General features: G+C 36.7%; 2 protein-coding genes and 2 pseudogenes across 2 annotated transcripts; all 4 read right to left on the bottom strand.

Moving 5' to 3' along the window:
- Positions 1-4,645: 4,645 nt before the first annotated feature.
- LOC126617179 (putative invertase inhibitor) lies at positions 4,646-5,220 on the bottom strand (annotated as a pseudogene).
- Positions 5,221-25,109: 19,889 nt separating this feature from the next.
- LOC126616503 (cell wall / vacuolar inhibitor of fructosidase 1-like) lies at positions 25,110-25,693 on the bottom strand (annotated as a pseudogene).
- A 3,164-nt stretch (positions 25,694-28,857) lies between these two features.
- On the bottom strand, positions 28,858-56,626 carry LOC126617180 (B-box zinc finger protein 23-like). Its single transcript, XM_050285219.1, is given in 5 exon segments — positions 28,858-29,323; positions 48,996-49,000; positions 49,752-49,774; positions 51,112-51,271; positions 56,465-56,626. Coding segments are annotated over 5 exon segments (816 nt in total).
- Positions 32,929-33,537, bottom strand: LOC126616500 (cell wall / vacuolar inhibitor of fructosidase 1-like). Its single transcript, XM_050284579.1, has one exon. It carries the CDS (start codon positions 33,484-33,486, stop codon positions 32,929-32,931), a length of 558 nt encoding a protein of 185 aa, XP_050140536.1. The 5' UTR covers positions 33,487-33,537.
- Positions 56,627-60,948: the final 4,322 nt, after the last annotated feature.

The following is a 60,948-nucleotide window of genomic DNA, read 5'->3' on the forward strand; positions in this document are numbered from 1 at the left end:
GACCGCATGATTCTTTTGATGTCATTGCAAGTTTTGATTAAAGTTAATTTTGATATGTTATCGTTGTGGATTATGTTCTAATTATATATATATATATATATATATATATATATATATATATATATATATATATGATTGTTGTGGATTATGCTCTAATTGTACATATGATCGTTGTGGATTATGTATGTCATTGTTGTGGATTATGTTCTAATTTTATAAGTGACCACATTATTCTTCCGATGTCATGGTAATTCTTCACATATATCCAACCGTCACTCTAACCTTATATATGTGATCAAATGGAGGAGCCACATGGAGGCTAAGATTGGTCTAGGATCATCCTAGAATTACTCTAATATTTATCAATTGTGTGCAAGTTTAAACAATATTGAGCGTCAGGTTAGTTAGTGAGTATTGTTTGTTAGTTTCAACAAGATACGGGTTCAAAACTTGCTAGTTTTACATCTTTTTTGTTTTATTTTTCTAAACCCAGCATTATGTTTTACCATATAAAATTCAATTCCTTTTTTGTTCTATATAATTTAGAGGAATATCTAATTATATTGAAAGAAAATCTCATAGTAATATAGTTTTGAGTCAAAACTTTATTTTTTTATTCGAATTTAATGTGGTAATTTAAAAATAAAAAAAATAAAAAATAAAAATAAATAAAAAACTCATAAACAAGTTTTGCTCTTATGATATAATCAATTCAATACTAAATTTTCATATATACTTTAAAACTCTATCTCTCTTGTTAGATTAAAATTTTCCATGCTAATGTGTCTTAGAAATGCCATAAGCAGCTCCATGCCGAATGAGTTTTTACATATCATGTGCATCTAGTGTGATATTACATGCACATAGTATACATATCATGTATTTGTACATGGATTCGTATATATAACTACCAATTGACCATTATTCTAGAATTAGTGATCTTATAATTCATTATTGCACATGGATTTGTAATCAATAGCATATAACTAACAATTGACTATTATTCTAGAATCAGTACCTTATAATTCATGGATTTGTACATGGATTTGTAATCAATAGCATATATGTAAAATCCCACATCGCCCAGGGGAGTGGATCCTCTATGCCTTATATGTATATTCTCATCTCTACCTAGCACGAGGCCTTTTAGGAGCTCACTGGCTTCGGGTTCCATCGGAACTCCGAAGTTAAACGAGTTCGGGCGAGAGCATTCCCAGGATGGGTGACCCACTGGGAAGTTCTCGTGTGAGTTCCCATAAACAAAACCTTGAGGGCGTGGTCGAGGCCCAAAGCGGACAATATCGTGCTACGGTGGAGTCGAACCCAGGATATGGTGGGGGCTCAAGTCAGGATGTGACAATATAACTAAAAGTTGACCATTATTCTAGAATTAGTGACCTTATAATTCATGTATTTGTACATGAATTTGTAATCAATAGCATATAACTAACAACTAGCCATTATTCTAGAATTACCGACCTTATAATTCATGTATTGTACATGAATTTTAATCAATAGGCCCACACCCATCTTTAAATGTATTTGTTATTATCCATGAGTTTGCATTTACTATCCACTTTGTTTAAAGGAAGTGTTAACACGTCATCGGGTTCATACAATCTCTTCCCCTTTTTGTCCAAGATATAAACCATCTGTTTAAGTTGTCTTGTTAAGGGTTTGTATTTTATTTCAAAACCACAAGTAAAAAAGATAGAAAAAGCTAGAACCACTTCATCGCCCATACAATGTCTTCCGGACGAACTTATTGGTCAAAAACTCACAAATGTTGCTTCCTAATCTTTTAAGGACCTGTTTTCAGCAAGGACGATCACATATTCGAACATATCAACATTAAGGAATTTGAAAGCTTCAACTTTCTTAGTACATGGAGTAGATATGCTAGGGGTGAGATGCTTCTTCCAAGACAATATGCTAGGGGTGAGATACTTCTTCCAAGGTGGTCCAAGGTCCACCCAAGTCCGGAAACTATACATATAGTCTTCCGAGAACCCTCCGAATGTTTGGTACGGTCCCATTTGTACCTTCGATATGTTTGATATAATGCATGCTAAACATATCTCGATACATTATGTAGACAATACTCGATAAATTCTCTCTACTTCACTCATCAGATTGCTTCGGCTTATACTGATATTTGTTGACGTGTACACAACAAGCCTACCAAGTGAATAAGCTTTTTTTTTTTTTTTTTGCACTCTTCGTGTTCTATTCCTATCTAAAATCCTTGTATTTAACATTGGGATCCTCTAACATTCTAGTCTTTGTATTTAACACTGGGACCCCCCTAAGGTTCAAATTATGGATTCGCCACTATCCATTGTATACTTTCAATTATGCTTAAAATAACATAACAAACTATCAAGAATTTACTTACACCAATTTAATAGCCGTGGTTAAGATAATTAATTAGTAAATTTTGAAGAAATTGCCCATAAATGACATGTGCATGACGTGCATATAATGTGCATCCGTTGGGTTGTCCAGATTTTGCCAAACCTAATGCTAACCTTTGGTCGGCAATATGACTGATGGTGTGCTTGCATGCTTGGGTTCTTTTAATTATTCCATTTGGTTATTGTGTTAGTTTTCGGTAAGGATAAGTTTAGTAGTTGTGCAGGTACATTAATGTACACACCCTTATGTATATTATTATTTAAACATAGACCCTTCGACTTGCCTAGAATTTGCTCAACCCAATATCAAAAGCCCATGTACAAATATGTACTCAATATGCACAACCCATTTTCAAAAGCACATGCACACAATAAGTACACAGTATACACAAATGACTATCGAACAAACCATGAACAATAGTAACTTCAAAATACATGCAATTACACAACCCTAAAGCCTAATTCGTTAAGTTCCCCCAAATTAACTATGCAAAACAGTCAATCGCACCCAAAACCCTGAATTCCCAAATTAGGAAAACCTAATTTCAAATAATGAAAATTCAATTCAAAACATCCTCCTTTCTTTTTTCTTTTTTTTTTTCCATTGCAACTGTTTGAAAAAATAGATAACAAACTAGCCTTGGCGGCGAAACTTATAGAAGGGATTGGAAAGTTGGCGTCAGTCGGAAATTGGTGAGGAAAATGGTCGTGCTGTTTGTGGGCTAGAGTTCTTTGAGTTGGGGGTTGCAAGAGATGAAAATGGTGACTGGGTTGGATGAAATAACCCATTTATATGGGAGAGGAATTTAGTCTTTTCACGTTTTAGGAAAATCCTATTTATGTCATATTTTTGTGCATGGCGTGTGAATGTTCTGTGCATATTAAAAAAAATATTCTATTTTTGGCCCAAGATTAACAAAGATTAACAAAATGGCTACTTCTATCAATTTCTCTATAATCTATTAGACATTCATGCGGCAACGCACGGGCTAAAAGGGTAAATACACAAAACTACCTTAACTATTGGGTCAGTCACAGTTTCATACCCCATCTTTAAAAAATGTCAATGTCATACATTTCGTCAGTTGTCTATCAATTCCTCCATTAAATGTTGATATGGCTTGAGGCGGGACCCACTTTCTATTAAAAATTGATGTAATATTTTAAAAAATTAATTAAATATCAACTAAATAATAAAAAATTAAAAAAAAAACAAAAAAAAACAAAACCCACACCCAGATCCCCTTCCACCCCCCCTTTCGATGAAACTTCCCATCACCCTCTTACCTTCTCTCCACCAAGTCCCACCCAACCCTCTCTCCTCCGATCCTACACCCAAATCTTCAAGTTGGCTTGCACCCATAGACTTCTTCAAGTCGGGACGACCCCCTTCCCTCCGACGATTTGCACCTGGACGCCCAAAACGACGATGTTAACTCGAACTTAGACTGGGAACCGAACCGCAATCTGCATCCGAATTACGGTAACTGGACGTGCAGCTTCGGAGGTTTGATTTGCGACGAAGTCCGAGTTTGTCATCTAGAACTACCGTCACGATCTCGAGGAGTTCGTGTCCAGGTTGAAGAAGGAGACGACAGTGATTCGGGAGGTGGATTCGCACGTCGTCAAGGATCCTCCTGGTTCGCTCGAGGTCGGTACGTCGATGGCTTAGGATAAGAGATTAAGTAGCAGTGGGGTGGTGAAGGAAGGTTTTTTGGGGGGGAGGGGGGGAGGACGGGTCGACTCGATAGGGAAGATCTAGGTGTGGGTTTTTTTTTTTTTTTTTGGTTTTTTGGTTTTTTTTATATTATCTAATATTTAATTAATTTTTTTACTATTTAATCAATTTTTAATAGAAATAGGGTCTCGTCTCAAGCTATGTTAGCATTTAACAGAGGACTTGACAGACAACTGACGGAATGTATGAAATTGTAATAAATTCATAGATGAGGTATGACATTAACATTTTTTAAAGATGGGTATGAAACTGTGACTTGCTCAATGGTTGAAGTAATTTTGTGTAATTTACCCGGACTAAAAGTATTAGTTATAACTAGATTTTATTTGAAAGCTACAATATACATTAGTTTATGTTTACAGTTTATGAATTGTAAGGGGATTTTAAAATTTTCAATTATTGAAATGATGACATTGATTAAATATTGACACCATTATCGATCAAATTGGAATGTGGTAACAAGGTATGCATTTATTATTATTATATATCAAATTCACACTTTATTATAACAACATAAGAAAACATCAAGAGTGTAATACTTTGGAATTGCTGCAGCCACATAAGCAGGATCATGGATTGCTTTTATCTTTGAAAGGACTGCCGCCGGAAAACCGCTTTCATATGAATCTGCGTTTGTGATGACATTGGTCATGCCCAACTCTGCTGACTTTTAGTCACCTTTAGGGAAAGCTTCAACAATTTGTGGAATATAAATGTGGAAAATATCGGAGTAGATAATTATGCACTCTAATAAGGGTTTATTTCCTGGCTCTTGATCGAGCAGGTCCCCGATTTTGGTACCAGTTTCGCTTGCCTTAGCATCAACTGCATCAACCATTATGAGGCCTAAGCCTTTGACATCTGCTTTTGCGACTCGAGGGTCTGATTGAAGTTAGAGACACAAACATCGGGATATGGTTTTTGGTTTCATGTTTGTTCAATCGGATTGGCATCCTTTGGAATAAGACTGCAGTTTGCTGCAATGGCTAGTTGGAAGAAAAACAACTAAACAAACAATAATAAGAAATATTAGTCTTATGTTGGAGGAGAGCTTAAATCATTCTTCATCTTTTCTTTTTTGATGCACATAGAATATGGGGTAAACTAATACAGGCTTTCGGTGTCACTTAGTACTACGGTCTAGTAGTATTCCTTTTCAGGTGTAAGTAAAATGTCTCCCTTTCACTTGTAAGGAAGAAGTTTTAGATTCGAATCTCGCCAAAAGTGAATTTGAACCACATTATTGCTAGTCCATTGTGAGGCTAAACTCATCCCTCTTAGTGTAGATAATATCGTTTGTTAAAAAAAAAATCAAGCTTTTGACATTTTTGTGGTTGGCTAATAGCATGGTGCACATATATATAGCAATACATGATTGCTCTTTGAAGTAGCCAATCTACTTTCTAAGCACAAGAGGGGTACGAACATATTGCTCTCGCTCAAATATAAGTAAAGTTTACGATCGGATCGAATGGCCGTAATTAAGATGGGTATTGACTAAATTGGGCTTCCCTATCATTTGGATCAATCTGATGATGACTTTGGTTTCCACGATATCCTTCTCTTTTTTGGTCAATGGTTCTCCCAGAGGTTATATCTTACCCTCTCGGGGACTTCGACAAGGTGACCCACTGTCACTTTATTTTTTCCTATTATGCGTTGAAGGCCTCTAACTCCGCCTGTGTAAGTTTATCTTACATTGCCAGTCCCAAGCCCGGATAAAGGAGGAGGGGGAGGACGTCAGGTAGTCGACAGCCGGCACTCCATGATTACGTCGAATCCTTATGAAAATGAATCCAGAACGAAATCGCCCTAAAGCTAGGGCGTCACCCATAAGTGGCGCGCTGTGTGGCCCGAGCACAGTGATAAGTGAGCAAGGGTCGCTGTATCTCCATCGGCACCCGGATGTAGTGTTAAATGAGCAAGGGGGCCATAGAAACTTCTTTTCGAACGACTCCACTCAAAGTTGTTTGGGAGCATATGCTCCTATCAACTTTACACGGGATACATAAAAGAAGTACTTTGATCCTATTAGACGGGGGAGGGTGAAGAAGCTAGGACAGAAGGGTAGAGTTCAAGATAGCAGAATGCGTTTAGGAACGTGGAATATAGGAACCTTAACGGGAAAATCTATGGAAGTAGTGGAAGTTATGGTGAGGAGAAGGATAAATATTATGTGCCTACAAGAAACTAAGTGGGTTGGTCGTAAGGCAAAGGATCTAGAAAACTCAGGGTTTAAACTTTGGTATTCGGGCACAAATAGAACGAGAAACGGTGTTGGCATCATCGTGGACAAGACCTTGACACAAGATGTTGTAGATGTCAAGAGGGTAGGAGATAGAATCATGGCAATCAAGTATGTAATAGGACAAGAACTTATCAATGTGATTACTGCGTACACACCTCAAGTAGGGTTGGATACGAGTTCGAAGGAGAAATTTTGAGAAGACCTTGGAGACTTGGTGCAAGGAATTGCTCAGACGGAGAAGTTATTTATAGGAGGAGATTTAAATGGACACGTGGGCAGGGAGACAGGCAACTATGGAGGTTTTCATGGTGGCCATGGTTTTGGGGAGAAAAACAAGGATGGGGAAGCTATCTTGGATTTTGCAATGGCATATGATCTCTTCTTAGCCAACACCTTCTTTAAGAAGAGAGAAGAACATGTGATCACCTACAAGAGTGGGTCGTCAAAAACACAAATAGCCTTTCTTGTAATGAGGAAAGAGGATCGTATAACTTGTAAGGATTGCAAAGTTATACCGGGAGAGAGCTTGGCTAATCAACATTGCTTGTTGGTGATGGATATACATATCAAAAGAGTGAGAAAAAAGAACAAGACTTGGAAGTGCCCAAGGACTAGATGGTGGAATCTAAAAGAAGAAAAACAAGCCATTTTCAAAGAGAAAGTAATCACCCATTGTGTGTGGGATAGAGAGGGGGAAGCTAGCCAAAGGTGGGATTCCATGGCTAGTTGTATCCGAAAAGTAGCAAAAGAGGTATTAGGAGAGTCCAAGGGCTTTGCTCCACACCAAAAGGAATCTTGGTGGTGGAATGAGGAGGTACAAACAAAAGTGAAGGCTAAGAAGGACTGTTGTAAAGCCTTATACAAGGATTGGGCCGATGAAAATGGTGAAAGGTATAGAAAAGCGAAGCAAGAGGCGAAGAAAGCTGTGAGAGAAGCTAAGTTAGCGGCTTATGACGATATGTATAAGTGACTAGATACCAAAGAAGGAGAGTTGGATATCTATAAACTAGCTAGAGCAAGGGAAAAGAAGACAAGGGACCTAAACCAAGTGAGGTGCATCAAGGATGAGGATGGAAAGGTTCTTGCTACAGAGAACGCGGTCAAAGATAGATGGAGAGGTTATTTTCATAATCTTTTCAATGAAGGACATGAAAGGAATGCTTCTTTAGGGGAGTTGAGTAACTCAGAAGAGTGTAGAAACTACTCCTTTTATGGTCGAATCCGGAAGGAAGAAGTGGTTGTAGCTTTGAAGAAGATGAAGCATAGAAAAGCAGTGGGCCCAGACGATATACCGATCGAAGTGTGGAAAGTTTTGGGAGAGACAGGTATAACATGGCTCACTAACCTTTTCAATAGGATTTTGAAAACGAAAAAGATGCCAAATGAGTGGCGAACGAGCACTTTGGTGCCTATCTACAAGAATAAGGGCAACGTACAAAATTGCATGAACTATAGGGGTATCAAGCTAATGAGTCATACAATGAAGCTCTGGGAGAGAGTCATTGAGCATAGATTGAGGCAAGAGACACGGGTTTCAGACAACCAATTCGGGTTCATGCCATGGCGCTCAACCATGGAGGCAATCTATCTCTTACGAAGATTGATGGAAAGATATAGAGATGGGAAAAAGGATTTACACATGATCTTTATAGATTTGGAAAAAGCGTATGATAGGGTCCCAAGAGACATTCTTTTGAGGATTTTAGAGAAGAAAGAAGTACGAGTAGCAAATATCCAAGCTATAAAGGATATGTATGAATGAGCAAAGACTACCGTATGAACTCATGAAGGACAAACCGAAAGCTTTCTCATAACTGTAGGATTACATCAAGGCTCATCCTTAAATCCTTACCTTTTTGCGTTGGTAATGGATGAGTTAACAGGACATATTCAATATGATATTCCTTGGTCTATGCTTTTCGCAGACGATATAGTGTTGATAGATGAAACTTAGGAAGGGGTAAATGCAAAGCTTAACCTTTGGAGAGAAGTGTTGGAATCTAAAGGTCTTCGCCTAAGCCGATCAAAGACAGAATATATGGAGTGCAAGTTCAGTGTAAATGGAGGCCAAAATGAGTTAGGGGTGAGGATTGGAGATCAAGAAATACCAAAGAGCGATCGTTTTCGTTACCTAGGATCTATCTTGCAAAAGAACGGAGAATTAGATGGAGATCTCAACCATAGAATACAAGCTGGATGGATGAAGCCCCAATTTGGGGTTGAGGTGATTTTAAAAAAAGCTCCTATGAAAAAAAGTTGGGAGTGTTTTTGGTGTTTGGTAAACTTAAAAAAAATGGCTTATTTTGGAAGCTGCTGTGAGAATAAGCTGAAATCAAAGGAAAAAGCTGAAGCTGCAATTTGTAGCTTTGGAAAACTGGTTTTTTTTCAAAGCACATAGAACTACAGTGCTCCTTTAATGAAAAGATCCACTATCAGACTGCTTTTTTTTCCAAAAGCACTTTTACAAAAAAGTTTACCAAACACTCTGCTGATTTATTTCACAGCCGCTTATTCTCACAGCACAGCCGCTTATTCTCACAACAGCTTTTTTTCAAAGCACAGCAATACCAAACCAGCCCGAAGTGGAAGAGTGCATCCGGCGTGTTGTGTGACCGCCGAATGCCACTGAAGCTCAAGGGAAAATTTTATAGGACGGCAATAAGGTCGGCGATGCTGTATGGCACAGAATGTTGGGCGGTGAAGCATCAACACGTACACAAAATGGGTGTAGCGGAGATGAGGATGCTTCGTTGGATGTGTGGGCACACGAGAAAGGATAAGATTAGGAATGAGGATATCCGGGGTAAAGTAGGAGTAGCCGAAATTGAAGGAAAGATGAGAGAAAATCGGTTACGGTGGTTTGGACATGTGCAAAGAAGGCCTATTGACGCTCCGATTAGAAGATGCGACTATGGGACAGAGGTTCAATGCCGAAGCGGTAGAGGAAGACCTAGGAAAACTTTGAAAGAGACTCTAAGAAAAGACTTAGAGTACTTGGATCTAACAGAGGACATGACACAGGACCGAGAACAATGGCGTTCTAAAATTCATATAGTCGACCCCACTCAGTGACTTGGATTTTCCAAGTCTCCAACCGAGAAGTTTTCTTCACTCGGGAAATTAAGGGAACACTACCTCAACCTACATGCTCCACTCACAAAGCTTCAAAATACAAGCTTCAACAAAAGAAAAATTCAAAGAACTTAGCGAAGAAGGCTTTAGAGTATTTAACACAATACGTTGAAATGAAGCAAAGCTTATTTATTGATATCCCCGATAAGTTACAAATATGTACATATACATGAGTCAAAATAAACAAACAAGAGGGAGCCTTCACAAATGTTGCTTAGGACAAGTCTCAGCAGTCGGTAGAGCCCCAGAAAGAGAAGGCACCGAAGGGGGATCATTCGGAGTCTCAGTACTGGACAGAACCGTAGAAAGAGGAGGCATCAGAGGTTGATCATTTGAAGCTTCATTACGCGGTACAACCCCAGAAGACGAAGGCAATAAATGCCTTTGGAACAAACCCACAAACCTCTGATGATAAAGTAAAACCTGACCATCAGATTCCTTCATCTGGTCAAGCTTCCTCTTCATGTTTGTAGAAAAGTCATGTGCGAGCTGGTGCAACTGTTTATTCTCATGCTTGAGCCCTCTAATCTCCTGTTTGAGACTCATCACTTCAGCCGCCAATGATTCAACTTGGCGGGTTTGAGCAAATAGGCGTTAGGCCATATTAGACACAAAACCTGCACACTGAACACTGAGAGCCAGAGAATCCTTAACAGCCAACTTATCAGACTGTTGGGAAAGTAGTCTGTTATCTTTGAGAGTGAGAAGGTTCCTGGCCACCACCGCAGCGGTCATATCATTCTTCATCACGGAATCCCCAACGATAAGAGGACCAGTAGGGGAGACGAATGATGGGCGCCATATGTTATCTTAGAAGTGCAAGAATGGAGCTTCTACTGGTGGAGATTCAAGTGTGCTTTGGAACTTAATGCCAGCCTCTATAAAAATCTGCACTCGACAGAGCTTCAGAAATTGAAGAGGCGCCTGTTCAGAAATCGAAGAGGCGTTTGCTTTCTGAAAAGCTGGGCTGCTCAGAGACCACGAGGGTCGATCTCAGAAATCGAAGAGGTGTTTGCTTTCTCAAAAGCTGGGTTGCTCAAAGACCACGAAGACCGATCTCAGAAATTGAAAAGGCGCTTGCTTTCTCAAAAGCTGGGCTGCTCAGAGACCACGATGGCCGATCTCAGAAATCGAAGAGGCACCTACTTTTTCAGCCTGGTCAGCACCTGTCACACGCACACTCAGCTTTGCGGAAATTACGGGCATTCTGTCGAAGATTTCTGGTGAAGTAGAAAGCACATGAATCTTACTGTTCAATCACCCACTTTCCACACGCAACGTTAGCTCATTGGTACCACAGATAACTTTGCCAAAGTTCTCTGACAAAGTTGAGACACGTGAAGCTTGCAGCTCCCACTACATCGCTCTGACCAAGAAGGGTAAAAGAATAGCAAAGAAACAGCGCTAACAAAGTTTAGGCACATAAATTTTGAAGGTCTAGCTACCATATTATTACCCACAAGGGTAAAGGAACAGTACCACTGCTGGATAATTGGAAAGTCCCTGTGTGTCAACCTCTGTGCTCTGTGGCAAGGTAGACTAGCAAACATGCCCAACCTTTACTCACATTCGAGAAAACACTCCTAACAAGATTGCTTGCTCCAAAATCGAAGAGGCACCGCCCTCCGAATCTCGAAAGCCAGACTCCCAACATGATTACTTTCTCAAAAATTGAAGAGACACCGCTCTCCGAATCTCGAGAGCCAGACCCTCAGCAGGATTGCTTTCTCAAAAATCGAAGAGGCATTGTTCTCCGAACCTCGAGAGCCAGATCCCCGACAGGATCGCTTGTTCGAAAACCGAAGAGGCACCACTTTCTCAACTTTGAGAGCCAGATCTCCTTGGATAAAGCTTGTCTGTAATCTTCACATGCAACATCAGCTTTCCAGATACCACAGACCACTTTTTCAAAGTGCTCTGATAGAGTTAAAACATGTGAAGCTAGCAGTTCTCACTACCGTGCTATGACCAAGCAGGGTAAAGGAATAGCATTACTATTTGTTGTTAAGGAGACTCCTATATATATCGACCTCCATCCCTAACGGACAGGCAGACCTACAAAAATACTCAACCCTTCCTCATATCTGAGAGGGCACTCCCAACGAAGCCTTTCAAAATATTCAGCTTTCTTTCCCCCCCCTTGATAATACCTCTGCAAACAAGCTATACCAGAGCAAGAATATCTCATATCATCAGGGTTAAAAGTAAGAGTATCCCATATCATGCTTTTTCCCTGTCTTTTCCTTTGGCCTTGTTCTTACCTGCAAGACAAGGAGAAAGAGAGCAATCAGTCAGCATTTGGAATCAAGCTTCCAGTCAGGAACTGACTGCCTGGAACCCCTTACCTGCTTACTTACCTGGCATTGCTCTCGAGTACTCATCTTCAACATCTTATGCTTCCAGGGAAGATACCGCATCTGCCTGAGGAACAGATAGGGCAAGTGAGAAGGATATAAGGAAGCATGTGGAGACAAGCGTAACAGCACACGTGTCGATACATCCACTACTTTGTCAAAAGCAAAAGTATCCCATATCAGCAGGGTCGAACATACGCTAGATTTGATGGACTTGTTTTGACCCTCAAATTCTTCAGTCGGCCTTATACTCTGGAGGAAACCAGAAAACCCTCCAGCCCAGTTCAAGAATAAGCATATGGAAAGTTACTTCTTCAAAAGCAAAAGTATCTCATATCATCTCTTCTCATTTTTCTTCTTTTTATCCTTCATGCTGACTGTAAGATAGGGAGAATGAGAACAATCAGCCGGAACTCGAAATCAAACTTCTGATCTGGGACTGATTGCTTGGAGCTCTGATTGCTTACCTTGTCTGTCACCTCCTTTCAGCAGATCTCCTAGCTCGGCGACTTGAGAGACTCCTACTACATGGTTTATATCGCACTTGACCAAGCCTGAAACTGTAAGTAAGCTTCAAGTGAAATTGATACATTACCTTGTACATCTCCACCAGTTAAAGATACCACCCCTGGATGGAGAAAGGGTACTTCCAGAGAAGATGCCACATCTACCTATGAGACAGATAAGGCAAGTGAAGATGATACCACACTTCGGTACTTAGAAGTTTCATGATTACGAGATCATTCTCCCACAATATTTCTTAATGTCATTTGTACTAAATTATTCACTTGTAATCACTAAAGGAGAGCTTGAACCTATGTACTTGTGTAAAACCTTCACAATTAATGAGAACTCATATATTCCGTGGACGTAGCCAATCTGAGTGAACCACGTACATCTTGTGTTTGCTTTCCTGTCTCTATCTATTTATATACTTATCCACACTAATGACCAAAGAAATCTAGCGAATATCACAAAAAGCGACCGTTTTCGCTACCTAGGATCTATCTTGCAAGAGAACGGAGAATTAGATGGAGATCTCAACCATAGAATACAAGCTGGATGGATGAAGTGGAAGAGTGCATCCGGCGTGTTGTGTGACCGTTGTAGGCCACTGAAGCTCAAGGGAAAATTTTATAGGACGGCAATAAGGCCAGCGATGCGGTATGGCACAGAATGTTGGGCGGTGAAGCATCAACACGTACACAAAATGGGTGTAGCGGAGATAAGGATGCTTCGTGGGATGTGTAGGCACACGAGAAAGGATAAGATTGGGAATGAGGATATCCGAGGTAAAGTAGGAGTAGCCGAAATTGAAGGAAAGATGAGAGAAAATCGGTTACGTTGGTTTGGACATGTGCAAAGAAGGCCTACTGACGCTTCGGTTTGAAGATGTGACTACGGGACAGAGGTTCAGGGCCGAAGGGGTAGAGGAAGACATAGGAAAACTTTGGAAGATACCCTAAGAAAAGACTTAGAGTACTTGGATCTAACGGAGGACATGACACAAAACCGAGCGCAGTGGCGTTCTAGGATTCATATAGCCGACCCCACTTAGTGGGAAAAGGCTTTGTTGTTGTTGTTGTTGTTGTTTGATGCGTTGAAGGCCTCTCGACCACTATTGCTTCCAGGAATAGGCGGGTTTTATCCGTGGAATTTCAATCGGTAATAAGGCTTCAAAGGTGAACCACCTCCAATGTGCAGATGATAGCTTCATTTTTGCGAGGCTTCTAATGTCGAGTGCTACCAGATTTCTAATTTCTTATCAACTTATGAGCGGGCCTCGGGACAGAAAGTCAACCTCTTGAAAAGTGAGGTGTGTTTTAGCCGAAATGTTTGGAGCGCTGATAAATCTCATTTGGTGTCCATTTCTGGGGTGAAAATGGTGAATTTCCATGAAAGATACTCGGGGCAGCCTACTTTGGTTGGTTGTAACCGAGGTCCTTGTTTTGGTTACATCAAGGAACATCTATGGAAACCCCTCCAAGACTGGAAGGGTAGACTATTAAGTGCAGCAGGTAAGGACTTACTGGTTAAATTGGTAGCTCAGCCCATTCCCCTATATCTCATGAGCACATTCTTTTTGCCCAAATATTTTTGCAATGACTTGAATCACTTAATTGCATCGTTTTGGTGGGATAGGCTCTGAAGGAGAGAACAAAATCCACTGGCTTTCTTGGGATAAACTATGCCAACCCAAGTCAGTGGGCGATTGGAGTTTCGCAACTTTTATGCGTTCAATTTGGCACTCCTAGCAAAACAAGTTTGGTGCCTAATTATTGATCCAAACTTTTTGTTGGAGAAAATCCTAAAGGCAAAATACTACCCCACTTATTCTCTATTCTGAACGTGGAGCTTAAACCAAATTGTTCTTTCGTTTGGCGCAGCAACCGAGGGGCAAAATGGTTTGTAGCTCCGAAACCAAGTTGCGCATTTAGGATGGTCCTTAGATTCCCTTCCCCCTCTTATTCTAGCTGTTCTTTTCTAAGCCCGTAAGGAGCCCTATGTCATTGGCGGTTGGCCTGATTGACCAGTCTACAAGGAATTGGAATTCCGAGTTACTTTCTGCCACTTTCTCGGTCAATGAGGTGGGTCTCATTCATTTCATTCCTCTGAGCATACCCAACACTGAGGATCATCTTTCATAACACTTTGATATTAATGGGAGATTTTTCATTAAATCTACATACCACGTAGCTTGTGAATGGCTATTATCATCTTCGCCGCGGCAACCTGTTCCTCATCTGGGTCTGTTTCTTCTCCTCTCTAGATAGCTTTATGGAAGGCTAATGTCCCCCTAAGGTACGTATGATATTTTGGAGATTGTGTAAGGATATCGTTCCCACCTGTTGGAAGAATAATGCAAGCTTTTGTCTAGTTTTGATGGATAACAGCTCAGCTTTCGGCAACTTTCGGCTAGTCTTAGTGCTAGTGTTAGCTATTTGTTTTAGTCATGGTGCATCTCTTATTTAATGTTTACTTTAGGCATAGTTAAGTGATAATATTCCCTCATCATTGTATAGCTAGTTAGTGGCTTAAGTTAGAGAGAGTGGAAGTCATCATTATGCTTGCTTAGTTGCCATTGTAACTGTTTTATATATGAAATATACATAAAAAATTCAATATGGTATCAGAGCAGGAACTCTAAATTCCTGACTCTAGTAATTGTTTCCGCTAAGTTTCTTTTGCTCTAAGCCAAGATGGCTGAAGAACTCTCTGAAACTGAAAGCTCGATGGATGCTCCAGCATTTTCTGACGTTGAGGTCAATCCTAATCAACGTCTCAGTTCTGTTTTGTTGAATGAATTCAACTACCTTCCCTGGAGTCGTGCAGTATCTCTTGCACTTGGAGGAAGATCAAAGCTTGTCTATGTAAATGGTGCTATTGAAGCTCCAGTAGTCATTTCTTCTACATACGAGTCGTGGCTATGCAAAGATCAGTTGGTCATGTCTTGGTTGCTCAATTCAATGGAGCGAAGGATTGCTGAAATTTTCAGTTATTCTGAGTCATCCATGCATCTCTGGAAGCAAGTAAAAGAGATGTATGGAAATCAAAATAATGTTGCCCGTGTCTTCCAGCTTAAGAAGAATCTGGCAAGTCTACAACAAGGAAGCAAAGCATTTGTTCAACACCTTGGCAGTCTTACAAACATGTGGAATGAGCTCGATGTTTATCGTCCTCATACCACTGATGCCACTGTGTTGATCAATAGAGCAGAAGAAGACAAGATTTTTCAACTCTTGGCAAGCTTAGGTCCAGAGTTCGAAGACCTCAGAAGTCACCTCTTAATGAATGTTGAACTCCCTTCCTTCACTGGTGTGTGCCATAATCTAAAGGGAAGAAGTAAGGAGGAAAGTCATGAATCAAGAGACTAAAGACAGCGTTTCTGAGACTAGGGCTTATGTCTCTAGCAACAAACGTCCTGAAGGCAAAGTTTATAAGGGAAAAAGACCAGATTTAAAGTGCAGCTACTGTGATTCTCTTGGCCATATAAAAGACAGATGTTGGATTCTTCATCCGGAATTGAAGCCTAAGTTCTTGAAGGAGATAAAGGTCCAGAGATAAAAAGTACACAAAAATATCTTAACAACAATAGCTACAAGGCCAACCATGCAGCTACCTTGTCAACAGAAGGAATGGTGAATTTCACTACCAATCTTGTTGCATTAATCAATGATTTTGCAGCATATCTCCACAACAAACAGGTGCTTAACAATAGAGATGAAGCTCCCGTAGCTGAAGAGAAGAATCACACATCTTTACTTGCAAAATTTGCTGGTTTTCTGGCTAAACATGACCATGTTTCACAGAAAGATATCCCAGGTAATTTCAGTGCCTTCTCTACTGCCCTAAATGCTAGTAATGAACATGATTATTGGATCATTGACTCAGGAGCCACGGATCACATGACAAATAAAATTAATAACTTACATGATTTTACAAAAATGACAAATTTTTCTCAAGTGTTAGTAGCTAATGGGAAGGGTGCCACAGTTGTAGGAAAAGGAAAAATCAACTTATTGTCAAAACACATAGAGTCAGCAGCCCTTTACATACCTTTTTTTCCTTTTCAACTTCTATCAGTAGGAGCTATCACCAATTCTCTAAACTGTCTAGTCATTTTCTCCCCTCACAATGTCATTTTTCAGGATATCATCACCAAGAGAACGATTGGTGAAGGTTTCTTGTTGAATGGGCTTTACTACTTGGCTAAAGACACTAAGAATCCCAAGTTTTTTCAAGTCAGTTCAAGTGTTTTTCAAGACTAACAACTTTGGCATCAACATTTGGCACATCCTTCTGATAAAGTAAGGTCTTTTTTGTTTCCAAAAATATGTAAGGACAAGTTAAAGTGTGATGTTTGTCACTTTTCTAAGTTTTCTAGGTTGCCTTTTGATTCTTCCACTTCTAGAGCTAGCCATCCTTTCGAAATCATTCATTCAGACATTTGGGGTCCAATACTAGAGTCCTTTGATGGATATAAATACTTTGTAACCTTTCTTGATGATTTTACAATGATGAATTGGTTGTATCTTTTGAAATTTAAGAGTGAACTTTCAAATGTTTTTCAAGATTTTCACAAACTGGTTGGTACTCAATTTGCATCAAAAATTCATATATTAAGATTCGATAATGGCACTGAATACATGTCCCATAACATGTCTCAATATCTTAGTATTCATGGCATACTGCACCAAACAACATGTGTTGGCACACCCCAACAAAATGGGATTGTTGAGAGAAAGAATAGAGACCTTCTTGAGAAAACAAGATCAATCATGTTTCATATGAATGTGCCAAAGAAATTTTGGTCACAATGAGTACTTACAGCTGCCTACCTAATCAATAGATTGCCTACTAAAGTACTCAGTTTCAAGTCTCCATATGAAGTGTTGAAGGACAGACAGAATGATCTCTCACACTTGAGAGTTTTTAGGTCCACTTGCTTTGTTCACAACCAATCTCTCCACCGTGATAAACTGGATCCTCGAGCAACCAAATGTGTTTTCTTTGGTTACTTATCTACCCAAAAGGGCTACAAGTGTTAAAATCCAATCACAAAGAAAATAATGGTTTCAAAGGATGTGAGATTTGATGAAAACATGCCCTACTTCTCCAAGAAACTAACTGATGCAGATCAGGAGGAGTTTTTGAGTGACATGTTTCCATTACCTAGTGTTCCTCTCTATCAAGAAAGTCTCATTTCACGTAACCCACCAACTCTATTGCATGAGCTACCTTCATCTCAAACCACAGATATTGAACCTCAAGTTCCAATTCATCGAAACCCTTCTATGGTTTGACAGCCTCCAATTCGACTACATGATTATGTCACCTACACTTCTAGGTATCCTCTTACAAATTTTGTTTCCTATAAGCAGTTTTCCCCTTCTCATACTTCTTTTCTTAGTACCTTGGACAATACTCATGAACTACAAACATTTCAAGAAGCAAATGAACTTGAAATTTGGCAAAAAGCGATGAAGGATGAACTGCAAGCTCTTCATGACAACCGAACCTGAAGTGTAGTTAAACTTCCCAAAGGGAAGAAATCAGTTGGCAGCCGTTAGGTGTACAAGACTAAGTTCAACTTAGATGGGACGATTGAAAGGCACAAAGCTCGTTTGGTGACTCGTGGATTTACTCAGACTTATGGCTTGGATTACAAGGAAACATTTGCTCCCGTAGCCAAAATGAACACTGTAAGGGTTGTATTATCAGTTACCGTAAATAAGTCTTGGCCTCTTTATCAAATGGATGTGAAGAATGTTTTTTTGCATGGGGAATTAAAGGAGGAAGTGTACATGAAACTACCACCCGGACATCCTCAATCAGATGACCCTGACATGGTTTGTAAACTGCACAAATCCATTTATGGATTGAAACAGTCTCCACGTGCATGGTATGCAAAACTGAGCTCCATTCTTGAAGAGTTTGGCTTTCAAAGAAGTAGTGTTGATTCCTCACTATTTGTTCGTGATGGCTTAATTGGAAAAGTAATCATTTTAATCTACATTGATGATCTTATAGTGACAGGTGACAATGCTGAAGAAATTCACTTTCTCAAGCTCGCTCTTCAAAACAAATTTGCAATCAAAGATTTGGGGCGTCTCAAATATTTCCTAGGTATTGAGCTTGCAAATTCACAGGAAGGCCTCTTTCTCAATCAAAGGAAATACATTCTTGATCTTCTTGATCTTTTGAAGGACTCTGGCTTAATAGATAGTAAACCTACACGTACTCCTTTAGATAACAAGCTACAACTTAGTACTCACAGTGAAGCTCTCTCTAATATTACTAAGTATCAAAGACTTGTAGGAAAGCTTATTTATCTCACAATCACGCGTCCTGATATCTCTTATGTCGTGAGTATTGTGAGTCAATTTATGCATGCTCATACATTAGCTCATATGCAAATTGTGAAGAGATTCTTCGCTATCTAAAAGGGTCTATTGGTCGAGGACTCCTTATGACAAAAAATGATAGCACTGCCATCATGGGATATACAGATGCTGATTGGGTTGGGAATTCTCTTGATCGCAAGTCAACAACAGGTTTTTGCACCTTTGTAGGTGGCAATTTGGTAACACGGCGCAGCAAGAAGCAAACTGTCGTAGCTCGATCCAGTGCAGAGGTCGAGTATCGAGCTATGGCCTCTACTGCGTGTGAACTTATTTGGCTGAAAAGCCTTCTGTTGGATCTAGGCTTTCCCAGCAATGAACATATGTCTATGTTATGTGACAATCAAGCTGCCATGCACATTGTTTCCAATCCAGTCTTCCACGAGAGAACGAAGCATATTGAAGTGGATTGTCATTATGTTTGAGCATAGGTTCAATCCAAAATCATAACCACCTACTCTACTCGCAGTCATGATCAGTTGGCTAACATTTTTACCAAATCTCTTCCTACGGTTCCGTTTCTATGCATTCTGTCCAAGCTTGGCTCAAAGGATCCCCTAGATCCAGCTTGAGGGGGAGTGTTGGAAGAATAATGCAAGCTTTTGTCTAGTTTTGATGGATAACAGCTCAGCTTTTGGCAGCTTTCGGCTAGTCTTAGTGCTAGTGTTAGCTGTTTGTTTTAGTCATGATGCATCTCTTATTTAATGTTTACTTTAGGCATAGTTAAGTGATAATATTCCCTCATCATTGTAAAGCTAGTTAGTGGCTTAAGTTAGAGAGAGTGGAGATCATCATTATGCTTGCTTAGCTGCCATTGTCCTCTACCTTTTGTCCTCCATTTTCTTTCACGTTTCTTCTTCTATCTATGTTTGATCTTGTAACTGTTTTATATATGAAATATACATAAAAAAATTCAATACCACCAAATCCAACATTTCCTAACGACCTGTTGTGCAGTTTCTACAATGCCTATGGCGAATCCCCATCCCACACTCTCTGAGACTGCCATTTCGCACACTGAGAGTGGCTTTCCTTAGTGCTTGGTCCCCTCCACCGTGGTCTTCGCTCCTCTTTCTATGCTTGGGCATCAGACTTGGCATCCTATCTCCCTCATGATAAGTTGGAACTTTTCAAGGTCATCTGCTGAGCGATTTGGAATTGCAGAAACTCGATGCTTTGGGAAGGCAGGTGTAACTCCCCAAAAGTGGCGGTCTCTTGCACGACAACATGGTGGCAAGAATTTGTTCGATTAAATGCGAACCATCCATCTCACGATGTTGCAAATTTGTCACCCTCCAGATGGATCACTCCTCAGTCAGGTCAGCTGAAGCTTAATTTTAGCAGGGCTTGGAATCGGGACAGCCTTATTGGTGGAGTGGGTGTAATTGTCCGCGAGGGGAATGGCAACTTGTGATAGCCTTTTGTAAGAAATTTCCCAATGTCATATCTTTTCTGCAGGCATAGGCTAGAAAAGGTGTGGCCTGGGCGACGAACAAGGGTTTTTGTAATTTACTAATTGAAGGTGATTCTCTTCAAATTATTGGCGCGCTGTAGAATCCCTCGACTAATCTCTCCTCTCTGGGTCAGATTATCGAGGATACCAAAGCTTAGCTCCCCTCGATCACTGAAGATCTTTGTACCCATATCGGTCGTCAGGCCAACAACGTGTCTCATCGTCTGGCTCACTACAGTTTGTCTTTAGGTAGTGAGTCTGAATGGTTATCATCTCCCCCTCCCCTTATCTTGGATCTCCTTGTAGAGGAAAGTTGTAATTGGGGTGAATGTGCTTCTTCCTGCATGAACTCTTGCTGTACTTCGTAATTTCGAGACTGAGGTTCCCTTTTTGGGCCTTGGTCGGCTATCTAATACACTATCGATTTCTATAAAAAAATATATAAATAATAATAATAATAATAATAATAATAATAAACAAACAAACAAACAAATCTTTCGCTCAAGCAGAAAGACGGACATCCTCTAGGTTATGGGTGTGGAGGGAGAAATTTTTCAATATGCAGGGAATATGACACGGTACATCAAGTCTCATAATATAAGTGGTTATAGTTTTGTTTTTAATATCCAGCCTCTTGTATTATAGCCGTTAATATACCAGACTGAGTTCTTGGTACATAGAAAAATTTCTTGTGAGGAGGACTTACAAGAATAAATTGTAGTCATTGTTCTCCCTGTGGAGTACCAGATAATTGTAATGAGATTTTCTACAATTTTATTCTTTGAAACATTCATTGTTGAAAACCATCAAATCTCGAAAGGATGGAGATTGGACAAGTTCTTAGAAAGAAATAATATGATTTTAATGATATTCAAATTTTTACAACTTGTTGGCTAAGTGCGGATCAAGTTTAGAGGCATTGCCATATTTTTCAATTGCAACATGAAAGCACGGGTAGATTTTTGGTGATTAGAATATTTCTCTGCAGTTTACTGCGTCTCTAGTTCAACTATCTCTTAATGAAATTTAAATTAGAAATTTTCACTTGTAATAAAAAAAAAAAGGGAAATTTTAACAAAATATTTCTGGTACTGTTCATTTTTATCGAAAAACCACATTTTTACCTTTAACTGTCACTATTCACTATACCTTTAAAATGGCTTTTCATTAAAAGGGAAGTTTTTTTGGACTTTTCGTTAGTTTTCGTAAAAAATAAAGATATGAAAAATCATATTTTATGCTTAAATGACCCGAACAGATCCTTTGAAGGTCGAGTTGTAGCCGTTTTTGGTGAATAAAATATTGTTTCGGCTACAAGTGAAGTGATGAGTAGTTTTTATATTATATATTTAATCATATTCTTAGTATATTTTGGTTATTATTTGGGAAGAATTTTAATACTTTAAATTGTAAATATAAGACTTTTGATTTCCTCTAGAGCAAAACGTAATCAAATGGATGAATTTTGGAATAATTCCAGTTGGAGAACATTGGTGAGTCACTTAGCTTGGTCATGTCAAAATATCATATTTTCCACCGAGTAGTTATTTTCTGGCAATAGAATGAATGAGTAGTGCACGGTGCTAGAAAATTGACTTTTGGTCTTAATTGGGAGTTTTGGAGCCCAAGATGGCCTATTTTGGTTTCAGCCCCTTCTGGAGATGTATTTAAAACGATCTGATCTTTAAAACAAGCTATCATTAAGGATGGCAACATATCGGTTTGGGGACAAAAATGTTATATCCATTCCATAACCACGAAAATTAACCATATCCATAACCACAAATTAACCATCGGGTATTATCCATAACCATACCCACCGGATAACGGATTTCACATCGGTTAACAGTTATATCCATCTTCGTTAATACAAAAAATATATTCGCCTAATTGACGAATGATAATTTAGTAAATATTAATTTTGTCATTAAATATTTGATGTATAAAATGATTTAATTAATGGATCTTGTGGAACATAAAAATTAAAGCTAAACATTGATAATGTTGGTTGTAATTCATCTTTAATATTATTTAACTCTTTGACAAAAAAAAAGAAGATAATGTTGGTTGATCTTTGATATCTTGCATAAATACTATAAAATTCTCATAGATTTTGATTCATATCAAAACTTTTGAACTTTACCACAAAATGCAACTCACACAATGTAATTTTTGTATTCCCAAGGTAATGGATTCGGTGAATAATGAATATACATACATATATATATATATATGTATATATATTATTCGGTTCGGATTTGGGTACAAATATGGATTAGGGACCCCTATGACCATATCCAAAACCATAACCGAATAATATTCATGGTTTTTCCCCATACTCAAAATATACCCGAATTTTCATACCCAAATCCAATCAATTCAGACGGTTATCCACAATTATCGAGTTTAATGGTTAAAATTGTCATCCCTAGCTATCATGGGCCAGATTTGGAAGATATTTGAGGCTAAAACGTGGTTGGTAAGTTCCTTTACAGATTCTCCTAGCTTAATTAGGACTTTATTTTCTAGTATATTTTATTATTATTTCCTAGTTGGAACAAAAGACTTTTATTTAGGGATTATGCGATAGCTTATGTAAAGGATATAAGGCTTTGGCCAGCCCTAGTTTTTCTACTTTCTCTTTTATGCAACTTTGGAGATAGGAAATTGGTTAGGGTTCTTGAAGAATTTCAGACTTTTACTTTAAGGTGTTTTCATTCTTTTTCTTCATAATAATATTTTCTAATATTTTAATTATGACTATGCGTAACTAATTCGTTTTGCTAGGGCAAAGCCTTGAGCCTTAGCATGAATATGTAAATTTTTATTTGATTGCTTAGGATTGATCGCATGTATGCTTTGACTTATTGATCACTGTGCTTAAACTGTCACATCCCGGCCCGAGCCCCACCACATCCGGGGCTCGACCCCGCCTTACCACGATATTGTCCGCTTTGGGCCCCCACCACATCTTGGGAATGCTCTGGGCCCCTTCTCGCTTAACTTCGGAGTTCATACAGAACCCGAAGCCAATGAGCTCCCAAAACGCCTCGTGCTAGGTAGAGATGAGAATATACATATAAGGCTTACAGGATCTACTCCCCTAGGCGATGTGGGATGTTACATGAACTATCTAATTGTCTTAATGTTGGATCACCATTAGGATCTTTAGAAAAGTAATTTGATGCAATTTTGGTCGGAACGTTCCCTGAAATTAACGTTGGCTTCTTGTGGTTGATAATTGTAATTTCACTTAAGATGAACACCATGACTTAAGGGTTGCATGGTTTTTCAAATGTTTTCACAAAAAATAATGAGTCCCTCATGTTCATATTTGATTCGAACGTCTGGCCGGATTGCATGTTAGATATACGTTCGATTTTGGAGGTTCCAAGTAGAATATATATTAGGAAAACCTAACCTTCAAAGTGCCATGTTTATATCATAAGTAATTGGTAAAAATACATAAGATTGCTAGGTGAAGGCGGAACCCTAGTGCTTTTATAAATTGGTATTTAAAACTCTTTTCTTTTATCGTATTAATTTTGGGCGAGTTTACTAATTCTTTTTAATTAAAATTTGTTTTTAATATTACCCAAATTCAAAATCTCATTTCTCAATTTGTTAATTTTAAGTAGTTAATTAGGAATTGTTTTTACATAAATTATTTAAATAGTCGTTGTGGAGAACGACCTTGCATGAGCATTTATACTACAAAATCATTGTAATCTTGCAATATTTTGTGTGATTTTAACCTTCTTTTTGTAGGTACTAAAAATCCTATCACAAAGCTAAAAGGAAGGGAAGATTTGTACTCTAAAAAAGGGTAATGCTATGGAGATTAAATTTGTAGACTAAATTTTGAAAATTAAAGGACATGGAAGTTGATGATTGATTTATTACTTAAACGTTGATAAATGTGCTCATTCCTATTGGTGACACATCATTTAGTTTATAAATTTAGTTTCCAAATTTAGTCACTCTAGCATTACCCTCTTAAAAATAAATAGCTACGTACAAGGGTACAAGCCTCCACTTTAAATGAAACCAACAAAGAACAACGAAATAAGGAGGCTTCTCCAAACGAATAAATCATAATTTATTGACTGATATTGATTTTGGAGGCAATTAGCAAGATTTTTAACTGTATTATCCCTTGAATAATCGCCAAGAAGGTATAATCAGAAATTTTTTTGTCATCAAGATGTATGTAGTTTTGTTAAAAATATAAAAAACTGATTTGACTAAAAAGTATACAAAATTGATTCTACGTGTATGGATAACAGGTTGGATGGATTCTAGAAATAAAGGATACGAACTTATTCTATATATAATTCTGTAAAAATGGTCAATGAGGATTTGAGCTGATGACACACACTAATTTCTTGAAAGTTGTATGAGTGCTATAATAATAAACATAATTGTTTAGGGTATGACTAATATTTTAACAAATTCTTTCCATATTTTAGGTTATTGTTTTTGTCTCTCCTAGAAATGTTTAAAAACTAGGGGAGTTGAAATATTTATATATTTTTGTCTCCATATGTAAGGCTTCCGAAAAACAACTTAAACAAATTAAATGCCGTTTACCAAAGAAAATAAACAAATTAAATGTCTACCCAAATAATACGTAACAGGTATATCAGGGATTTGGTGGCGTGATTTTGTGAACAACCAAAATTTTTTGATATCATTTATCCTATACGGCATTATATTCCAAATTGTAAAGGGATTTTAAAATTTTCAATTATTGAAATGACCACATAGATCAAATATTGAAGCTATCAGATTAGAAGTAGTTAACAAGAAATGCAATCCTTCATTATTATATCAAATTTATTATTCTCTTATGACAAGAGAAGAATACATCAAGAGCGCAATACTTTGGCAATTGCTGCAGCCACATAAGCAACGTCATGGAGAGCTTGGCTTTCGTCTTTGAAAGGACTGCTGCCGCTGGAAAAACCTCTTTCGCATGAATCTGCGTTTGTGACGACATTAGTCATGGCTAGCTCTGCTGACTTATAATCATCTTTAGGGAAAGCTTCAACGGCTTGAGGAATATGAAGATGAAAAATATCGGAAGTTTCTTGCGGGTGTAATTCCCGGCTCTCTATCTATCAGCTCCTCGACTCGGAGATTTGCTTCGTGTGCCTTAACCCTAACTGCATCAACCATTATGATGCCTAAGCCCTTGACATCTGCTTCGGCGCTTCGAGGGTCTGATTGAAGTGTAGAGACACAAAGATCGGGATATAGTGTTTGGTTGCATGTTTGTGCGATCAGATTGGCATCCATTGGAAAGAAGATCGTCAGCCTGTTCCAGTGGCTAGTTGGAAGAAAGACAACTAGACAAACAATTTGAATGAGAAATATCAGTGTTTTTGTTGAAGGAGAGTTCGAATTATTCATCATCTTTTCTTTTCTGGTGCGCACAGAAAAATAGGGTAAACTTTAGGACTTCAGTATTTTGTGGTTGGCTTATAGAATAGCAATACAGGAAGGCTAAACTAGGATAGAAATCTTATCACATCAAAACCCAATCAGAGTTATGTCAACATAATTCCTTAAAAGTTAAAATAATGAAACCTAAATTTTAATAAAATGACATAAAACAAAATCCCTTAATAAATAAAATATTTTCCTTTTTTATTTTCGGATCGGATTAATCTACAAGAGCCCAGTATGAGATCTTCATCAATATTAATTGGTGGTGTCACAATCACTTTATATAGAGAGTAAATCAATCGGAATTTTGTACACAAGGGCCAGTTTGGTGAGTTAGCTAGGATAGGTGATTTTCTTTTGAAAATAAGTACAATATTCATTAATTAGGTAGAATACGTACAATGAAAGGGAATAGAATGTTAACAATGGGTTTCGATAAAAATCTTACCAGGATTTCAACCTGGTCGTAGGGAAAATAGAGCATCCCGCACCAAATTAAAGAGTAAGACCTTTGTATTATCCATATGTGGTTCTTCTATTTGTTTGGATTAATTATATGGACTGGATTTAAGTCCAATTGAGTCTCATCCTTAGTGTTTCCCCAAACAATGGATTGAGATTAAAGCTTAACCAATCCCTACTAATCTTATCTCTAAGGGCCAATATCATCTAGTGTACAAATCGAGCTCCAAATTCTTTTACTCATGTGGAGTGCCGAAAGGATGGAGATTGGACAAGTTCTTAGAAAGAAATAATATGATTATAAACGATATTCGAAATTTTACAACTTCTTGTACAAGTGTGGATCACATTTAGAGGTTTTGCCGTATTTTTCTAAGTTAGAATTGCAATATGGAAGCAAGTGGTAAATTCTACTGATAATTAGGGCATTATTTTTCAATTTATTGCGTTCGACTTCAAATATTTTTTTTTTTAATAAAGTTTAGACTAGACATTTTCGCTTGTAATAAAAAAAATTGCGATACTAAAAATCATATTTTGAGCTTTAAATGACTCGAGCGGGTCTTTGAAGATCGAGCTCTAGCCCTTTTAAAAGGAAGGATAGTTTTTTTATTATTATTATTATTTAAAAAAAAGAGAAAGAAAAAGAGGAAGGATAGATTCGTACTCTTAAAAATCAATTGCTACTTCCAAGGGGAAAAGGATTCTCTCCGGATCTCTTTATACATAATTCACCAAGTTCGGGATCCGAAATGTTGAAATTTGATTCAACGGCTATAACTATTATAACTTTAAAAAGATCTCCTGTTTGTAGTCGTTAGATCAAATTTCAACGGTTCGGATCACGGACTTTGTAGATTAGGTGGAAAGGGATCTGGAGAGGATCCCTTTCCCTTACAAGGCTACATGCCTCCACTTTTACGTGAAACCAACAAAGAACAATGAAATTAGGAGGTTTCTCAAAACGAATAAATCATGACCTATTGACTGATATATAGATTTTGGAGGCAATTAGGAAGAATTTGATTTTTTTTTTTTTTTATCCCTTGAATAATCACTGAAGTAGTACAATAACAAATCGTTTTGTCATTCATATTTATGAAACAAACCTACGGTGTTACCATAATATATTTATATGAGCTGTGTATTTGTCAATGTGATTGTTTTTCTGTATGTTCCCAATATAGTTGGAGTTGTAAAATCTCTTAGTATGACAGCCTTCAAGTATGCATGTAATTATCCAACACCCAAATAGGATGTGCATAATCTGCTAGTATTTGTAGTAATTTTTAATTTCTTTTGCGGTTTTAATTGTGAAGTCTTTATAAGAGTATTTTTTTTTAATATAGTAAGTTTACGGTGGACAAAATCTTTGGAATGCTCACCATACACTTAATCAATTGACACATGTCATTTCACTTAATCTTGGTTATTTTTTTGGGAGCATTTTTGCTCACCATCATAAACTATGGTGTATGCTCACCATACATCTAATCAATTGACACGTGTCATTTCACTTAATCTTGGTTAATTTTTTTCAAAATTGAAAAACTAACATTTAATGTGAAAGTTAACTAGAGTTAAGTGAAATGACAAGTGTCAATTGATTAGATGTATGGTGAGCATACACCATAGTTTATGGTGGTGAGCAAAAATATTCCCTATTTTTTTTCAAAATTGAAAAACTAACCTTTAATGTGAAAGTTAACTAGAGTTAAGTAAAATGACACGTGTCAATTGATTAGATGTATGGTGAGCATACACCATAGTTTATGGTGGTGAGCAAAAATGCTCCCTATAACAATTAGCTATATACACAAATAACAAGAATTTAAATTTAGGAATTTCCAAACAAAGAAAAAAAACTTGAACAAATTAAATGCCGTTGACCACAAAAATTGAAAAAAATAAATGTCTACCTAATTAATCCGTAAGCAGTCATATAGGGGACTTTTTGATATATGATTTCCGGAGGCATTTAAAAGTTGAAGAGGTTTACAAAGGTGCTTGGGTAAATGCTTTTGAAGGTGTTTATGTTGTTTCAAATTTCACCTGAACGAGGGAATATGGCATTTTTATGGCTGTTATCAACGATTGAGATGTTTTAAGAGGTAGCAATGAACTCACAGTAAAAGTGTGTTTCATTTTTGTAAAGGGCAAACCGAGTTTGAATGTGATGAAGGATACCGACCATGGTCACTAAACTCGCCAAATCTAGTGAAATTACAATGCTAGCATTAACAATGGATAAAAATAAATGGAAACAATTTAGTCTGTTTTCGTTTTATGTTAGCCAATTTATAGAACGGCTTAAAATAGAAGATTTAGTAATCATTTTTTGATTTACTGAAAACTATACAAACTGATTATACTAAAAAGTATATAAAACTGATTCTACATGTTTTTGAAACAGATTCTAGAAAAGAAAAAAAAATTATCGAGGACGGGTTTGACTGATGGCATGTATGTAGTTTTGTTAAATATATACAAAATGACTCTACTAAAAGTATGTAAACTGATTCTTCCAAAAGGTATACAAAACTGATTTCATAAAAATAGTCAATGAGAGGTTGGACTAATGACATATATATAATTTTGTTGAAAATACATATACAAACTGATTCTATTGAAATAATACAAATTAATCTTACTAAAAAGTACATAGAACTGATTCTACATATATTTATGCTGATTCTGCAAAAATAATCAAGGATAGATTGAATTGATGGCATGTGAGTAGTGAGCACACACCTTTGAAGATCCATTATCAACGTAGCCAAAGCTCTGATCAAGATTAGAGAGTCCAAGAAACTCATCCATATAACACTGTGGAACAGTCCTAGCTGCAGAACCCCCAGTAAACGACATCCCCCCGACAACATCGAGCAGCGTCGCCTTGCACTCCACCGGCAATGGGTTTTGCGTTTCACATCTAGACACAGACCCAGACTCAGACCCAGAACGTGACTTCACCGTAGAATAAGATGCACCAACACCAACAACCACCCCATCACCGTTGCTGGAATCCGGCTGAGTCGGCTCAGGCCCAACCTTGATTCCGGTAAGCAAAAACCTACAGTGAGCTGATACGAAGCTATTGGCCGTGTGAACGGCAACATCACATTTTCTACAGAGCAAAGCTCGATCTTCTAAGCAGAAAAAGTACCCAACCCTGTTGGAGAACAATTCAGAAATAAACAAAAATAACAGAAATTCTAATACTTTATTAACCAAAATATACTTGCTATACAAAACGAAAATTACACAATAAATACATAAATTAATGTTGCTAACTTGATTACAGAAGGTAGAGGCTAGCGTAAAAGTTATGTCCTTCGAACAGTATTTTCGTCACACTCATGTGCTTGTGGTTCTATAACGTTTTCTCGACCAGAATTCAACTACCTAATTCTACAATCCGCACTGGATTCTAGAACTCTAGCTAATTTTCTTTTTGTGTGTTTACTCTCTAGAAAATTCGTACAGAAGGAAAGAGCAAGAAAAGATAATCCATTTGGAAACTGTGATTGCAGATATATTGGCTATTTCACACCCTTTCAAATGCTTGTTCAGTGTATTTGAAGGTACACAACTCTTTCTAAGAGCTGTGTCTTTTAATTAAAACATTTTTAATTAATAAATTAATTGAAAACTTAATACAAAAATTAAAATTAATCAATCAGATTAATTTTAAATTCCAAGGCCCTTGTCTTGATTAATTAATATTAATTGTATTTAGGCTATATTATACAAGCCTAATCCACACAATCATAAGGCCCAAGCCTTCAATCCATTTCCAAATGGCTCATGTTGTAATTACTAGACTAAAGCATTAAATCTATATAAAGGCCTTTGGGAATCTTTTTTTTCCCAATGTGGGACAAGAGTCTCAAAACTTCCAACAACTGCCTCTGCAAATCATCATCTAAAAAATTAAAGCAAAACCCAATTCGAATTTTGTGTTTTTACAATCAAATTCCTCAACTCTTTCGTTGTGGGATTCGAATCATTGAAGTTTACCTGGCAGATATCGCATTTGGGTATGTGGGAGCAAGGCTAGTCCTAAGTTTTTTGGTGTCCAATGTGAAAACTCAAAATGTGCCCTTTTTTAATACGGAAACATATGTTTAAAAAAACATATTTAACGAGGGCTGGAACCCAGTCGAAGCTGGGGGGGGTCTAGGCCCTCAATCCCAAATTATATTACTTGAGAAAATATACAACGGGGAGGACATAGTACTTAAACCCTGACAATCAAAAGTACAACCATATACAACCACTCTTAGCAAAGCTCCTTGAAATTTCAAGCTTTAAGAAATTGTCTTCTGGCATTTTTTGAAGTAAAATCATCAATTATATCATCATACTCCAAGTCTTCAATCTCATCATTTTCAAATCATAAGATTGCTAATCCGTTTAGCCTATCTTGAGTCATAGTGGTCCGCAAGTAAGATTTTAATAATTTCAATTTTGAAAAACTTCTTTCTGCAGATGTCACGGTCACGGGTACAGTCGATATGATCTTGCTCGTATGATTATAGTGCATGGTTACCCGTTCAGCATGGTTGATAATGTTGGATTCAAAGTTTTTGTGAAGAGCCTTCAGCCATCATTTGAGGTTGTTCCAAATAATGATGTTGAACAGTTTTTTATGGAAATTTATAAGAAGGAAAAACATCAAGTGTATGAGATGCTTAATAGTTTGCACGGCAGAATTAACCTTTCTGTTGAAATGTGGTCTTCTCCAGAAAACGTTGAGTACCTGTATTTGACGGCACACTATATTGATGAGGACTGGAAACTACAAAAGAAAATTCTGAATTTTGTCACACTTGAATCTACTCATACGGAGGACTTGCTTTCAGAAGTAGTTATACAAATTAAATGCCGTTTACCAAAGAAAATAAACAAATTAAATGTCTACCCAAATATTACATAACAGGTATATCGGAGATTTGGTGGCGTGATTTTGTGAACAACCTAAATTTATTAATATCTTTTACTGAAAATATAACTTTAGCCCTTGAAACTCAAGTTTCTTTACATAAAATCCGACATAGTCTTTTTATTTGAATAAAACCCAATGACTAGGCTCCACATAAGCAAATTCATTAATTTTGTTTGCCTTTACACATTTTGCATTTTTCAGATGCCTAAAATAACCCTAATTACAGTTTTGATGTAGACATTTAATTCTATGCAGATTTGAAGGGAGAGATTAATGAAAAAAAATGTATTAATGTTTATAATCATTGCAATAATATATCAAAACAAATTGTATGTTAAGGTAAAAAAGAACTAATAATGTTATACTTTCCTTAAGATTTCGTAATTTTTTTTTAAATTTGCATAAAATTAGACAATTTTAATTTAATCTTGTCATTTTCTTACCAAATGAAAATCTGAAAGAGCACCATAAAATAATTTACCTATATTTAAAAAATATAGGTAAATTATTTGGACATGTGTATTAGTAATAAATTTGCCCTATATATGTAATGATACACGCAAAATAATTAACTCTAGGGTACCCTCTTGGATGATTGTATGTCGTCTTCTTGACATTAATAAAATTGCTATCGTTTCAACTCAAAAAAAAAAAAAAACTTATAAAATAAAAAATGTTATTTGATTCAAAATAAATTCATCCATATTTTATATAATAATATAGGTAAATTATTGCACACATATATATTAGTAGTAAAATGTGCCCAATATACATAATAATACATGAAAATAATTCACCTACAAATAAGGAAATTTGATTAAAAAATAAAATATCTACTACTTTTTGTTTATGAACTTCAATTTTTTTTTATATTACAAACATAATGTACCTACAATATAATTTACCTATTGTTTTATAAGAAAATAATGTATCTACTGTTTTATTTTTTATTTTTTTTTTGTCGAATATGTACTGTTTTATTTTAATGGAGATAATTTGTCTTGGTTTAGTTTTTACGAAATAATTTAGGCACTATTTAACTTTACCAAAATAATGGAGCTACTATTTTAATTTACCTACAAAATAAATGCTATTTGATTCAAAATTAATTTTCTTATATTTTACATATAAATATAGATAAATTATTTTTAACAAGCATATATGATAACAAACAAAAAATGCCTAATGTATGTAATAATCTAGGTAAAATAATTTACCTACAACATAAAAGAATATTAATTGGTTCTTGGTTGTTTTTATCAAATAATATTATTATTTGATGCAAAATAACTAATTGTACAAAGGATTTTTTTTTTCCATACGAAAAATGTGCCCATAATTGTTTATGAACATGACTAAATGTATGTATGTATATATATATATATATATATATATATTCCTAATATTTATCATACAAGAAGGGTAAAATTTCCATATGGGGTTAATTGCTAATCATAATTAGGGTGAGTAATAATATTTATTGACATAATTAGAGTTTTGTGGCATAAGTTGTAAATATGTGATCATAATTGGTTACATATTTGTCTACATGGTACTCTATTTGAAATTTGGGTTTTATTTGGATGTTTAATATTATGTGGGTTTTTGTTTGGAAAATAGGAGTTTCAAAGGTCTTTTTCTAAAGAACCCTATCTTTTATCCTATATGCATTATATTCCAAATTGTAAAGGGATTTTAAAATTTTCAATTATTTAAATGACTACATAGATCAAATATTGACGCCATCAAATTAGATGTAGTTAACAAGAAATCCAATCCTTCATTATTATATCAAATTTATTATTCTCTTATGACAAGAGAAGACTACATCAAGAGCGCAATACTTTGGCAATTGCTGCAGCCACATAAGCAACATCATGGACAGCTTGGCTTTGCTCTTTGAAAGGACTGCCGCCGGAAAAACCTCTTTCGCATGAATCTGCGTTTGCGACGACATTAGTCATGGCTAGCTCTGCTGACTTATAGTCACCTTTAGGGAAAGCTTCAACAGCTTGAGGAATATCAAGTTGGAAAATATCGGAGTAGTTAAATCTGCAGTTACTTGCGGCTACATTTCCCAGCTCTTTATCGACCAGCTCCTCGACTAGGAGATCAGCTTCGCGTGCCTTAGCCTTAACTGCATCAACCATTATGATGCCTAAGCCCTTGACATCTGCTTTGGCGCTTCGAGGGTCTGATTGAAGTGTAGAGACGCAAAGATCGGGATATGGTGTTTGGTTGCATGTTTGTGCGATCAGATTGGCATCCATTGGAAAGAAGACCGTCAGCCTATTGCAGTGGCTAGTTGGAAGAAAGACAACTAGACAAACAATTTGAATGAGAAATATCAGTGCTTTTGTTGAAGGATAGTTCGAATTATTCTTCATCTTTTCTTTTCTGGTGCGCACAGAAAAATAGGGTAAACTTTAGGACTTCGGTATTTTGTGGTTGGCTTATAGAATATGGGGCGTATATATAGCAATACAGGAAGGCTAAACCAGGATAGAAATCTTATCACATCAAAACCCAATCAGAGTTATGTCAACATAATTCCTTAAAAGTTAAAACAAAGAAACGTAAATTTTAATAAAATGACATATATAAACAAAATCCCTAAGTAAAAAAAATATTTTCCTTTTTTATTCTCGGACCGGATACAAGAACCCAGTATGAGATCTTCATCAATATTAATTGGTGGTGTCACAATCACTTTATATAGATAGTAAATCAATCGGATTTTTGTACACAATGACCAGTTTGGTGAGCTAGCTAGGATAGGTGATTTTCTTTTGAGAATAAGTATGATATTCATTAATCAGGTAGAACATTGTTGACCCTAAAAACTACCAAGCCTACATGACGTTCAGGCCGAGTAACTAATGAGCTAACTACGTCCTTCGGTTGTATGCGGGGGTGCCAACTCGTCGGCCGAGCTCGGCCGAGGAGTAAAATGTGTGGATGCGGCGTTGGGCACTCTGATGACTTCTCGATCTTGCGATTGAGGCCGAGGAAGGAACACTTCTCGGCCTTCGGGTTCTAGAGCCTGAAGACAAGGTTGCTAGTTCTACGAAGTTCAATATCAAATTTGGCTTTCAATGTGCCGAATGTAGTAACTTGTAACACCTCACTTCGCCGAGAAGGCTAATCAGATGACCTCTACCAATAAGAATTCGAAAATCCTTTTTGGCCAAGACTTGGATAAATAACCAGTCGGTCTCGACGCACTGCTGTTTATACAAACTGAAGGTGCTCCGCGGTCGGCTGATTCTACGACAATAGTGTTGTTTATCCAAACTGAAGATGTGTCGGCGAAAAAAGAAAATAAAAATCTCAAGGTTGTTGAGAGGTTTCGCGAAAGCGAAGGTTTGCGCAGGACAATTTGTGTGTTGAATTGGAGGTCCGCTTTTAGTTGTCTGCCATTTGATATTTATAGAGATCTGCATGCCCAAGTCGCGAAAACCAATCCCAATTGCACTGTAACTCTGAGTCTTTACTAGTTGCTAACCTCACGTTTTTGTCAATCAAAACTTGTTGTCATCTTGCAACCTAATGCAATCTTGTTTTGACGTTTTGACTAAATTATTGAAATAATTCCAAGGATATCCAATAGTACTTTTATCCCATCATCATAACTTTTATCCACACATGCACAATAACCTTCTGCCCATGTGCATGCATAATGACTCCTTTACCAACTCAAACTCTTAAAAAGTAATTCTAATTGATGAAGTGTAATCACCAATTCCTAGACAAGACCACGTGCACCAATCCCATCCATGAATTCCAAGTCAATTTGAACTACACCACCCACTTCTTAGTGTTCTAAAAAACGCCCTAGGCGCTGGACGCCTAGCAACCGAGGCGTTTTTGGGCAAATCGGGCGGAAAAATCGGGTTGGGCCTAGGAGGGCTAGGCGGGCTAGGCGGTCCTAGGCGGTCCTAGGAGGTTTTTTTATTTATTTATTTTTTATTTATTGCGTGCTTTTTTCTTTTTTGGTTTCATGGTGGTATACTTATGGAAATAATGTATCTAATTTGCAAATGATGGATTTATTACAAGTTCATCCAATATTTATGGATATAGTGTACCTAATTTGCATTTTATCATTATTCTATTATCCATACAAGTATAGTTTTTTTTTTTGTGTCAATATGCACTTATTTACAAGATATACAAGAAATTTACCTAAATCCGCCTAGGCCGCCTAGGCGCTAGGCGCTAGCCTGCCGCCCGACTAGCGCCTAGCGTTTTTTAGAACCTCAGAAATAGGACCTCGGTTTTAGTAATAATTAGCCACGTAGGAAACTGCATACACTTGGAGTCTGATATGAATATGATAAGCCAATTTGAATGTCTCCGCGCAATCATTTAAGACAGATCAGATCATCTTTTCGAAAACAACCAACTGGATATATCAAAAATTAGGTTTTAATTATCCTAGTTAATATTAAGAGATAATATTATGATTAAAATCATAATATTACTTCTCAATAATAACTAAAAATCATTTCAACCACCTTATCATCCAACGATCTAATATCTGTTTATTCAACGGCCCCGATTGCTCGGGCCGATGATGTAAAATTGAGTCCAAACAAACACGTACAAAGAAAGGGGATAGGGTGCTAACAATGGGTCTCAATAAAAATCTTGCCAGGATTTCAACCTGGTCGAAATGAAAAAATAGCGTTCCGCACCAAATTAAGTAGTAAGACTTTTTTATTATCAATATGTGGTTCTTTTATTTGTTTGGATTAATTATATGCGTCATTGAATAAATTAAAATGAATAATGCTATTCATACCATGTTTTTGTACCATATTTTCATACCACCTTAGGTGGCATCTGATATGGATAGCCACATCTTTCAAATTAATTAGATTTTTAAAATTGGTTAAACATTATTTAATAAATTAATAATTAGGGAAGATTGGTAAATTAAATGATAATTGTAGTATACGAAGAGTTCCTTCCCTTCTCCTGAATGGTTGTTGCTTCTCTTAAATCTACAACTGGGTTTCCACAAATAAAGAAACCACAAAACCCAGTGCTTCTTCGCTCCCCCAATCAAGTATCCACTGTTTCAACTTTGCTCCAATGGCGGCTCTCACAGCCACTCCAGCTGGGTTTTGAAAATTTTCATCATTTGGTGTGCTATTTTCTACAGTTTTGTTCTCTCATTTGAATCCCTGTTGAAAAATTTGCAAAACTCAACAAATCTCATGCCTTTCTATACCCAATGAAATATGGGCTTACAAAGTTTCATGATTCGGTGTGCTTGTTTTGCATGTTTTGTTCTTTCATTGGAATCTCGGTTGAAAAACTTGCAAAAACATGGTATGAACATCATTATTGAAATAAAATACAAAAACATAAATGAATTTTTAAGGGTAAATTATATCTTCATACCTCAGGTTTGGAGCCTATTTCAATTCCTTACAATATCTTCAAAACATTTCACTTTCATGCCTTAAGTACTATTTTATTTCAAAATAATATATCCGTTACATTTTTCATCCATAGATCCGTTAAATGCTGACGTAGCTGCCACATATATGCCACGTGGCAAGTAAAATAATTTTTTAATTTTTTTCTTCTTCTTCTTCTTCTTCCTCATTCTTCCTCCTTCTTCCTTCTTCTTCTTCTTCTTAGTTGCAGGGGGTTCCCTTTTCTTTTTTTTTTCTTTTTTTTTCTTTTTTTTCTTTTTTTTTCTTTTTCTTCCTCTTCCTTCTTCTTCTTCTTCTGGGTTGCAGGGGGTTCCTTTTCTTTTTTTTTTTCTTTTTTTTTTTCTTCTTCTTCTTCTTCCTCCTTCTCCTCCTATTTCTTCTTCTTCTTCTTCTTCTTCCTCCTTCTTCTTCTGGGTTGTAGGGGGTTCGAGTCCCTTTTTTTTTTTCTTCTTCTTCTTCTTGCAGGTTTTTGGGTTCTTCAGGGATGTGGGTCACTGGGGGGAAGAAGTAGGAGGAAGAAGAAGGAGGAGGAGAAGGAGGAAGAAGAAGAAGAAGGAGGAGGAGGAGGAGGAGGAGGAAGAAGAAGAAGAAAAAAAAAAGAACCGAGCCCCCTGCAACCCAGAAGAAGAAGAAGAAGAGAAGAAGAAGAAGAAGAAGAAGAAGAAGAAGAAGAAAAAAAGGGAACCCGAACCCCTTGCAACCCAGAAGAAGAAGAAGAAGGAGGAAGAAGAAGAAGAGAAGAAGAAGGAGGAGGAGGAGGAGGAAGAGGAAGAAGAAGAAGAAGAAGAAAAAAAAAAGGGAACCGAACCCCCTGCAACCCAGAAGAAGAAGAAGAAGAAGAAGAAGAAGAAGAAGAAGAAGAAAAATAAAATAAAAAAGGGAACCCGAACCCCCTGCAACCCAGAAGAAGAAGAAGAGAAGAAGGAGGAGGAGGAAGAGGAAGAAGAAGAAGAAGAAGAAGAAAAAAAGGGAACTGAACCCCCTGCAACCCAAAAGAAGAAGAAGAAGAAGAAGAAGAAGAAGAAGAAGAAGAAGAATGAGGAGGAGGAAGAAGAAAAAGAAGAAGAAAAAAAAATAACCCAAACCCCCTGCAACCCAGAAGAAGAAGAAGAAGAAGAAGAAGAGGAAGAAGAAGAAAAAAAAAATTCAGGTTTTTTAAAAAAAATTAAAAAATTATTTTACTTGCCACGTGGCAAACATTTGGCAGCCATGTGGCATATATGTGGTAGCCACGTGACATATATGTGGCATCCACGTCAGCATTTAATGGATCAATGGATGGAAAATGTAACGGATGTATTTTTTGGAAATAAAATAGTACTTAAGGTATGAAAGTGAAATGTTTTAAAGATGTTGTAAGGAATTGAAATATGCCCCAAACCTGAGGTATAAAAATGTAATTTACCCAATTTTTAATGTCCAATCTAGTCATCTACCAACAATGGACTGGATTTAAGTCCAATTGAGTCTCATCTAGCTTCATGTTTCCCCAAATAATGGATTGAGATTCAAAGCTTAACCAATCCTATCTCTAAGGGCCAATCTCATCTAGCTTACAAAACGAGCCCCAAATTCTTTTACTCTTGTGGAGTGCCGAAAGGATGGAGATTGGACAAGTTCTTAGAAAGAAATAATATGATTATAAACTATATTCAAATTTTTACAACATCTTGTACAAGTGTGTATCACATTTAGAGGTTTTGCCGTATTTTTCAAAGTTAGAATTGCAATATGGAAGCAAGTGGTGAATTCTAGTGGTAATTAGGGCATTATTTTTCAATTTATTGCGTTCGAGTTCGTTTTTTTTTTTTAATAAAGTTTAGACTAGACATTTTTGCTTGTAATAAAAAAATTGCGATATTAAAAATCATATTTTGAGCTTTAAATGACTCGAGCGGGTCTTTGAAGATCGAGCTCTAGCCCTTTTTGGTGAATAAATATTGTTTGGCTAAAAGAGAAGCTAAAAGGAAGGATAGTCTAATTAAAAAACAAATTTAAAAAAAAAAAAAAGAAGAAGAAAAATTATGAATGTGCGTAACTAATCCGTTTTGTTAGGACAAAGCCTTGAGCCTTAGCATGAATATGTAATTTTTATTTGATTGCTTATGATTGATTGCATGCATGCTTTGAATTATTGATCATTGTGCTTAAACTATCTAATTATCTTAATGTTGGATCACCATTAAGATCTTTAGGAAAAAAATTTGATGCAATTTTGGTCGGAAAGTTCCCTGAAATTGACACTGGCTTCTTGTGGTTGATAATTGTAATTTCACTTAAGATGAACACTATGTCTTAAGGGCTGCATGGTTTTTCAAAGGGTTTCACAAAACATAATGAGTCTCTCATGTTCATTTGATCTGAACGTCCGGACGGATTGCATGTTAGATATATGTTCTATTTTGGAGGTTTCAAGTAGAATATATCTTATGAAAATTTAACCTTCAAAGTGGCATGTGTAGATCATAAGTAATTGGTAAAAATACATAGGATTGCTAGGTGATGGCGAAACCCTAGTGTTTTTATAAATTGGTATTTAAAACTCTCTTTTTTATTGTATTAGTTTTGGGTTAATTTACTATTTGTTTTTAATTAAAATTCGTTTTTAATATTACCCAAATTCAAAATCTCCTTTCTCAAATTTTAATTTTTAGTAGTTAATTAGGAATTGTTTTTACATAAATTATTTAAATAGTCCTTGTGGAGAACGATTTTGCATGAGCATCTATACTACAACATCCTTGTACTCTTGCAAGTATTTTGTGTGATTTTAACCTTTTTTTTGTAGGTACTAAAAATCCTATCAAGAAGCTAAAACGAAGGGATGATTCGTACTATTAAAAAGGATAATATTAGGGAGACTAAATTTGTAAACTAATTTTTGAAAACTAAAGGACATAAAAGTTGATGATTGGTTTATTACTTAAACATTGATAAACGTGTTTATTCCTATTGGTGACACATCATTTAGTTTCCAAATTTAGTCTCTCTAACATTACCCTTTTAAAAATCAATAGCTACGCACAAGGGTACAAGCCTCCACTTTAAATGAAACCATAAAAGAAAAACGAAATTGGGAGGTTTCTCCAAATGAATAAATCATAATTTATTGACTGATATCGATTTTGGAGGCAATTAGCAAGATTTTGATTTGTGTTATCCCTTGAATAATCGCCAAGGGTGTATAATCAGAATTTGTTTTTCATCAAAACGTATGTCGTTTTGTTAAAAATATAAAAAACTGATTTGACTTTAAAATATACAAAACTGATTCTACGTGTATTTGAAACTAATTCTGTAAAAATGGTTGATGACAGGTTAGACTGATTCTAGAAATAAATGATACAAACTAATTCTATATATAATTTCGAAAGTGATCCTACCAAAATGATGGATGGGGATTTGAGCTGATGGCACACTAAATTCTTTAAAGTTGTATAGGTTGGGCTACAATAATAAACATAATTGTTTAGGGTATGACTGATATTTTAAAAAATTGTTTCCATATTTTAGGTTATTGTTTTTGTCTCTCCTAAAAATGTTTAAAAACTAAGAGAGTTGAAATATTTATATATTTTTGTTTCCCTGTAAGGCTTCCAAAAAATTACTTAAACAAATTATATGCCGTTTACCAAAGAAAATAAACAAATTAAATGTCTACCCAGATGATATGCAACAGGTGTATCGGGGATTTGGTGGCGTTATTTTGTGAACAATCCAAATTTATTGATATCTTTCTATCCTACGGCATTATATTCCAAATTGTAAAGGGATTTTAAAATTTTCAATTATTGAAATGACCACATAGATCAAATATTGACGCCATCAAATATTATATCAAATGCAATCCTTGATTATTATATCAAATTTATTATTCTCTTATGACAAGAGAAGAATACATCAAGAGCACAATACTTTGGCAATTGCTGCAGCTACATAAGCAACATCATGGAGAGCTTGGCTTTCGTCTTTGAAAGGATTGCCGCCGGAAAAACGTCTTTCGCATGAATCTGCGTTTGCGACGACATTAGTCATGCCTAGCTCTGCTGACTTATAGTCACCTTTAGGGAAAGCTTCAACGGTTTGAGGAATATCAAGTTGGAAAATATCGGAGTAGTTAAATCTGCAGTCTTGTGCGGGTATATTTCCGGTCTCTCTATTCACCAGCTCCTCGAGATGAAGATTAGCTTCGTGTGCCTTAGCCTTAACTGCATCAACCATTATGATGCCTAAGCCTTTGACATCTACTTTGGCGCTTCGAGGGTTTGATTGAAGTGTAGAGACGCAAAGATCGGGATATGGTGTTTGGTTGTGTTGATGCACAAAATCGGAGGGATCTTGGAACAACGTAAATCCGACCTTGAATCTGCAAGAAATGTAAATAACACAAGATGTATCGTGGTTCATCCCAACGTTGGGCTACGTCCACACTGATATTGTATTTCTAAGAGGATTGTGAGGGAGAGAGTGTGAGGATCCTCATGGCCTAGGAATTGGCCTCCCCTAATGAGGAGAGTGAGGAGTCATTTTATAGAATAAGGGCTCCTCACTTATTACATATTTGCCCCTTCCTTTATTACATAATTACATTTGAGTCTCCCAAGTATTTATACGAGATCTAAATACGGAGGCCCTAAGTATGGTACAAACAATAGTCCCCCAAGTCTTCAATCAAGAGAGTCTTTTGGCTGGAGAATTGAAATTCAGTCCATGTGTGGGCCGAAGTAACTAGATGTCGTCTTGAAGTGATACTTGATATGCGGCGATGCTCAAAGTGAAATGATGCTCAACTAGAAGTAGCACATGTTGCGAGGTTGCTCTGCTTGTGGCTTATGTTGCCTTGGTTGGCTCGGCTTATGGCATTGATGGTGAGGGAGTCCCTTTTATAGAATAAGGGCTCGCTCCTCAATACATAAATGATGGGTTAGGAATGATGCTCGCAGCGAGGCAGTTGCTCAGCAGGCGGCGATGCTCTCTAATGAAGGTGAGGGAGTCCCTTTTATAAAATAAGGGCTCGCTCATCAGTACTTGAATAATGGGTGCTCTCTAATGAAAGTGAGGGAGTCCCTTTTATAGAATAAGGGCTCGTTCCTCAATACATAAATAATAGGCTAAGTTCCCCAAGTATTTTTCATGAGGCCCAGTTGAGGCCCAATATATGGTACATAATGTAGTCCCCCAAGTCTTCGGTCAATAGAGTCTGTTGGCTGGAGACTTCAAATTGAATCCATGTATGGGCCGAAGTGGAGGTTGTTCGGAGGCGGTATTTATATACCCTGTACTGAAGCTTTGTAGGTGAAACTTTGCAAGTGAAGCTTTGAAGCTAGAGCTCTATAAATGAAGTCTTCGAAGCTGGAGTTTTTGTAAATGAAGCTTTTGAAGCTAGAGCTCTGTGAATGAAACTTTCGAAGCTGAAGCTCTATAAATGAAACTTTCGAAGCTAGAGCTCTGTAAATGAAGCTTTTGAAGCTGGAGTTTTTATAAATGAAGCTTTTGAAGCTAGAGCTCTGTAAATGAAGCTTTCGAAGCTGGAGCTTTTGTAAATGAAGTTTTTGAAGCTAGAGCTATGTAAATGAAGCTTTTGAAGCTAAAGCTTTGTAAATGAAGCTTTTGAAGCTAGATTGACATGAGTGATGCTCGTGAATGTTTATGTTGATTGACATGAGTGATGCTCATGGATGTTGACATGAGTGATGCTCATGAATGTTAACATGAGTGATGCTCATGAATGTTGACATGAATTATGGTCATGAATGTTTATGTATGAATGACATGAATGATGCTCATGAATAATTTTGGAGTACTGGTCGTACTTTTGATCACCTAGTGGGTAATAATAGCGGCAGGCTACAGAATAATTTTGGAGTCATAGGGCTTGACTCTTTTGAGCATATGGGCATTGGCCTTCCACATAACATTTCAGCCCATTACTTTGGGCTTGCCCTTTTTTTTTTTTTTTACCTTCTAATGGGGTTATACAGATGTCTCCGAAAGGTAAGAAAAATAAACCACATCATTCAAAAATAAGAAAAGTAAATCACATCTTTCTGGTGGGGTGTTTATTCCTTGTTTTTGCAGTGTCCCCATGTGCCTCCCTTTTGCTTTCTGCTTTTTCTCAGTTTTTTCTGCTTTGCTTTTGCTTTTCTTATTTTCTCTTTTCTGCTGCACCTCTCTCTGTCTCTCCACCTCCAGACATACTCGCATGTACTTGCTTTTGTTTTCCCTTTTCACTTTCTTTTTCTTTTTTTGCGTAGGCGCAATGGGTTTTGATCTAAATCTGCCAATAACATTGCTTCTGTCAGTGCTTCCAATCTGCATTCCGTATAACGCATAGCAGCTGCAGGGTCAGCATCAATAGAACCAAAATTCCCATGCCCTTGGATTAGTGGGAATCGTAAGGAGAAATCCTGAGCCATTCGCACCAAGGAATCATACACGGCAGTGTCTCCATGGGGATGGAATTTTCCTAGAACCTCTCCAACAACTCTAGCACATTTCTTGAACGGTTTCCGCGATACAATCCCCAATTCGTGCATTGTATACAAAATCAGGCGGTGCACGGGCTTCAAACCGTCACGAACATTGGGCAGGGCGCGGCCGAGCAGGACGGACATAGCGTAGGCCATGTAGGCTTCAGTGGCCTCCTTGTGAAGCTCAACGCGGACAATTCTTTCAATATTCTCGCTTGTGTCCTTGACCAGCACACTCCCGTTCCCATCTTGCCCCTCACCGAGGTCCTCATTTTGGGGTTCGTCAAGGAGCCTCGATTTAATTGGGCGGACGCGAGTCCCGGTGCAGGAGGATGATGCTGAAAGGAAGCGGAGCTCCGAGAGGTTATGGCGGAGAAAAGATTTGGTGCCGAAGAGACTGTACATGTCGACGGAGGTGCCGGAGGTTGCGGTCGGATTAGCTTCTATTGAGAGAGACAGAGAGACTATGAATCTGCAATAAGGAGCTTTTCCCATGAAATGGCGCCGTTGCGAGGAGATCTGGAGATTTGGTTCCTGACTGAAGTTGTACTGCAGTGCGGCCATGGCTGGTTCAGAGAGAGTTTGCGAGGGTTGGAGATGGAGAAGAAGAAGAGGCTTCTACAACATCGGAAGAGGAATAGAAGAAAGTAGAGGATAGAAGCCTCTGGTTCTGCCTGACTCTACTCTAAAGATTTTGGACAAATGTGGACTGCAGCTTGATCTCGTTCTCTCTTCTTATATGCTGATTGAATAGGTGTGATTGTAACTGACAAATAATGGTAGAGAGAGAGAGTTTACTGGGTTTCTGAGTTTTTTTTTTTTTTTTTTTGTGATTTTGCAGATTCACGGCAAAGGTGAAAAAATGAAAGAGAACCGACATAGTTTTTTGTGTCGTTTCCCACAGACGGCACCAAATGTCCTTGCACAAAATCGGAGGGATCTTGGAACAACGTAAATCCGACCGTGAATCTGCAAGAAATGTAAATAACACATGTATCGTGGTTCACCCCAATGTTTGGGCTACGTCTACACTGATATTGTATTTCTGAGAGGATTGTGAGGGAGAGAGTGTGAGAATCCTCATGGCCTAGGAATTGGCCTCCCCTAATGAGGAGAGTGATGAGTCCTTTTATAGAATAAAGGATCCTCACTTATTACATATTTACCCCTTCCTTTATTACATAATTACATTTGAGTCCCCCGAGTATTTATACGAGATCTAAATACGGAGGTCCTAAGTATGGTACAAACAGGTTGCATGTTTGTGCTATCAAATTGGCATCCATCGTAAAGAAAACCGTCAGACTGTTGCAATGGCTAGTTGGAAGAAAGACAACTAGACAAACAATTTGAATGAGAAATATCAGTGCTTTTGTTGAAGGAGAGTACGAATTATTCTTCATCTTTTCTTTTCTGGTGCGTACAGAAAAATAGGGTAAACTTTAGGACTTCGGTATTTTGTGGTTGGCTTATAGAATATGGGGGGTATATGTAGCAATACAAGAAGGATAAACTAGGATAGAAATCTTATCACATCAAAACCCAATAAGAGTTATGTCAACATAATTCCTTAAAAGTTAAAACAAAGAAACCTAAATTTAAAAAAAAAATGACATAAATAAGGGCTTGTTTGGTATCTTATTTGAAACTTTTTATCGTTTCTCAAAACATTTCTTAAAAACAATTTTCTTTAAGACTCAAAAACTTGATTGGTTTGCGATTTAAATTTTTTAAATCTTACGACTTAAAGTAGACAAAAAGATCTAAACAAAGGGGGTCGCAGGAGAGGGAGAAAGAGGAGAGAGGAGGAAATAAAGTAAGAGATGATTGAAGGAAAGAGAAAGAAGAGAGATGATTGGACGAGATAGAGAGGAAGATGAGTGAGAGAAAGAATCGAGATAAATGAAGAGAGCGGATTGGAGGAGAGACGAAAAAAAGGAAAAAAAAAAAGGAGAGATAGATAGATTTGGAGAGAGAGGGGAGGAAGGAAAGAAAAGAAAAGTGAGTTTAAGTTTAAAAACTCACTTTTATTGTTTTTAGAGAATAGACTATATTTTTTAGTTGGTCTTAAGTTCAGTTTTTGAAAATAGTCCTACCAAACAAGTTTTTAAGGCCTAAAACTTGAAAATTGTTTTTTAGTTTAAAAAGTTGGATTTAAATAGAGTACCAAACATGCCCAAAATATTTTCCTTTTTTATTTTCAGGCCGGATTAATCTACAAGAACCCAGTATGAGATCTTCATCAATATTAATTGGTGGTGTCACAATCACTTTATATAGAGAGTAAATCAATCGGATTTTTGTATACAAGGTTTGGTGAGCTAGCGAGGATAGGTGATTTTCTTTTGAAAATAAGTACGATATTCATTAATCAGGTAGAACACGAAAGGGGATAGGGTGCTAACAATGGGTCTCGATAAAAATCTTGTCGGGATTTCAACCTAGTTGAAGGGAAAAAAGAACGTCCCGCACCAAATTAAGTAGTAAGACTTTTTTTATTATCAATATGTGGTTCTTCTATTTGTTTGGATTAATTATATGTGTCATGTCATTGAATAAATTAAAATAGAGGCCCCCCATGAGCCTAAGGATCAAAGGATATGGGCCGTGCAAATTTGATCCAACAGCTACAATAATTATAAGTTTTACAGGGCCCCCTGTTTGTAGTCGTTGGATCAAATTTCAACGGCCCAAATCTTTTGTTCAGGAGGCTCAGTTTAATTGGGTCTGGAGGGGATCCAGTTCCATTTCTTTCTAAGAACATTTCCAATCTCACACCACAAGAGTAAAAGAGTTTGGGGCTTGTTTTGTAAGCTAGATGAGATTGGCCCTTAGAGTTAAGATTGGTAGGGATTAGTTAAGCTTTTAATCCCAATCCATTGTTTGGGAAACACTAAGCTGGATGAGACTCAATTGGACTTAAATCCAGTCCATTGTTTGGGAAACACTAAGCTGGATGAGACTCAATTGGACTTAAATCCAGTCCATTATTGGTAGATGATTGGATTGGACATAAAAAAGGAACCAGATCTCCTATGGACCCAATTGAACTGAGCCTCCTGAGCAAAGGATATGGGCTGTTAAAATTTGATCTAATAGCTACAACCAGGGGGCCCTCTAGAAGTTATAATAATTGTAGTCGTTTGATCAAATTTCAATAGCCCATACCATTTGATCCTTAGACTCAGTATAATTGGATCCGGAGGAGATCTGGTTCCGAAAGAAATATTATGATTATAAACGATATTCAAATTTTTACAACTTCTTGTCCAAGTGTGGATCACATTTAGAGGTTTTGCCGTATTATTCAAAGTTAGAATTGCAATATGGAAGCAAGTGATAAATTCTACTGGTAATTAGGGCATTATTTTTCAATTTATTGCGTTCGAGTTCAAATTTTTATTTTTATTTTAATAAAGTTTAGAACAGACATTTTCGCTTGTAATAAAAAAATTACGATATTAAAAATCATATTTTGGGCTTTAAATGACCTCGAGCAGGTCTTTGAAGATCAAGCTCTAGCCCTTTTTGGTGAATAAATATTGTTTTGGCTACAAGAGAAGCTAAATGGAAGGATAGTTGAATTTAAAAAAGAAAAAGAAAAAAAGAAGAGAGAGAGAGAAATAAAAAGAGCAAGGATAGATTCGTACTCTTAAAAATCAATTGCTACTTACAAGGCTACACGCCTCCACTTTTAGGTGAAACCAACAAAGAACAATGAAATGAGGAGGTTTCTCAAAACGAATAAACTATGACCTATCGACTGATATATCGATTTTGGAGGCATTAGCAAGAATTTGATTTGTTTTTTTCCCTTGAATAATCACCGAAGTAGTACAATCACAAATCATTTTGTCATTTATATTTATGAAACAAATCAATCGTGTTACTAGATAATATATTTATATGAACTGTATATTTGTCAGTGTGATTGTTTTTCTGTATGTTCCCAAAATAGTTGGAGTTCTAAAATCTCTTTTAGTATGATAGCCTTCAACTATGCATGTAATTATCCAACACCCAAAGGATGTGCATAATCTGCTAGTATTTGTAGTAATTTTTAATTTCTTTTGCGGTTTTAATTGTGCATTCTTTATAAGAGTATTTTTTTAAATATAGTAAGTATAAGGTGGACAAAATCTTTGGAATGCTTATAACAATTAGCTATATACACAAATAATAAGAATTTAAATTTAGGAATTTCCAAACAAAGAAAAAAACTTAAACAAATTAAATGCCATTGACCACAAAAATTGAAAAAAATTAAGGGTTTGTTTGGTACTCTATTTGAATCCAACTTTTTAAACTCAAAAACAATTTTCAAGTTTTAGGCCTTAAAAACTTGTTTGGTAGGACTATTTTAAAAAACTGAACTTAAGACTAACTCAAAAATATAGTCTATTATCTAAAAACATAAAAAGTGAGTTTTTAGAGTTTTTAAACTTAAACTCACACATTTCTTTTCTCTCCCTCCTCTCCTATCACTCCAAATCTATCTCTTTTTCCTTTTTTCTTTCTCTTTCCTCTTTTTTTTTTTGTACGTTTTCGTCTCTCTCCTCCAATCCTCTTCATTCTTTCGGTTCTTTCTCTCACTCCTCTTCCTCTCTATCTCGTCTTATCCTATTCCTTCTTTCTCTTTTCTTCAATCATCTCTTACTTTTTTTTTCTCTTCTCTTCTCTCTCCCTCTCCTGCGATCTCCTCTTTTTAGATCTCTTTGTCTAGTTTAACTCGTAAGATTTAAAGAATTTAAATCGCAAACCAATCAAGTTTTTGAGTTTTAAAGAAAATTGTTTTCAAGAAATGTTGTTAAGAAATGTTTTAAGAAATGATAAAAAATTGTAAATAGGATACCAAACAGGTCCTAAATGTCTACCCAACTAATCCGTAAGCAGCCATGAAGGGGATTTTTTAATATATGATTTCCGGAGGCATTTAAAAGTTGAAAAGGTTTACAAAGGTGCTTGGGTCGTAAATGCTTTTGAAGGTTTTTATGTTGTTTCAAATTTCACCTGAACGAGAGAACATGGCATTTTTATGGCTGTTATCAATGGTTGAGATGTTTAAGGGGTAGCAATGAACTCATAGTAAAAGTGTGTTTCACTTTTATAAAGAGCAAAGACCGAGTTTGAATGTGATGAAGGATACCGACCATGGTCACTAAACTCGCCAAAACTAGTGAAATTACAATGCTAGCATTAACAATGGATAGAAATAAATGGAAACAATTTAGTTTGTTTTCATTTTATGTTAACCAATATATAGAACAGCTTAAAATAGAAGATTTAGTAGATAATGAAAGTTTATGAACAATTAAGTTTTAGAAAATTATCCTCGATGAATGAGCAGTGTGTGCGGTTTTTTATAGCAAGCATAACCAGGAACCATGTTAAAATAGATTATGAAGATACATAGCACTATTTCATTATTAAGGGCTACTTTCAATAATATGCAGTCCTCTGATGGACTCCCTACACCTCCACAAAAATCCACTTTCTTAGCATTCATATGAGATTCAAAAGGGAGAAACGGAAAACGGTGGATTGCAGTTTGGGTAACAAAAGAGCTGGAAGCAGATGCAAGTTGACAGAACAAGAGGACTGCATTGCTTTGATTAAACATTTGTATGATGGGTCCATGATTGGTTGTAAATTGGTAAAACCAAGCCGTGTAAATGGAAATTTATTGAACACACCCAGGATTTAGTAAATCAAAAAATGATTAGTGAAATTTTGTAAACATTGTCATTCATCGGAAAAAAGAAAAGATAAGGAAGAGGTTTAAATATACAGACCAATTATACTGAAAACTATACAAACTGATTATACTAAAAAGTATACAAAACTGATTCTTCATGTTTTTGAAACAAATTCTGGAATAAAAATAAAATAAAATAAAATTATCGAGGACGGGTTTGACTGATGGCATGCATGTAGTTTTGTTAAATATATACAAAATGACTCTACTAAAAGTATATAAACTGTTCCTTCTAAAAGGTATACAAAACTGATTTCATAAAAATAGTCAAATAAGAGGTTGAACTGATGACATATATATAATTTTGTTGAAAATACATATACAAACTGATTCTATTGAAATTATACAAATTGATCGTACTAAAAAGTACATATAACTGATTCTACGTATATTTAAAATGGATTCTGCAAAAATAATCAAAGATGGATTGAATTGAAGTGAGTAGTGAGCACACACCTTTGAAGATCCATTATCAGTGTAGCCAAAGCTCTGATCAAGATTAGAGAGTCCAAGAAACTCATCTATATAACACCGTGGAACAGTCCTAGTTGCAGAACCCCCAGTAAACGACATCCCCCCGACAACACCGCGCAGCGTCACCTTGCACTCCACCGGCAATGGGTTTTGCGTTTCACATCTAGACACAGATCCAGACCCAGACCCAGACCCAGAACGTGACTTCACAATAGAATAAGACGCACCAATACCAACAACCACCCCATCACCGTCGCCGGCTCAGGCCCAACCTTGATTCCGATAAGCAAAAACCTACGGTGAGCTGATACGAAGCTATTGGCGTGTGAACGGCAACATCACATTTTCTACAGAGCAAAGCTCGATCTTCTAAGCAGAAAAAGTACCCAACCACCTCCTGCAAATCATCATCTAAAAAATTAAAGCAAAACCCAATTCGAATTTTGTGTTTTTACGATCAAATACCTCAACTCTTTCGTTGTGGGATTCGAATCATTGAAGTTTACCTGGCAGATATCGCATTTGGGTATGTGGGAGCATGGCCGGTCCTAAATTTTTTTTTGTGCTCACTGTAAGCTCAAAATGTACCTTTTTTTTTAATACAGAAACATATGTTTAACAAAAAATATTTAACGATAGTTGGAACCCAGTAAAAGTTGGGGGGCTAGGCCCTCACGCCTAAATTATATTACTCGAGAAAATATACAACGGGGAGGACATAGTACCTAAACCCTGACAATCAAAAATACAATCATATACAACCACTCTTGGCAAAGCTCCTTGAATTTCAACCTTTAAGAAATTGTCTTCTGGTATTTTTTGAAGCAAAATCATCAATTATATCATCATACTCTAAGTCTTCAATCTCATACTTTTCTCTCATACTTTTCAATGCATAAAATTGCTAATCCATTAGCCTATTTTGAGTCATAGTGGCTTGCAAGTAAGATTTTAATAATTTCAATTTTGAAAAACTTCTTTCTGCAGGTGCCACAGTCACGGGTACAGTCAACAGTACACGATAAGCAATCAAGACATTAGGAAACATGTCAGTTTCTTTTACAAAGTTTGCTATTTCCATGGTTGTCCAAGAGTTATTAGAGAGAAATGCTCCTTCAAGTAACATCATTTGTAAAACCTGTAATTCAGAACATAAATCGGCTTCATCTACATCCATGGTATTTCCATGTTTCAAATGTGTTTTCAGATTCATACAATTTTCTTTTAGCTCTTGATCATCTAATGAAATTAACTTTGGTGCATCAAACAAGAAGCCAAAAATAGATTCAAAAGTCTTTAACTGTTCAAACTTGTGATTCATATAATTCTATGTCACTTGTAAAATTTTATATTAAATTATGAATTAATAATTCAAATTTTAAAACTTAGTTTACCTCAAAACTCAAAAGGGTTGGTGAATGCACTGAATGAGAAGGACATGTCGGGCTTGCTGGCTTGGAAGCTGTAGCGCAACAACTTGCAGTGAGTTTTGAGGGTTAAATTGCTGCACTTGTAGCCTATGGATGGGAGAAACTAACAGAGATGACATGCAGTGTAGTGGGGTAAGTGGGAAACAAGGTCAGGGCAGGGGATCGGGAAAAAGGAGGATATGTTTGGAATTTAGGGTTAATTGGGGACAAGTGGTCCCTCTTATGTTTTTTTTTTAATGACCCAAAACCTGGGCCTTTCAACTTTTTTGTCAAACTTGGGCTCTTGCCCTCCAACCCCTATTTTTGGCTCTAGCCTTTTTCTTTTTTTTTAAATACCTAGTTATGTGGATTTTTTATTTTTTTGGTGCCTTTTCAATTTTGGCCCCAGACCAGTGCCCTGGTAGCACTGGGCATGGGCTGGGCCTGGGCTGAGCCTGGTGGGAGGAAGACAGATGAACCCTCTGGTGCTTGCTCATGAGCTTGTTCGCTTTGAAAACCTTCTCGTCGCACGCTCAGAAGAGAGCTGCCTCGTCGGCGCATCAAAGGACGTTCGCCTTCCCTACCTCGCAGACGTTGCATTGTATCTTTATCTCTTTCTAAACCCTTCCAAAATCTCTGCTTTTGTGAGTTATGTTGGTGTCTATCTCTCTACAGTTGAAGGATAAGGAGCAAGCTTGGCCCAGGCCCAGGCCCAATGTTGGTAGGGCGATCGTCCGGGGCCCAAAATAATTAGTGGCACCAAAATTATTAGGGTGGTATATTTATATATGTTTTCATAAAAGTATAAATTTATAAATTTTGGTTCATTGACAAAGAAATTTATCTAGAACTGGTGGTTTTGTTGTTTGAAATTAATGAGGAGGTCTTGAATTCAAAACACCATGTGTGCTTATTTACCTTTCAATTTTTACAAATTTCTTTTCATAAGAGTATAAATATATCAAATTTGGCTGAATAATCAAGAAGTTTAATTAGAATCAATGGTTTTTGTTGTTTAAAATTAAAGAGAGATCTTAAGTTTGAAATGCTAAGTGCATGTTTATTCTTTTCAATTTTTACAAATTTTTGTTTGGTTAATCTATTTTTAATTAGTAGCTAGTAGCTATTTGGGTTGTTATTTTTAAACAGTTGTTCCAATTCAAGTCTAATATTCAACAAAGAATAATACGTTGACCAAATTTTTAGACCAAATTTGCAAATCATATGACATATCATCAAAAAGTTTAATTTAGTACCCATTTATTACTTATACATATCAATGAAAACTCAAAAACATCATTATTTTTTTAATCCCATATTGACAAGGTTAGTATGTAACATCCCACATCGTCCAGGGGAGTGATCCTTAAATGTATATTCTCATCCATACCTGGCACGAGGCCTTTTGGGAGCTCACTGGCTTCGAGTTTCGTAGGAACTCCGAAGTTAAGCGAGAATGAGGCCAGAGCATTCCCAAGATGGGTGACCCACTGGGAAGTTGCTCGTGAGTTCCCAAAAACAAAACTGTGAGGGAATGGTAAGCCCAAAGTGGACAATATCATGCTACGGTGGTGGAACGGGTCCCAGATGCGGTTGACCCAGGCATGTATATTCTCATCCCTACCTAGCACGAGGCCTTTTGGGAGCTCACTGGCTTCGGGTTTCGGAACTCTAAAGTTAAGCGAGAATGAGGCCAGAGCATTCCCAAGATGGGTGACCCACTGGGAAGTTGCTCGTGAGTTCCCAAAAACAAAACTGTGAGGGAATGGTAAGCCCAAAGTGGACAATATCATGCTACGGTGGTGGAACGGGTCCCAGATGCGGTTGACCCAGGCATGTATATTCTCATCCCTACCTAGCACGAGGCCTTTTGGGAGCTCACTGGCTTCGGGTTTCGGAACTCTAAAGTTAAGCGAGAACGAGGCCAGAGCACTCCCAGGATGGATGACCCACTGGGAAGTTGCTTGTGAGTTCCCAAAAACAAAACCGTGAAGGAATGGTAAGCCCAAAGCGGACAATATCGTGCTACGGTGGTGAAACGGGCCCGGGATGTGGTGGACTCAGGTCGGAATGTGACAAATGGTATCAGAGCCAATCCCTGGCCGGAAGTGTGTCGACGAGGATGTTGGGCCCCTAAGGGGGGTGGATTGTAACATCTCACATCACCCAGGGGAGTGATCCTTAAATGTATATTCTCATCCCTACCTAGCACAAGGATTTTTGGGAGCTCACTGGCTTCGGGTTCTATAGGAATTCCGAAGTTAAGCGAGAAAAAGGTCAGAGCACTTCCAGGATAGGTGACCCACTGGGAAGTGCTCATGAGTTCCTAAAAACAAAACCGTGAGGGAATGGTAAGCCCAAAACGGACAATATCGTGCTACGGTAGTGGAACGGGGCCGGGATGTGGTGAACTCAGGCCAGGATGTGACATAGTAAATAAGAAAAAACACCTCACGATTTATACAAAAACACTTTAAAAGTTCAGATGGAAAAAAAAAAAACCTCATATCTATCTACTTGTAAACCTTGAGTTTTTTTTGTTTCCTTCTCATGATACAAAATAAATTAGTTTTTCCGTGTTTCTAAATTATTAAGTTTGAAGTTATTTTAAGTATAATTTTATTGATGTTTTACGTGTGAAAACAAATAATTTTTTTTTATATACAGTGAGGGCACATTTTTTGACATCATTCCTGGCCTCATAAATCTCTAGACCAGCCCTGATGGGGAGCGAGAGTAAAAAATGATGGACTTTTTATGAGGACAGCGAGCAATTTCAAGGTGACACGTGGAGGGTTTTAACAAGTGTCGTGGCTTAGGAGGCTGCCGTTGCTTTGCAACTGTAAATTGGACGATATTTTTGTTTACAAATATCTTTGGGAAATTAACTGACACTGTGTTCCGACAAACAAAAATTGACAACTTCATTCGGGTCGGGTTTTGATTGGCTCTTATCTATTGGGTTTAAAAGTTGAATTAGCAAAACGGGTTTGGACAAGTCAGTTGTAATTTGGATGAATTAGCGAATTCTATTCCAACATGTTATTTTAAAGTGATGTGAGTGTGGCCAAATTGATTAGAACAAATGTGTTCCCTTTATACATCAACTGAAAATACTACGGAGATCGTTTTTTTATAACACAAGGTGTTCTTTTTATACTTTTTTTTAGTAGTGTTAGTTCAAGTTGGAATGAATTAACAATCATAACAAGCTCGTGTATAGTTATTGATTACTTTTTCAATTATCCTCACACTAAATTTTAAACGGTTTGTTTTCGAGTTTAGGTAACTTGTCCCACTACATAAACACGAGGGATTTTTCAGTGTGACTGTCATACGAGGTGATACACCACGTGTCTCCATATAAATGGTGTGTGTGTTAAAAGGTTAATAACTTAAAAATTAAAATTTTCCACCATTTACACACAAACACGTGATATATCATCCGTGTTCCCGTCACAACTAAAAATTTCTCCATAAAACCACCTGAATCCACAAAACGACGGCCTAGTTTAGAATGGACATCGACCGGCGCAAGTAGGCAACATATGGAGGGTACCCAAATTAATGAGAAGGCTCACTCAAGGACTGGCATTGTTTGGTATGGGATGGTAGACCTTTCTTGTTGAGGTTTTGAACTTAAATGAGATGAGATGTAGGAACCAGTGGCGAAGCCACGGAGGTGCGGCCGCCCCTCTGGTCGCCGGAATTCATGCCTAAGATCCAGATTTCTGCCCCTCTGCTAGCAGTTGCCGCTCTGCTTTGCCAGCGATAGTTTTGGTACTCTGCGCGGCGCCGCTACGTTTCTGCTTTTTTGTTTAAATCCCAGGCAAATGGCGTAGTTGTGGAAAGGTAGAATTAAGTGAAACAGTGCGTAGACAGCCAAAGTAAAAGGGATCGTTTTCAAGGATGGGGTGCAGTGGCACTAGAGCCAAGAAAACTCCCATCTCATCCAAGGTTCAAATCCCCCTACCCCAAATTTAACCAATGACAAAAAAAAAAAGAAAAAAAAAGAAAACAAAACAGCAGGGGACCACACTTGTCCCCCACCCCCAATTATGTTAAAACTTAAATGGTTGGTGTTTGATTTTCTTTGTTTGTCCAAAAAAAAAATAGTGATTCATTTTCTTTATCTTGACCGTCCATTTCGTTTGGCAAACCCACCACTTTCATTTAAATCATGTTATTTTGTACAACACTGCAAGACCCGTCTAGGTTCCACAATTTTTAATTAATCAAAGTATAATTACAACTTTTAATTATATTAACAAGGAATAAAAATAGTGAAATTTTAACTTTTCGTGTTAGTATAATACATGTGGCATGAGTATAAGCGAGAAGGTTGAAATAAAAGACTAATGTCACATGTATTCCAACAACACAAAATCTAAAAATTTAACTATATTGAAATCCCACTATTTTTGTTCCTTGTCGATATAATTAAAAGTTATAATTAAAGTGTGATTACTTATGTTTTGGTGATCTATTTGTTCGAGTTTTCCTAGCTAAGTTTGTAAATCCGATTAACAGGAGATATATCACTCGTCAAAGAAAATGATGAAATGAGATATTAATGGTTGACTGATAACATGATTGTTTACATTGAGAGATATGTCTTTTTCTTTTTTTATTGATAATGAGCCTATTATGTGATATTTTTATGACATGAAACCTCGTAGACAACAACTGTAACTTGTTTGTATTGATAAATTAAGAATGACATTAATGTTAATGACTATCTAAAAGAATTTGGTTATCTACAGTTTCCTGGGACTTTTACCCTTTTAAATATCGCCCCTCCCCTAAACAATTTCTGACTTCGCCACTGGTAGGAACGAATTAAGGGTAGGTGTCCCTGTTGAACGATTATTGAGGCTATAATGCCTTATTTAAGCTGCCTTAAATATCATCAAGTGTCAAACTTGTGTGGTTGGAAATGCTTTAATCTTAGCTGCTATTTGTACAATCACATATATAATCTACAAAGGAACTAGCAATTTTTCATAAATAATTAGCTCTCTAGGCGAACAACTTATATGAAACAAGTGCATTGGTATGTGCAGTTTTGTCTAATAATGCAATGTTATGTGAAAAGAACTTAAATATGTTATTTCATTAATGAACATGACCGCTACTTGATGACATGCATATTTTATAGGGAGTTTTAACAAAACACTCCCAGTACTGTTCACTTTTAACGAAAAACCACATTTATACATTTCCCTGATACTATTCACTATACCTTTAAAAATGACTTTTTATCAAAAAAGAATTTTTTTTGAACTTTTCGTTAGTTTTCCTTATATAGGTCGTTCTCCTAGGCATGATAAGGTGACTTGTTGCTTTCTTTCAAGCAAGGTCAATTTGAAATTTTGAACTTATCTTTGGAAAATGTTCACTTACTTGAAATGAAAGTATAATAAATGAGGCCCATATATTTGAAATTTGAATATGCCGAATTATCACTTTGACACTCTTTTAAAAACGTTGAGATGTTTTTACATTTGACTACAAAAAATTAAAAATTAAAAGCGAAATGTTAAACAACTCCTTAGCGTTTATCGAAATTTGAAGAAGTAAACTGATTAATGAGTTTGAACGGAATCAACTCGTGGCCGTTGAACTCAGTTAGCTCTATGATGCGGTAGGGGCTCATGATCCATCATTTTGGCAGGAATTTTACTTCCGAATACAGGTTGGGATTTTCGGTAGGTTGTACCGAATTGTAACAGAGCTTTCGGTGCTAGGCTAAGACAGAGTTGAGAGTGGGCTCGAGTCAGCCCATTAATTCAAGTTCATATTAACCCGACCCGAATCTCATCTCTCGACGGGTATTTATCTTTCGAATCAGAAGCCTTACGCGCACTAGTCATCCCAGCAGCAAGAACATTTCCCGCCAAACGTGTTCCCAAACCGCTGGGGTTTCTCTTCACTTCTCTCTCTGCGTCCTCTTCGAATAGCTGGAACGTCATCTTTCCGATTGGAAGAGGCAAAAAGAACAAAGAAATTTTCAACTTTTGCTGTAAATCTCCGTAAAGTATTACAATTTTGAATTTCGGTTTCATCGCCAGTTTCTTCTCTATCATCTGTAATTTTCACTTTCGTTTTACTTTTTCGCGTTTCAGGAAGATTTTCGTACGAATCGGAAGATAGCCTGTGCAAATGATTTCACTGTTGTTGTCAACGTCTTACCTGTTCAAAGTTGTTGACTGTTGCACAGCGAAGATAGCCTGTGCTTCTCCACCTAACCAAGTCAAAGCCAGGAAAAAAGAAATGAAGAATGAACAGATTACAAACCGTGATTAAGTGAAACTCAGTGAACTAATAAGCCAATATAAAGAATGAACCTCTATGGCTTAGCCAAATCAAGAGACTAACCTCTTCAGGTTGTGTGGGGTCAGAATTCACTCCGACGACTGGAACCGAGTCATCAATGAAATGGCTACCTTGTAATAGAGTGCCATCACCCCCAACTGTAATAACAAGGTCGACATCCCGGATAGGCTCTGATACATTGTTACGTACTATAGGTTTCAACTCAACGGGCTTCTGGCGCAAAATATTCTGACAAAAGTTTATTGCATCCTTGTGCACCTTTCGCCTGTTCTCCAAGTAGTGCAGTGCAGTATCTGCAATTTCTCCAAAAGAAACTGAATTACAAGGGTGCTTTGGGAAAAATCATAATATGATGAATATGAAAATACGAGTTACTTGTACGGCTTTGCAAAATTTACACAAAGATGGAACCAAACCATCCTTCTGAAACAGCAAGGCAATCAATTTCTGGAGCACTATGAGAAGAGCAAGCTCGTGGCTCTCTGCTCCTCACTCGAGGCTCTCTGCTCCAATTCTATTTTCCAACACAAATAAACATGTGTCTAACTCTACACTTTTGAAAATGACTTACATAATGAGTTCATGATTGTCTTAGCATTCTCTATCAATAATACAAAAATATGTAAATTTTTATTCACCTGATAATATTATGCCATTGACGTTAAAATGTTTATTACGACTTGATCATCCTATGTGAATTGCTCTCTAAATATCATGTTGGCAAATGTTTCAAACCCACACCTAACCCATTTCGAATTTTAGAGATATACAAGGTCAATTCAACAATTGCGGTAAGACCCATTTCGAATTTTTGTCAGATTTTGTACTTTTTATTCCCCTCACTCTTTAAGGTTCAGATTTAATCGGATTTTTTCAATGTTTATTGGAGTTTATTTGGTGGATTTTGGTGTGACCCAGATCTTAAATGCATATGATTGTTCTGTTGCTTACCAAATGACTCCAAATGTTGACTCCCAGTCCTAATTGAATTTATTTTTTATTTTTATGTCAAGCGATAGATTTGTTAGATTAGATGTTAGATTAATGAGTCGACGGGGTTTGAACCCACGCCGTGGAACAAAACAACACTCATCTCCACCATTGCATTAGAGGATCACTAACAGTCCCAATGAATATATATATATATATATATATATATATATATTTTTTTTTTTTTTAATTTTTGGGTGAAAAAAATCACCTTTAGCTGCATTATTCACTCATTTTAAGGTTGAATTTTTGGTCGTGTGGATTGTGTTCTAGATTTGCTTCCAGGTTTGCCTCTGGGATCTCCACGGGCCAAAATTGATTCAGTCGTTGTCTTGTGCACTAAAGAGTAAGAAGAAAAAAAAAGTCATCAGTGTTTCAGGATTCAATTAGTGAAATGGAAGTACACATACCTTTTGAGTCTTGTTATGTGTATCTTTGACGGATTTTTTCAATGTTTATTGGAGTTTATTTGGTGGATTTTGGTGTGACCCAGATCTTAAATGCATATGATTGTTCTGTTGCTTCTGGATTTGAAGATGAAATGTTGAAACTTTATCGTTAAAATTTGTATTTTGGATTTACTTTATTTGAAATTATTATTGTTTTTTTAGAAAACTTCATTTTAATCTTTGGTAAAGATGACTTTTAGATTAAAATCATGGGTAAGATCAAAATCCAATTTTAGTCCCTTGATACATTAATAACCGCATTTATTAATTATATTTTGATTATTTATATTTCTCTTTTTCGTCCTAATTTTTAATGTACAAATTTTATTTCATTATAATTTTCTTTTTCATTTCATTTATCCTAATATATTTTATTGTAAACATTTAGATAAACTAATTTTTGTTATACAATATATTTCGATGTACTTTGTCTTCTTCATTTAGGTGCATTAAATTCATTATAATAGATTTCAGTGCATACATTTAGGTACATACATTTCGGTACATACATTTCGATAAACATTTAGGTACATTAATTTAATATAATACATTTTGGTACTAACATTACGGTGCATACATTTTCGTACACACATTTAGGTACATTAATTTAATATAATACATTTCGGTGCACATATTTTGGTACATACATTTATGTACACACATTTCGATACACATATTTCGGTACTAACATTTTAGTACATTAATTGAATCTTTCAAGTTTGAAGAATGTTAAATAAAATTAATAAATTAAAAAACTCTTTTTTGGTCAAAAAAATTAAAATTTGTATATTTAATAAACTTAAATATTTAATGGGAGACACTAAATAAAATGCACATTAATTATTTTGAGGACACATTAAGGGATTATAATCAATATATAATCTAACACTAGGTTTATTTTAAATTTCAATTTTCTTGAAGGATTAAACCCCCTTTTTTTTTAGTTGGTTTTTGGGTTTTGGTGAAATTCAAGTCATGTAGTTGTGGATATGTCATGATTTTGTATGATCAAGAGAAGCAGGATATATGTGTATGTGGCTGGTGGAAAAAGGGGGAAGGACTGCCTGATGGCAAGAAAGAAGAGGGGCGTTGCCCAATCAAGAAAGAAGGGGAGAGATAGTGACGAACGGGAGAGAAGAACCAGGAAGGAAATGAGGGAGGAGAAGAAGAAGGGGATCGGTCGGATCCTTTGAGGAACCGTGACCCGACCCGATTTTATCTCCCAACTTCGGCCACCATAAACAGCGATCTTGGTGTCAAAATGATCCTTACCTTGAGGCCAATCGATCCCTCTTCCATTTTTATACTAAAAACGACGAGGGGGAGTTCAATTTTGAGGAGAATACCCACGGTGGGTGCATTGGCCTTAGGTGGAGATCCACTAAATCTGGAACGCTCTGCTCAATTACCACCACATTTAGTACCCCCTTGAGGTCTGGAACAAAGCCCAAACAATGGTAGGGACGTCAGAGCATCCTTGGAGTTGAATCGAGCACACCCAAAACTAGGGTTTCCGACAAGTTCGAGGAAAATTGGAGCATTTCTAGACCAAATTGGATTTAGCTGCAGGTATAAACTTTGCTCTACTCTTTGAGATCTTCAATTCTGAAATTTTTGAGAATTTTAAAAAATAGTTGAATTTTCCGGTGATGCGTGGTTAAGACGACGATATTGCTCTTTTTAAGCTAATTACAACGTTTTGAGTCCATAATTATAATATATTTGTTGTGGATCAACTGTTTGGACTTATTTATGAAGGGTTAGTCATTTTAAAATGTGAAGATTATGAAATATAATTTGGAATGTGAACTACGAATGGCTTGATCCCTATTTAGGGTCGTAGGCAGTCTAACGAGATGTTAGATGCAACCATACAATAAATAAGACTAAATAATTGTGACAATAGCTTGGTTTGAGGAATTGAGCAACGTGAAGGACATTAGTGGAAGTAAGGAAACGTAAGTAATGATAGTTAATTAAACTAGTGTTTAGTTGGGCTTAACACCGATAATTATTCCTGAAAATAAATAGTTCGGAAGTGGGGCGTATAGGTTATACATTTTACGCCATATTATATATATATATATATATATATATATATTTTTTTTTTTAAATACTACGATATGGTTAAGTTTTAGATGGTATCATGGCATATCCATATGTATATTACCTACACATAATTATTGTGAATGCTTTAAAGAACGAAGGTGAACGCAAGACACACACAGGTAAGTTCAGGTGAGTTTATGGAATTAGTTGAAATGATTGAGTTATGGCATGGTTACATTTATGTTTTAGGCAACTCTGACATTGTCGTACAGATTGCAATAGCAGGTAACTCCGACACTGTCGTACAGGTTGCCTATGAATAGTACATGTTATATTAGATGCATTTATAGCTCATATCCTGCACCCCCAGTGTTAGTGTTCCCGCCCGTGGCCAGGGCACAGTCCTTTAGTCCTTCACGTGATGTTTACCTCCCGCACCTTACGCTCACCTTGGATTCAAGGTAGGTGCA

The sequence above is a fragment of the Malus sylvestris genome, chromosome 3 (genome assembly GCF_916048215.2).
Source record: "Malus sylvestris chromosome 3, drMalSylv7.2, whole genome shotgun sequence".
NCBI classification, from domain to species: Eukaryota; Viridiplantae; Streptophyta; class Magnoliopsida; order Rosales; family Rosaceae; genus Malus; species Malus sylvestris.

Bases quoted from the DNA above. Each gene is read 5' to 3' on its own strand.
- LOC126616500 (XM_050284579.1), bottom strand. From the start codon at position 33,486: ATGAAGAATAATTCGAACTATCCTTCAACAAAAGCACTGATATTTCTC.